The sequence below is a fragment of the Pagrus pagrus genome (assembly GCF_965226575.1).
Source record: "Pagrus pagrus genome assembly, chromosome: 20".
NCBI classification, from domain to species: Eukaryota; Metazoa; Chordata; class Actinopteri; order Spariformes; family Sparidae; genus Pagrus; species Pagrus pagrus.
This window is the reverse complement of record NC_140207.1, coordinates 12557245-12629333: the sequence shown is the minus strand read 5'-3', so window position 1 is coordinate 12629333 and position 72089 is coordinate 12557245. Positions and strand designations below refer to the sequence as shown.

Sequence of the window (72089 nt, the reverse complement as noted above, 5' to 3'; positions counted from 1 at the left end):
AAAAGCAAATATAAGATCTCTACATAGAATAAAACCACGTACAAGGATTTTATCATTCCAAACCTGTCTGCTATGTGGTAAGATTCATGACACTGACGATAAATCAACCAAAGAAACGTGAGGTAACTTCAACCGACAGTTCGATTCCAGCTGTGTCCATCCATTTAGAAAACAGACCTGCCAGAATGCAGCCGGGCTGTCAAAACTCACAACTCTGACTTAATCAGAGGCCTGTCACTGATCACACAAATCAGACTCGTGCAGAACCGCCACAACATGACAGACAACATAATAGGCAGAGAGACAGTGCGACAATGTGACACGTTCTGACACTTCAGCAGCACAAAGCTTCATTTCATGGGGCAGCATGACACGAGCAGACAGCAGCGGCTTCATAAACACATGATCGAGCTCGACGCTGAGCAGCAGCGTGACGCATACAGTCATCAAAGGGCAGGAGTCGACTGATGATCAGATCTGATGTTCAGCATTTTTCTGATTATCAGAATTGCGGAGCTTTTTTATTCCAATAAAATAAATTAAATATAAAAATGAGTTTCTCTGGCCTCTCTCTGTCTGTAGTCACCACTCACTCTCACTTATTTTAATTGCTTCATATACTGCTGTGTCGCTTAAAGGTGCAATACGTAAGAACTGGCCATCTGTCAAGTGGTACCATACAACCAAACTGTTTTATAATAGTATGATTCATATTTGGTACAGGGGACTAAATAATCTAAGGATCAATAAGTAAGAGGACTAAGACTAGGAAGAGGATTTCTTTGTAAATATATAAAATACAGTTACAAAGCAATCTAATCATATCACTTATTGGCATCCTCAATTACTACAGTAATCAGTGTCTGCTCTTAAAAAACGTTTGGTCGATCCGTGCTGTGGGCAGTGAGAAGTTACATCTGTCTTTGCAGTTGACCCTAACCATGGGCATCACTTTACCGCCCCACTGAGGGCCATAATGCCATCTGTCGGCCTGTGCAGCCACACAGCAGGCAGCCTGACCTGGGCGAGCTCACATAATACAACCACAAAGCATGTAAACAGCTTACTTTAATGAGCAGACAAGCCAAGAATTATTCCCTGACACGGAGATCTAAGTAAGTGGTTGTGACTACAGTATTGAGAAGTTTCACTTGATTAATTGTGAACAGATGGAAAGGTGGTTCGGCTGAGTCGCTTGTAAAATCTCCATTTCTTGCTAATTACAAAGGCGATGCTCTGTTGCAAAGCGCGCCGAGATGGAAATATAAGTGAAATGATCTTTAATCACGTTGTATCGACGTCAAGCAACACTTCAAAAGGAGCTGCAGAAGCGAGCGCTCGAATCTTGTGGTTGGGGGGGGGGGAAAAACGACGGCTTAAATAATCAGCCTCTTTGTTGCAGGCCAACTCCACGCTGATTACCATTCTGTAGCTGCCTTGCCTCGCAACTCTGCCACTCACGAGCATTAGCATCTGATTAGCAAGTCTAATATGTACAAACACGGAGCAGACTTCGACAGGGCCCTCGCACAGGCCTGACAGGGCTTACAGTACAGGACCTCAGCTGAGCTAAAGTAGTGCTAATTTGCATCAAAAACCCTGCGTCCTCTCACTGATGTGTGGCATCAAACGTGGGCCCATTAGGGAGTCTATCGTTTGAGTTTTTATAATGAAGAGTCTATTAAACAGGAAATAATCACTATATCTGCGAAGCACTAATTATGCAGCGCTGTATATGATCTGCAGCTATGGGGGGGGAAACACTGCAGATGCTTATCAGAAGTAAACAACATAAGAAAAAAACACATGGCATAATGGAACACAGGGGGGCGAAATCTGATTGGATGGATCGAGATAATAAATCGTGTTATAACCCGAAAGATTAGAGAGTGTCGCGCAGAAGAGATGGGGCAAAATTGAAAACATCTTTCATGCAAGTTTTCAAGATAAGTACACCACACAGAAAACTGGCTCGGCCACACAAAAGTCTGAAAAACTCGTTTGAGGCGCTCCTCCTCGCGTCGTTCCTAGAACTGCGGACGGCTCCGACTTGATTTGTGGGAATGAAACATGTCTCTTCCGCAAGAGACCGCCAAGGCTGCCTTGTTGATGTCGTTAAGAGACTAATCCTGGAACAGCTCCACGGACAGTGAATGGGAAGCTGACTGACTGGCTGGATTTATGGACACAATAACAGCACCCAGGGTGACTGTGAATATAAGCCCATTTCCAGGTTTGTACAGCACCTGACAGCGCTGCAGTACATAAACGCACAGCTCATTGGCAAAAGCCTGAATGGATTGTATTAAAATCAAGCATTGTGTGAGTCATCCAGATCCAGTATTGTAATTCAGTGTCAGTGGAGCACGTCCAGGATTTGTCTCTTGATTGCATCACAGACTAGCGCAGCATCTGTTCTCTGGATTAAAGCTTGCATGGTGCACGGGAGAATTGACAGTTCTGTCTATGAGGATAATAAGTAGAAACGAACTAGATATAAAGGACGCAGTCTCAAACCAAAAGAAGAAATGTAGCGGAAGACTCCATTTTTTAAGAAACACATTTCCACCATCGTCCACCGTGCGGTCTTTGTCCTCGTGCTCAGTGACGACCAATTGAATTCCAGAGGGACACATTTTGTTCCCTAGCACTGGATGTGCTTTCTAGCAGGAATCCAATATGTCTGGGCACCGGCCTCTACTGAATCACAAGCAGACATTGCAACTGCATTGTAAAGCTCAATAGGAGCTGTTGGTGATCCATGTCACGCTTCCTGTGACCCCAGATGGACAGAACCGAGCACAAAGTGCACAGCAACGAGCGACGTGGGAGTTATAATCGGGAAGATGATTTCAAAACAAATCCTACTGGACCTTTAGCTTTAACAAGCATTTACAGATTGTGCACCGTTGTTATCAAGCCGTCCATAAGATAAGATTACTTACATCTTTAAGGGCTCAACAGCATGTATTTACGAATATAACTTATGTTAAGGATTTATATATAAAGGATGATCAAGTGAGGGACAAAGCTTGTAGAATCTTCTTGTTTTTCCTATAAATACTTGTTAGATTTTGCATCTGTTGCATTCAACATACAATACTTCATTTTGTATAGATTTCCAGTAGTTAAAACAGGAGGATCTTCAATGTTTTGAGGGTTTTTTTTCTTTGCTTTGTGTCAATGCAGCAATTATAAGTTGAGTTATACAGTATAATACATGAATGTAAATAGCTGTCTTTTATGCTTCTGGTTCCTGAGCTATGCTGTTGCATAATGGCGAGAACATTTTTCACAGAATGTTTTAATGTCACAGTGAAATTCACCTTTTGGATATTAAATGTCATCACGTTAACATTTGATCCTTTATCCTCCTATTTCTGTCAATTTTAGTTGTTAGCACATAAACACATTGAGCAATTGTCAATAACTTGTTTTTGTGAGGTCACAGGGATCTACTCAGTACGTCCTTGAGTCCGAGCGGACGTTTGTGCATAATTTGAAAGAATTCTAAGATATCGTGCTCACAAGAATGGGATGCAATGAGCTTGCAGTGACCTTAATGTTTGACTTTTGACCACCAAAATCCATTTAGTTCATCCTTTAGTTCATTAGTTCAAGTGGACATTTGTGCCAAATTTGAAGAAATTACCTCAAGTTGATCTTGAGATATCGTTTTCACAATAATAGCAGAGACAGGCGGGTGGACGGATGCAGAGGCATAACAAAAACATTCTTTAAATCCATTGGGTACGATTTAGTGGCATCTCACAGTGTGTGGTTGCAGATTGCAACAAACTGAATAACCCTCTCCTCACCCTCCCCTACGTAAACTCAAAAAACATGCTCAACCAGCTCTCTAGAGTGTAAGTGCTTGGTTTGTCTGTTCTGCTCTCTCTGTAGATATAAAATGTTCATTCTAAGATGACAACAAAACGCAACAATTCTTAGTTTCAGGTGATTATACACAGAATTAAAAACTAATATGAGTATTATATTCCATTTCTGTCAGTAGATCTCCCTGAATCCAACACACTGGACCTTTAAGCTGTGCTTCTTTTTTTTATCATTGGCATATTTATAAGACACTCAGGGAAAAAAGATGAGGTAAAGTGATGAGCTCAGAAGACAAAGAGGATGAAAGAGTTGGACAACAGTAGTGATTTACTTACGGTGTTCTTTCCATTGGCAGTTCAAAGAAAGTTAGACTCATCTCCAAATTGGCAACCACTCACCCCCACAAAAATACAAAGACACACACACACACGCGCACACACACATCTACCATTGGAAGCGTGTGAGCAACCTCACTTCTTTGGCGGCTGTTCTTTCCTGCATCAGACATTTTCCTTTCTACTTGTTGGACATAGATTACACACATTTGTTTTTTGCCTTAATCAACAAGAGATTTTGTTCCCGGAGGCCCAGGTATAATCACCTGGATTGCCACTTTGATGGCTGAGGGGGGGGACTACACATTAAAACCCCATTAAAGTTTTCATTATTCCACAGAGCAGATGGGCGTGATGAATAGATTGGTCCAGTCACTGCATGTGGCCCTACCCGTCATTAATCAGCACCGGCTCACACGCTGCGGAAAACAAAGGCGTGGGACTGGAAATCATGGCTGTACTGCCCGACGCAGTGATGCTCAAATTCAAAAAGAAAAATATGCTGACAACCTGACCTTCACTGTCACACGAAAAAATTCAAATCAGGAGGCTAAATTCAGGTTCAGATATCAAACCTGCAGGCCACATGATAGACCTTCCAGTCACCTACTGAGCAGATTGGAAAACAGCCTCAATCTAACATGAGTGACAGCTCGCTCAATAACTGCAGGCTGCTGAAATATGTATTTTGCTCAGGAGCAGGCTAGTTGAAATTGCGTCCAGCATCCTCTGGAGTTCGGTGGGAAAGGAAAGGGAGAGGGTTAACAAGAGACCGGCTGGAGGGCTGACAGAGTGTGTGCTGAGCCAACCCACTTATGGACACTTTGTGAATGGACATTATGCAATGTCGTCCCCCCGCATCTCTCCACCAGATTGGGAAAGATACAATCAGCGGAAGGCTAGCCACTCCCCCTGTATATGTTGATCTCCGTGTCAATGAAACAGATGAGTCACAGCAGAGGAGTTTGGCAAAAACAGAAGCTGTTTGCTTCCTCAAACATGTGAACTAACAATGACATAACAAGAGCACAATGATGATTGACATTCCTGTGCTTTAATTCTTAAACCCTGATCCCTTCTTAAGTAGCTTTACTTATGACAAAAGCTAATGTTTTTCCAGAGATATTATATGAGAGGAGACTAACCATTTAAAGCAGGGGTGCCCAAACTTTTCCCCTTGGAGGGCCAAGACTGAAAGTTAATGGTCAGCCAGGAGCCAAAGTAAGCATCTATTGTACTGTATTGTCTTGTATTGTTAAGGGCAAAATGGTACAAACATCCCAAGTTCCCTTAGTTGCCACCGTGCTCAGATTATGAAAAAATAATCAATACTCATATCAATACAATACTGCACCCCTGCTTTAAACCCCATTTAAAGCAGGGGTGCCCAAATGTTTCCCCTTGGAGGGCAAAGACTGAAAGTTAATGGTCGGCCAGGATCCAAAAGTAAGCGTCTATTGTACTGTATTGTCTTGTATTGTAAAATGGTACAAACATCCCAAGTTCTCTTAGTTGCCGCCATGCTCAGATTACGAAAAAATAATCAATACTCATATCAATACAATACTAGCATTTTGCGCAGTGGAAGTATAAACGGTGGGAAAAGGGACGCTTTAAACCATATTTTGGGGCACCAAAGTGGTTTTATCTGGTGAGCCTACACATGCAGCTTTTATGTCACAGTGACCACTACATGTGAAGTTCTGGCTCTCTCCCCAGTTCACTTAGATAGTTCACTTTTTACTCCTGGTAACTCCAGGAGTTAGCCCAAAGTAACTGCCCGAGGCGTGCCTAAGAGGACTTTGCAAACAAAATTGACTAAATTAACATCTTACATCTTGTTTGTCTCATAAGAGTAAAAACTCTGCACAAAGCTAGGCTAGTTGTTTCTCTGTTTCCAGTTTTTGTAAGAAGCTAAGCCATCCAACTGCTGTCGCTAGCGTCATATTTACCCGGCTCACATGAGGCAGGTATCAATCTTCTCCTCAAACTCTGCACAAGAAGCCTTTTAAGCCACTTCCCAAAACTATTCCTTTTATTGAAGCCACATGATGTCTCTTTAAGGCTATTATTGGAAAAAAATCATCTGTTTATGCATCATTTTAGACACAATTTCCTCTAAATTTCCCCCTCGAAAAAAGTTGTGTTTCAAATAAACCTCCCTTGGGGCTTAATTAAATAAAGAGGGTGTGCAGTATAGTTGCCAAGCCAGAGCATGTACTTGTGTCAGAATAAAAATACTTCAGTGAATGTGAAGTGAGAGGACAAGAAAATGAAAGTGCAAAGGGGAGAAAAAGCATGTCCTTCATCACGTTACACAGCCACACAGACCAGGCAGAGTGGGCTGTGATGGGAATACAAATCCCTGCCGGAGAGGAAAAGAGCGCTAAAGAGATCCAAAAGAGCAAAATGATGCAGCAAATTACTTCGATAAAAAAAAACAGAAAGCTTTCTAGCTGCTTCCATGCTGCAGAAATGAGTTTGAGTCAAGTACAAAGCTAGCCTCGAACATCTGCTAATGTGTTTAAGACTATTGCAGGAGTGGGCAGAAAGAACACGGGGCCTGTTTGATGTATTACACTCAAAATAACCATTTTAGGTCCCTGTGGATCAATTGGTTCGGCTGCAGAACACCACGCTCTCCCTGATATTAAAAGTACTGAAGCGGCTATATTAAAAAGAGTTAAAACTTCTTCTGCTTTTGCTGCAATGTGGGATCTTTTGCTAACAATGGAAAAAAACAAGGTCCAATTTGAGCCCATTGGCACTGGTCACTAGTATAAACTCTGGAAGAATAAATAGGCCTTTCTCAGAGTCTATTGGACATACTACCTCTTTTGTCCTCGGATGATTCACTGATCTGCTTTGTTGTCATGTTTGGAGAGCTGGCAGACAAAGACACACACAAACACCCACAAGAATTTGTCCACTTTGTGTTTCATTTTTTAAGCGTAAGAAGATGACAATATCAGGGGATGTCACTACACACATGTACAGGTATTTTAATGTTTTCTACCAATGCGCCAACGGTGCAAGAATCCTCTCTTGTTAACAAATAAAGAAGAAGACACAAAGACCATTCGACGCCAGCAACGGAGACACAAACAACAGCAAGCCCACTGTAGTGAATCACCAGACTGTGAAGGTATGCTCATTAACGCAACAGTCTTTCTGAGTAGATTGTGAGATCTGTCCCAGAGGACGGCAGAATAGAAAGTAAGGCACTGTGATAACAGTTAAAGGGCAGCAGGTAACAGGTGCGCCAGCAGCTTGGCACCCTCAGGCAAGCTATCGAAAAACACCTGAGTCTTTGGATTTGCTGTGTGTGTGTGTGTGTTGGTGAGAAAATGAGAGAGCAGCAGAGGAAGACAGAATAAACAGACAGAGAGGGCGAGAGAGAGAGGGAAAAAAGGAGAGGCTTGTTTGGCCCTCTTTATGCGACAACCCTGTAGGGAGGATATGGCGCCCTATACCGTACTTCCTGCGCTTTTTAACCGGAATTCAACATTACAGGGTTAATTCTCCTGCACAGAGGCCTCAATGCACACACATACAGACCCAGTTCCTGGCAAGCGAGAGCTAGACTTCCCACAAAAAGGCCCGACCAGAGACAGAGTCAGTTTCTGATGCTGTGAGCTCAGAGAGGAACATCCGAAAAGAGAGAAAAGGCTCTTTGTGCTGACTGCTTCCCATAAGCCTCCTGTCTCCAACAGGTCCCAATGACACCTCCAGGAGTCATCCCGCGCTTCCCATCTCATTAGACCTTTGGCTGGTTTCCCCAAACTGTCCTTTTTCTCTCCACTGGGAATGTACACAGGAAACAGACACTATAAATACAGTGGGGAATGTTAATATGTCTATCTTGGGAGTGGCTGTTAAGGTTCATCTGCACAGCTCAATGCACGGCCTGTGGTTTTAATTAACAACGGAGAAAATACTGTAGGTACTTCAGGACAAAAGGTCATTTGTCATTGGAAGACTTGTTCGCTCTATTTTAAAAGTCAGGCGGTCTGTATGAGCTCCAGATGACTCCCAGAAATAAATAAACCAGTGCAGCTGAAGAAGCGTCGTTCAAGACAATTATACAGAGCTGCTGGAATATCATTTGAAAGTTGAATGCCTGTTTTGTGAAAAATGCAGGAAAACATTAGACCAGCCAAGCAATGAGACATCTCCCAGAACTCCCTATTGTCTGCGAAGGGTAAAGAAAAAAAGAAAAATTCATCTCTTTGATGTTCTTCTTGTCCTTCCAGTGACCCTGGCACCCAAGGCATTACATAAACAGCTGGAATGAAGCAATTTATCTAATGAATATGTCTGTGTCCAATGTCTACACCCGGCTCCCGGTGAGCTATTTGCACGGTTGACACTGGATCGAAATGAGCACCACCGCTTGTGGTCATGTCCGTTAAACTGAATGCCTGACCGGGTGTGAATCTGTCCAATTTCACCCATCGCGGCACTAAAAAATGGCAGGAACTGTCAGTATATTAGGAAGATCTTTTACTTGTGAAATTGGATATTAAGGCAGCGAGGACAGCCTCCAGTAGATGACAGTGGCTCTTTAGAAACCAAACTTGCCATGCTTCCCCAATCTCCATGTGCAGCCAAGCACACCATTACCCACTGATAGCAGGCAATTCCCATCAGAGCCACACACCAGGACTCTGCATTGATCTGCAAGATGACTAAGCAGAATCATCGGTCTCCCAATCTGTGGCGCACTCCCAAGCCTGACTGTCACACACCCAGACTGACTCTTTGATTATCGCTTCGGGCTCCAAATTGTCCAAAGGAGCCCCTCCCTGCCATCCAACTCAGCGGGACTAGCAAGAAAAAAAGGAAACCTGCAGCGTCAGCCTCACTCACAGAACCGGACACGGTCAATGGAGAATTGAACCTTGGCAGTTTCTCCCCCGCTCTCACTCTTCCTAAGCACGACTTTTGAGTGCGTTCCCACCCGTACAAATACCCCCTCCTGTCAGGGTTCTGCTCATCATGCCGTTCTTTCTGCCTGTGAATGGACAGAGCAGGAGGCACCGTGCCAACAGAGCAGTATAGACCTCAGAATGGAAACCACTAATTACTGTACATTAACTCCCTTTATTGTGTTTGAGCAGCTTTGTTACATTCTATAGAGTAATTAATTTCTGTTTTGCTTGTAACATATGTCTGCCACTTTGTGAAGAAAAGAGTAAAATGTTGTTAAAACAGGGTAAAATGTTGTTGTTTGGTAATATTTATTCTTTTACAATTAAAGCGGACACTTCAAGGGGATTCATGTGGTGTCGGATGTGTTTGGAAGATGGTAAGAAACATTATTAATTCAGGTATTCGTATCTTATGAGCTATGAGTTGCTGTCCACTAGAGTGACCTAGATTAGTTAAAGAAGACATTTTTTAGATTCAAACGCACAATACATAATTTATCCATCAAAACAAAAAGTGTCTGCAGAGCCAGACCTTCTGGAGGAATAAACACCCAGAGTCACATCAGACTCCGCTCTGATTCAGAGCACAATGGGGGGAAAGTGAATTAATTAAACTTTTTGATTTTGCATTTGTTGTAAATACTTTATGAGCTGATTATATCTGCTGCCCCAAAGCGGACAAAAAAATAATTAATGCAGGTTTAATTTCAACTCACTGGCCTCCAGTTTTAGGGCATTTTTTAATGGGAAAGGTTTGCTCATTGCCAATCCCCCAAACAAGGTCCAGTCGTTTGTATTAAAGAGTCAGTTTCAGAGACTGAAAAAGGAAAGCAGAGAGACAGACGGACATGAAAAGGATGTCTGCAGACAAGGCGTGCTTAGAGACAGAGAGACACTTGTCTAACTCTCAGAGCTTCTGCAGCAAATCCCATTCAAGTGCTTAATTAAATAATTAGGAGTGAAGTGGAATTTCCCATCATGTCTGGCTGGGCAGCTCTGGATGTTTATGGATTCTGAGGCTAGAAATGCAGGGCGGACGGAGACATGATTGCCATGGAAAGTGTGAGTTTAAACCACAGACAGAGAGCATGCAAGCTCGTCTGAGGACACGATGTCAGATTTGGGAATAAATAGAAAATGCACTTTAATAAGCAATAACTTTCATTTGGCTTCATAAGCATCATCCCAGAATTTAATTAACTTGCAAACATATTGACATTTTTCCTTTGTCACGCAGAATTACTGCAATGCTGGAGCAGGTTTGGAAGTGCTAAACTGACACCACAGGCATACTGATCTGAGCGAGCATGTGTGCATGCCTGTGAGTGTGTTCCCTGCGGCAGAGCACGCCAGCGAAAAACACAGCCCCCCTTGTGATGATGACCCCTTCACACTCCATGAACGTCCTGACAAAGTGTCTACCGTAGTCCCGCCACTCTTCTACTTGTCGCACGTAAGCGTCATGTGACCAGGCAGCTGGCAGGGGCCAAATCAAAGGCCGCCTTCTCCTCCGGGCAGCAGGGCAGCTCCACCCCTGCCTCCTGAGCTGAATCCACTTAATGGATTCAATGCAGGAGGAGTTCTTGCAGCCTTATCCCCTATGCAATGATGCTTTACACTGCCAAGTGGGCAACTCTCCTTTCCCTGGCCTGGTGGAGACAGTGGGGGAAGTGTTTGTGTGCTTGTGTGTGCATGTGTGTGTGTGTGTGTGTGTGTGTTGAAGCAGGAAACATGCAGCACAATGTAAAGATGGGGAGGGCCAGGAAGGAAGGAAATCCTGCTTGAGAAATGGCCTCTCTGAGACAAAAGCAAAAGGACCCTCTACAGTGTAAGGACCTGCCAGAGGGACTTTTACACTGACAGAAAGAAGGTGCAAAAGACTGTAACAACACAGTCTTTAATAAGCTAAAGGGTAGACTAGACAATGGCTGAAGCAAAGTTTGTTTTTCTTTCACTGATACTCATCTTCTAGTTGCAACAGCAGTGAGGAGAAAACGATCACACACACATATAGAGCTGGGCATCGGTTGAAATTTTTAATATCTCGATATCAAAAATGGAGCATTTTTTTCTACAAAAACATTTTACTTATTTAAAGTTTATGTTTATTTATTATTTATAGTTCAACGGTGGGAAAATACTCTCTTTTTCTTACAGAGATTTAGATCAATTAATACAACTCTCATCTCTTGACAACTGACAACATTTGTCTCGCAGCATCTTTAAAGCTCAGTGATTTACGTGTTATACTGTATCTCATTTGTTTGGCCTTGAAAGAAAAATGTTTGAAGAAAAACTGAAAGTTGAGATTTTGTAGGGGTTATGCGCTGAAATATTTCTTGGTTGGGCTGCTGGTTATCTGATAACCTCACAGTGACAATGACACTTGAGGACGTCAGTGTCCGGCCAAGAAATAGTGAAAAACCCCCACGAGATTTTGCTACCATTGGATACAGCCAGGATCAATGTTTTTTTTTCAATCTTTCTGCTAAGCTAAGCTAACCAGCTGCTGGTTGTAGTGTCATATTTACCATACAGACATGAGTGTGGCATCTATCCTGTCCCTCCAGGAAGTTGCGATGTAGGGATCCCAGAAATTAATACAAAATCAACCAATCCCCGAGAATTCTGCACGGCCGTGCAATTTGGTTTGAAAGTTTTCCACAAATTGGACCAATCATCCTCATTTCCTGAGAGTTTCACCAGTCATAGCAGTCCCCCATGCACAACGCTGAGCCATGCATGTTTGTGAAAAAGGCCAGAAAAAAGCTTAAGAATAAAAAGTCTCAAATACAACATGGTGAGCAAGCTTTATTCCGCATTTCTAGTTGGATGTTTAAAGAAATCAGAGATGAGATGGAGATCATGTGTGTGCAATTATACCAAAAAACTCTGAAATGCTATTTTTGGAATGTTCACTTGCTCCCGCGATTTCGAAAACCGGCAAGAAGCACTGCAACGTGCATCGTAAATTTTTGGAGATGTTGCTGTGAAATCAGGCATTTAAGACCACAAAGAACCTTAAAATACAGGCAGCGAAATCCTGGAGGGACTGACACCCTAGAAACAACCCTTTCAATCAAATTACATTAACTTACACTATCATGCCTCACACTGAACATTACAATATTCAATATTTATTCTACAACTTGGCATAATATAGGCATGTTACTGAATAATACCCAGTGGTAATCACATTTGCATCTGGGAAATTGCTAAATCTTTGTTTTTTGTAAGATGAATGGATAAAATATTGAAAGGCATGCAAAACAAAGCAGCTCCCATAGCAGTATTGCTCAATGGGAAGATGAAGGATTATCCCACTCAGTGTTTTATTGATACGGGACTCAAGGTTGATGCAAAATACTCTGCAGGAGAGGGCTCTGCTGTCGTTGAGCTAATCCTCGCTATCATTCATCTTCAGGCTGGATAAAAATACAGTTTGAGCTTTGAGATGGGGTACTAAACAGGTTTACCCGCAAAATATACAGTACGATCAAACGGAGACAGAATGCATTTACACTTATAATCAGGCAGGCCTCTTGTGTCGTGGCAGCAGTGGTGTGAAATTGAAATGCAAGTGAGCCACATCATCACTTCAGGGGCCTCGCACTGGAGGGAAACTGCCTGTGCTCTCAGGGAGGAGCGACTGACCCAATCCAATTAGTAGGAAGAGTCAAGGAGAAAAACATGTCAGCTCTCTTAAAAAATCACACATATATAAAGAGCAGGCAGAGTCTTGTGTATGTTCATGGCATAAAACTCAATCAAAGCAGAAATACACAGAGCCTCTATAAGATTCGGGTCAGTGATCTACAGTAGTCTAGTGGGGATCTTAATGAACATCTACATACAGCTGTAGAAAGAGTGGGAAAACACCCTTTTTGTCACCACAGCGTCCATAATTGATGCGCCACATGTAGTCACTTCCCATCTGGGAAAAAAAACATAAAGGAACCAGAGAGATTTAATGTATATGAAAGCGCGGAGGGCATAAAATGCATGTGGGGAGCGAGCAACAGCACGATGGAGCCATCATCAGCTCTGAATAAAGGAAGTAATTTAAGGTCCCATATTGTAGAAAGTGAGATTTCCTTCCTTTTTTAATACAAAGCAGGTCTGGGTGCTACATGAATACTGTGAAAGTATCAAACATGCTCAGTCCAAGGAGAAATGCACACAGCACTTATTCAGAAATGGTTTGCCTTTAAACGAGGCGCCAGAACTTCTGTAAGGTTGTGATGTCACAACTCAACGCCCCCAGGTCAGCCATACTCGCAAAAAAAGCCTGTAAAGCTGAGACGGAAACATGGTAGGCGGCGCCTGCTCAGGCCTGTGAGAGCTGACCAATCACAAGAGACTTGGCTTTTTCAGGTGCGTGGCCTTAAAGAGACGGGCACTAAAACAGAGCGCTCAGACAGATAATACAAAAATATAAAATAGAGTTTTTTTAAACGTTTTCTGGTAGACACTCAAAGTAAAGTATGTAGCTGAAAATAAGCATTATATGGGACCTTGAAGGAATAAAAAAGAGAGTAATCAGGGAAGTAATACTCTGCTCTCCGTGGAATCTCTTATCTCCCAGTTACCAGTCTATCTCCCAGTGCAGAGACAAGCTAATGTAAGCAACAGTAAATGGCCACAGGCGGGTCCGGTCTATGCACTCGCCCTCAGCCTCAAGTCCACCCAATCCCAACTCTCCAGCACCATGTGAGCACACATGTTGAACATGGACTGTCTTATCTGATCTGTCACTTATATAAGCTATTTAAATTGCTGCATAGAAGCTGTACAAGGGGCTGATGTATATCACGTGGGGTCAGTCTCATTATACTAACATAAACAACTTTTGCCCTCTTTAAACCATCATCTCCTCCCACTCCCCCTCCAACTGATCCAGACAACAGCTCTGAACATGTCTGGCTTCTGAGCACTGAAACATTGACGAATTACAGTATTCATACTTCACTTAATCTCACTTAATTTTTAATTTATTAACAACAAAATCTTATGTTTGCTTTGTTTTCTAACATGCCTCCATTCATAGCCGCTGAAAGCTTGTGTTTTCTCTGTTTTTACTCAGTTTTGTTGGTGTGTTTGCATCAAATCAGGACGCACAGAACATCAGTATCTTCTGTTCCTGTTTCCATTAAAAAGCAGCTAAAAGTTGGCATGAAGTCGACAGATTAACAGACAGGAAAGGGATAGGAACAAGAGGTTGTGACCTCCGGGGTCATCGGCTGTCTGTCCGGGGCATATAAACCCTCTCGTTCTGCCACCACCCCCGACCTGACCTCCTGACCGCCCAATGGTCATAAGTTGCGAGCAAAAAGGAACATTTCTTGCTCAAGATGTAAACAAGTCCAAACTCTGTGAGAGAATTACGCACACACACTGGGATGACATGAACACCTGGGTTTCTAAGAGCCGCTCAATGATCCTTCTCAGCGTCTGCTTTCTCCATTAAGCTTGTTTCCTCAACTTCCTGCATCCATTTTCACTGAAAATTTACTGGCTTTAAGTGACCACCGACATGTTTGTTGACTAATTTCAACCTTTTACATGAAAAGAAAAAGAATAAATAACGAGGATAATCACATTCAGCTGCATTCAAAAGATGCGGGAAAAAAACAGATGCAATATTTCTTGTATTTCTTCAGAGATTCCACAGCCTTACAATGTCTCAAACCACATTTATTTCATTTAAATTTATGCAAGGGATTAAAAATGTTTTAAACATCACACTCTGTGGTTGCTTCGTAGTTCAACAGGCTTTTTTGGGGGGGAGAGGAAGGCAACAGCTGAGGGACCACTTAATGCACTGCAAAGCTCTTTGGAATATATTAAGTTAACTTGTGGCTCAGATCTCCATCCAGAATCAGGACATGAAAGGTTTCCTCCGTAGTCCTTTTCTCTCGCATTCTCTCTTCTAAGTGCTTATCACGCAGACGTTCAATGTCTCTCTATCGACGGCAAACAATGACAGAGACTAGGCAAAGAACTTCATTTGACACTGTAACTAAAAAACTGCAAGCACCTCATTAAAGCTGCTGTTTACATAAAGTCATGATTTGTTCTCCCTCATTGAGACATTTCTGAGAATGACTGTCGTTTTATTGGCTCGCGGCCGCCCAAGATAAACACCAGTGTCCACCGCCGCCCACTATCTCCAGCTATAATTGTTCATTATGTAAGACAGGCCCAAGATATTTCAGACAGCCTTCCTCTCGCTGCCAGACTACTGTGTAACTTTAGTACATTCGCTGTAAAAGGTGGCGCTTCCATCCCGAGAAAGTCAAATTTAGACTTTCCAATACCGACACCTGCGAGATGCAATCTGCATATTTTTCCCACGAGGGGTTAAGTAGAGCCACACAATGGGCTCAGACCATCCTGGGACAAATTTGCGCTAATCATCCTAGTTATTTTCCACTACCTTAAGAGTAAAGTATGTGCGAGGTGCATTGTGTTTGGGTCCCACGGATCAGCCGCAACAATCTCTGCTCCGCTGTTCAACTTCGGCTACTGACCGGAGCCTCATTGTTCCCCAGCATTTCCTAACCTCGGAGGAATTCCTCCTCCAGGAAATATGGTTTACAAGAGAAGGCACCAGGCCCAGCCACCACAGCCCCCCTCCTTTCCCCCGACTACCCTTCACCCTCCTGGCAACATCCACTCTGGATCCGCTCTGCAGTTTTCCCTTTCACCCCTCTGGCTATATCCCGACTACGCCTCTCCCTGCTGGTGCTCGGAGTCCCCTGGATTATCCCGCCAGGGAGTCTCACAGAGGGGGAGAGGTGAGCTGTTCTCTATTCTGACCTCCAGACACACCGAAACTTGTGTGGTTCGTAAGTGGTTCTAGTGTGGCAGCAGAGGAAGCGGGGGAGTGTTTGTGTGTGATCAGATGAAAGTCTTCAATCTGACCCCTCTCCCTAGTAGGGCCGTCTTTGATCATCCTGAGTATCCTCCGCGATGCTCCGCGGGACCTCCCAGACGATAAGACGGTAGATTATACTGACTCTTTGTCTTTTTCCTCTCACTTTTGAGCCACATCATCAGCTAAACCAACAACAGCTATCTTTCACTGTCAGATCTCAATCTGATGCATCCATCTCGACATCCCCTGGCCAGAACAGAGTTGCCTTGTAAGGGATCAGTCGCTTCTGAAATGAATCCCAGCTCCGGCACAACAGGGGAGATGAAGGAGGGGCTGCGACTGCATTCCCCAAACCCCCACCACCACCAGGACAGAGGACACATTCCCTCATGTAATCGCCTCCTCCAGATCTCCAGTGATGCCACTTCTAAGAAAGGCCAGATAGAGCAAGCAAGCGCGCGCCATCCCCTCCCTGGTCCCTCTGTCCTGCATTGGAAACATCTGGGCAGTGGGAGGAAGGGTCGGGTCGTACACATTCATACATGTGGTCTGGGAACTCTTAACGACACGCAACACAGTGGCCCTTCGACCCGACTTCCCTGCAAAATTCCCAGAAGTTGAAACTGATGAGAAATTGGGGTAAAAGCCCTCCGAACCCACAGTCTCGATCACGTCATATCAGTGTGTTGACTGCAAGGTATTTCACCTTCCTTTCAAAACAGGCTTGATTAGCGACTGCACAAAGAGGACACGTTCCCAAAGTTTCTCTTCCCTCCTGTCTCAGAGGTTGGGTGTCACTTAAGCTAATGCCATCAAGCTGACAGCAACAGTGTGCCGAGGCAGAAGTTTTCGTTTGAGTACACACCTGTCCCGTCCTTGGCGGGACTCCCCCCTCTGGATTTGATCAAAAGTTGGCACGGGAGGCAGTAAAATGCACTCCTGTGTGTTCTATGCTGTGTAAGAAGTGGGGTAATCATATGGATGGAATAAGTTACAAGCCTGAGCGTGACACACGCTGAGTGAGATGAAATACAGATGTCATCACAGAGGTGTCCCTGATGAATTTATCTTCTTTCTGTCCTTCAGACTAACATTGTCAACAACCTGGACTGAGACACCGTAACTCTGATTTACACACAACAGTAAACATTGGCTGAATATTAAAATATTATGTGAGAAAATAGTTTTTGGGAAGAAGTTTTAACTGCATTCTCCTGCAAAACGACATAGTGCCCCTTTAAAGAGAAAAACTTGTCTGAAAACTTTTGATTTCGTTGCGATTCGTGCTCCAGTGTGGGAAATGACTCACAACACTTTCTGATCAGTTGTTACCAGACAAGCCACTGTGAGCCACTGAAAAGAGGATTAACATCACTCTGACTGTGCAAGAACTAAAGCTGTGCCATGCCCCTTTGTGCCTGCTTTCCCAATTTCACACTTGCAATCTGAAAAGTTAATATCTCCACCGGAGAGGCAGCACTCTGAAATGTTGATTCTCATGTTAGACATCACGTCGTTGGAAGGGTCAGTGCATGCAGGGGGGAGACTGCTCCACAGGTTATTAACATGCAACAGTGGACGAGTTGTTGCTCTGCAGCCTGACGCACCGTGCATACTAAACAGGCTGCTTGATTTTGTTTGTTTGTTTGTTTGCTTGTTTGTTTGTTTGCTTGTCTGCTCTGGGGGGGTTCATTTACTCGAGTTAAACGTGCATTTTACTTCTGAAAAACTCACCGAGAGAAACTCCAGCGTCCCGACATAATCCCGTTCAGTCTTTAAAAGTTCATTCAGGACGCACACTCGCAGCCGGAGCTGTTTCTCCAGGTCCTTCCCGCTTTCGCCTCTGTGCTCACTTCTGCTCTCCTCAGTCATTGTGCGTGAAATAACTGCAAATCTTAATTTTCCTTTTCCCACAAAGTTTCACATCACAAATCGGTGTTTTTCAGACGTGTGAAGTTCGCAGCATGGTCAGCAGAACTGGAGGTTGCGACCCGGTCACTGCGCTGGAAAGTCCACGAAAAGTAGTAAAACAAAGCCGGGGCGCTGGATGAGAGCGCACGAACAGCGAGGAAAGTTTTTTTAAAAAGTGAGTGAAGGCAAAGATGGAAATGACACAACGGCGTGAGACGGCTTCCCTCGGAGCGTCACTGAGGAGAGGACATCAACTACACTCCAGTTTGAAAGTTGAGTCCATGTGACTCCTACAATCTTCATCCCAATCCAGCCTCCCTCCCCACAGCCTTTAACGCGGAGGAGGACCAGAGTCAAGTCAGACGCAGTCCACACAGCGACTTCCGGCTGCTGTTTTCAATATAAAACCGCAGCGACAGGCTTTATGTCGTAAACTTATTAAGCCACACTGTTCCCATGAGCACACAGATGATGTGTAATCGATTAGAAATGCTCGTGAAAGCTCTTAAAAACGACATGCAGGAAAATGAATGTCAATGTCATACTTCTGTGCTTTTAATTTGAAGGTACATATCCGGTACTTCTGGGGTTCTCCTAGTTATCTCTGTCTGGCTTGATAGGACAGGAAAATGTTGTCAATAAAGAACAGTCATGAGCGTAGAAACATAAAACTACACTGTTTACCCAGTAAAAATTAGATAAAGATCAGATAAAAACAAAGACAGCAGAGCAGCCTGCAGTTTTACTCCATTTCACTCATTTTCACTTATTTTCCCCCCACTGAAATTTATGGGGTGGAATAACTGGGAAATTTAATTGTTCCTCACTTGTTTGAGAACCCCTTGAAACCTTATCAAGAACCCCCTCCTTGTGCCAACACCAAACTGAAACCAGAGTGCGAGTGATGCAAAAGTCAACCATGCAAGGGAATTATGTTGCATTACTTTAATTGCTTTCTTTCTCCTCGTAATAAAGCACAGTAGTCGGTTAATGAAGCAATAACATTCAGCCGTAAAACCCTGGTTTACACCATTAAACTGCAAATGAGTTTATCACTGATATCTTTGTGTATATATAACGTACTGTAATTGCATACTTCCCAGCATGTATATATAGTACAAATGTGTGATTGTATTTGCATCATGTGTAAATGTTTGCCTGTGAATTTGATGACATGTCCGTAATGTGTTAAAAGCACATCCATAACACGTTATAATGCATTTATGATACTTTAAAAACCTCTTCATCAATGTTTATAATCATGCCTGACAACTTATAACAAGGTTTATGAAGTAATACAAGTGGTGGACATCATGTATTATAAGCTTAGCATTCGTAATGAATATATTTACTGTCATTGTGCATGTACAACAAGATTCAGTGAGCCGTACAAAGCTAGAAAAGGAGTAGATAAAAAATACAAATATGAAATAAAACTACTATAGTATAAACTTGAAATACAGAAAATATTCAAATATGATAAGAGGTATGAATAAGCATAGTTGTAAAATAGGCTGAAAAGTAAGTAACATTGTTCATATTGTGCCTCCATAGCACACAGTCACACATTCTCAGTGTTAGACTGAGCTGAGCAGTTGTTTGTTGAGACATTAGCAGTGGTTCCAGCTTATAATGTGCACATAGTGCTTTAAAAGTATAAAAAATATGATTTGCACTCACTCACTTTGGCTGTTTTAAAGCAATTTCCATGCCTGCATGAAAACAGTGTTTGAAAGAAGAATCTGAGTCACAGTGTAACTACCTCATCTTTATCCAGTTATAAAGACACATCGAGAACAGCTCTAAAGTTTCAGGACAAATTACAGTTATGATTCATAGAGCCTGATGGATTACTTTCAGGAATGTCTTATAAACATCAATAATATGCATGCATGACTTTGCAAGCTTTAAGTAAAGTGAGGTTATTAGTATGTATGACGTGATAGCAAATCATGAGGATTTATGAGCAGTTTTTGCTGAAGGCACATAAAGTTTATGACAAAAACAATAACAGTGATTATAAAGCCATTTTCCAAAACACACAACTTCCCGTCTCATGCATGATTATAAACATTTATAAAGAGCCTTATGAGAGCATTATGATGTTTTATGAACAGGGCCGCTGATAGTTGTGCTTGTGTCCAGGGCAAAATAATCCCCAGTCTGTTTTTTTAGGCCCTTTCATGACAACTGACCTGGTGCCTCCCCACCTGTCTTATGAACGTGCTTATACAGTTATGCATTATCAGCATGACCATCTTAGAAAGTGTAACCATACATTCAGTGAATTCATGCATAAAAACACAAAAACAACAACTGACAGGCACAATTAGTAACAAGACATTCCTATGCTAATTAAGTGCAATTGATACTGTCTGGCTGTCAAACGGACAAATAGAAAAATACAAACTTAACAGTAAATGAGCTAAAAAAAAAATCTTGTGGTATTTTTCTTGTTACAAATGTGTCCTGTCTGCAGCCAAATGCCTCAGCATGGTGATTTTTTCTGGTTTAGATTTAAGATCTTTAGATTCAGCAAGCAGATGCTCTTGAACCACAACTCATCTTAATAAGCAACCAATCTTAATCAGTCAGTCCTCGTAGATTACCTCCACTTCCCACACTGCAGTCAATGTTTTCTTGGAATTTGGGTACAGCTTCTCAAAGAGGTATAAACGGTGATCAGTCAGATTGTGTTTAATTAGGACAATATTTCCACTCTTGCAGCCACTCGAGAAGCTGGTTAAGTGTTTATATATTGAATTAGACACAGTCAGAGCCTGGGTAAATAGCAACGCAATCAACACTAAAACCAGCTTTAATTCCACCAGCTTGAAAGTCTTTTTAGGGGATTTTAGGGGAGCCCACAACAACAAGCAGGGGTTCTGTTAACTCCATTCTGCAGCAAATTCAGACCCTTTGCTCTGTTAAAATGTATCTCAGCATTTTCTTGGCTATTAGAGCACATTCACCAAAAGAGAAAATGAATTTAACTGATGACTGCCGCCCCAGTTTATCAGCACCAGTAGGGAGTCTTTATTTTATGGAGCCGTTTTATGTCTCAATTACAGGTTAGTGTCAGTTTTGCAGGGTGAGATGAGGACATGGCTCCTCAACCTGAGTAAATCTTGACATGTAGTATACTCTGGTGGTTGAATGCAGCACTGCATGCCTTTGCTGTTTTTCTTGACGATGAAGTCATGTGCTGTACTGTTTCTGTGCTGCCGCCAGAGAGCACTGTTGTTTTTGACTAGAACCCTGTGAATCTGAAGGGGTTTTCCATCAAACAGAACCTCATAATGGGTCTTCAAAGTCTGAATGGGCCTGGATCCCAGTCCAACACTGAATGTGCTAAATTTAGGTTCTGAAAGAAGTAGAGAAACCTTGACGACATCTGCGGTAGACCAACTTAATTATGGTTTTATATTAGCCATTCCAGTGCAGGTAAATTTCCAGACCCTCACATTTTATTACCCATGACTTTGGTCTGTGGAATTAACTTCTATTATTTGTGGTTTGGTGCTGCCGGTGCCTTGCTGAGGGCTGCCAGGAAGTGTTCTGTTCTTCCCAGTTGGAAAAGGAGGGTCGATATGAGCTGCTTTTTTCTGATTATTTGCACGTACAGTAACATCAGACATAAGTGTTGATAGCCATAGATTAACCTTCCCACCCTGTGAATCTGTTTATGGAAGCCAAAACAAACATGCCTACATGATATATCTGCATTGTGTTGTCAGTCAAACATGTTCTTTTGTTCACATGTACTTCTGTCCATTCAGATGGAGGAAAACAGCGTGTAGGGGCCGGGGGAGGCTCAGAGGAGGAAGAAGTATTCTGCTCAGGTGAAAGAAGTAATACCACAGGATAGAAATTCACTGTTCCAAGTCAAAGTCTGTGATTTAAGACACAAATTATTAGCATCAAAATACACTTAAAGGTCTAGTGTGTAGGATTGAGGGGGATCCACAGGCAGAAATATATAATATTTGTAAATATATAATGATGTATATTTTTCACAAGCATCCATTGTGCTTTAAATGTGTTTTCCTAAGTGCATAATCACCTGAAAATATGAATTAAAATGTGCCCTTTATGTCTACACAGGAGCAGGTCATCTACCACAGAGTCGACCATGTTGCATGGTTATGTTTCTACAGAAGCCCAGGATGGACAAAAACCAAACAATGGCCTTTTTAGCAGCCAATATATTTTCTCCTATATGTTTGGTAAGGCGAGATGTATTCAGGTGGTTGCAATCTTAAACCTCACCACTAGATGCCACTAATCCTGCACACACACACACCTTGAAAGTACCGATAATAAAAGTACTCATCATGCAGGATGACATATTTCAGAATAATATGTACTTTCAGATTCAGCCTCTGAATTGCAGTGGAGAAGCAGTATAAAGTAGCATAAAATGCAACAACTTACGTAAAGTACACTTACTTCAAAACTGTTCTTAAGTGGAGTACTTGACTAAATGTACTTACTTACTTTACACCACTTGGGAGGCTGAGGTGGGTTTTAAAATCAGGTTTATCGCTGCAGTGATGTGAGTTTTATTGCAGTCTATATTAGGCCTAGGCTGTAGGTACACATACGTCTTGATACTTTTTATCAAATAAAACCTTTTCCTGGCAGATCTTTGATGGCTGCACTACATTTAACCGAGAAGGAAAACAAGATATTTGCCAAAAAAAGCCATTCCGTGTAATTTAATAACACAACTACAGCCTTGAGTTAGTACATCTATGTTACAAAAAGGGCATTCATGCTCAACTTTAAGATGTAGTAAGTAACAATCTCTTCATTGTGGTTAATTTGCACTGGTTTCCCAATGCAGTGGTGCGCAGCAGGCGGTCAAGATAAGTGCCTTAATAAAGTCCTGGTCCTGCTAACAGACTTATATCTATGTATGTATTATTCCTACATTTTAGTAGCACATCAGTTTCTTCCCTCTTTCTGCCAAGTTCCTGTCTCTGTTTTGTAGCTGATGTTCCCCTTTTACCAGGGATATCACTCACATCCCTGCAGCCATTAATCAAATAAACACTGTATATGCGATATCTTGCATTATATTGAAATGCTGTGGTAAAAACACAATGCAGCTCTAAAACAAGAAATAATCTATTTTGCTTGAGGCATAGACTGCACTTTGTTTATTCAGTGTTATGAGAAAGAGATTATAAATGAATGGCCGCAAGAGAAAAGTTTAGTTTAGCAATGTATATTCATCAGATTCAAAACAAACATGGAGCACATTAATCTTACTTTTTCCTTTTACAGTTCATAATGTCCAAATGTTCAGACTTCAGCCATTTACCATCTCTATACTAAGTAGATTTGATTTTATTAAGAAATAGGAAGAGTAAGTACTTAATTTAAGGGTTTTTTTTCACTGAAAGGACTAAATCACTTTGGAAGACAAACTCTGCAATTGAACTAAACTCTAAACAAATAGAGGGCAGCATATCACTAGAGTAACCGCTAACTGCTGCTAGCTATAGCTGCCGTTATACTCAGTTAGCCGTGCAACTAGCAGTCTGGACCGGGAGCTCGGAGCACTGTAAGTTGTAGATGTTTATACCGCTTGCACAGGAGCTTTGGACCAGGACAGGCTGGGGCTAGCCGGTTAGCATGCTAACTTCAGTATCTCAGCAACACAATGCATAAATGTCATAATGACAAAACTACTATTTCTTCTGTTTTTTGTGATAACTTTAGTTCATTTTGTTTTCAACTAAAATCTTACATATGACACCTTTAAATTCACTTTATCAACAGGTTAAATAAAACACTCTTTGATATTTTTTCATAGACTTTTATAGACATATTACGCCTTCAACATTGAGCAAATTCAATTTCCAGGTCTCCCCAGTGTGCACTAAGTATAAGTAACACACTGCCTTCTTTGCATCTTGGTTTTGTCTTGTGATTTAACCTTTCTGGGTGGGTATTTGAGCAAAAATTAATTAAATTTTCCAGCGCGCTATAAATGTTCACCCCCTTTTTCTCTTCTATATTTATGAGGGGACACTGGACCGACTGCATATAAATCTGTGTTGAACTTTTGGAAACTTTTGTTGTAGATAAATCTAAAGGGTTGTAAGATTGGACAGGAAACCAAGACATATGGGTGTAATATTATGCCTTCTCCCACAGTTTCTATTTCTGGTTTATTCTCATTTCCAGATGATTCAAATCTTTCTGCTCACTTACAGAAGGTCATTGCCGTCTCCTTTTTATTATTGAGATGCCCAATCCTATTTAAATGGAAGGATGTAGTGCCTCCATCGCAACATTAAGGGATCAAAGATGTGAGGTGGAACATTAAGCGTACAATATGTAACTCTCAATCAGCACAAATCAATCTTATCTTCACTCCTGTTTATCAACCTGACTGCAGCAGCGATCCATAGAGGTGACCTCCCTTGTAGTAGCATGTAGTGTATCCTGACCTCCAACTGGAATATTCTGTATCTTTTTGCATATACGTGTACCTTGAGTTTATGTTAATGTCTCGTCTGATTAATGGAAAACTTTTTGAAAAAGATTGAAATGCAGAAAATCAGTTGCTACTACTTTAATCCTTCAGATGTTCCTTTTTTTGTGTATTACTTGTGAACATTATTGCCTTTTCAGTCTAAACCTAAAAAAAAAACAGGTAATAATCACTCATTTAAAGCCAGAAAGTTTGGGTACATGATACTAGTCGGCTAAATCCTCCACAGCCTCTTCTTTTGTCATGCTGACTTGATGGTCAGAGCAACAATTAACCAAAACAGCACTCTTCAGAGATCCTCTTCAACTTTATTGACTCTTCTCTTGTTCTTTAACCACTGCGCTCTGCTGCCAAGTGCCCCTGTTATTCATTTTGCCTCTCACTGATTTCTATCACTGTAAGCAAGTCTTTGTGCTTAGTAATCTAACCGATGGAAGTCTCTGGGCTGCAGATGTCAGAGCAAAGCTTAGTGTAACCCGTGTTTCATCCATGATCTCACGATGATGGATGATTGCAAACGTAAGTCTCTGTCAACGAGATGAAATCCCCCGAGATTCTCCATTCATTGAGAGAGTGACACATTTTTCTGGCTGCGAAATGGCCCACTTTGTGCTGCCTCCCAGACCGTGCACCATTTAACCCCCTCGACTCCTTTTCTTTACTTCTTCCCCCAGTGTCAAAAGGTCAAAGATGTGCACTCACAGCCCGGCTCAGGGTCAGCTGAGATCTCTAAGATCCTGCACAAGCCCTCAAGACATCACAAAGACTGCAGTTTGAGAACACCCCCTCCTCATCACCACTGCGACCAGTCCCAGCCCCGCTCTCAGACTGCATGCTTATCAAAGAGCTCATTCACCCCTCGGCACAGTTTGAGACTCAGAGAGGAATATAGTGATTTACTGGACCTCGGTGCCACTCTAAGATTGCACGGCGTTTTGAGAAAGATGCCTGCTTCTTCACCCTCCCACAGACCACAGCCCAGAGCAGTGCCACACGCCCAGGTCTGCGTTCCTGTGTGTTAAAAACAACACAGACACCACCACACCGACTCCCGGCATCGCCCTCAACCTACGTCTCTGTGCCCAGCGCGTCATGCTTAGCTGACCAGCCAACGTAACAGCCTTTACATGCAAGCGTTCTCACTCTCCCCACAAATCCCTGAACATGATATACATGGAAGGCAAAGCAAGCATTTTATGAATATGCTTCTGTGTGCAGCTGTCGCAGAGCTCAAAAAACACTTCGGTTTTCTGGGTTTATGTTATTTTTGAAAAATAGGTCTGTCAGAAAACCCCTTTTCAAACCCTGGTACGGCGAATTTAGATTCTGACGACATTTTCCAATAGTGAGGGGGATTTTTTGGCATTTGAACCAGAGATGTGTTCACTTTGGATGTGCTGATCAAGCGCTTAGAGGTGCAATGAATATATAATTAATGTCACTTTAACCATTAACATTGGCTTTATTTCCTCTTTGTACAGGTCACCACAGCCCACTCTGCTCTATGTGTAAAAATAATATTGCTCATAATTGCAAAATCAACTATTTTTTATAATTTTTTTCTGACCTTATAAAAACCTTATATGCAGAAAAGGGAGAATTGGCTCTTCTCAAGGGCTTGCACATTTAACGAAGGTGACAAAATACAGAAATGATCTTAAAGGATAAGTCCACCCAAAAATGAAACATCTACTCACCCCCATGCTGATTGAAAGACGGGTGAATTTTCATAGTTCACAAAACATTTCTGGAGCTTCACAGCAAAACAGTGTTGCAGCATTCTCCTAAAGAACTGAAGTAGATGGGGACTATGCTATGCTATGAAATGTTTTGTGGACAACAAAACTTTCCCTGACTTTCCATTGGCATGAGGGTGAGTAGATAATGACTGAATTTTTATTTTTGAGTGAACTTATCCTCTTATCTCTATTACACCAAATAAGGAAATAAATCTTATTAGTTAAATTGGCTGTGCATTGAAAAGTCAAGTAAAGACAGAAATGTACAGTCACCGTTCTACATAATATGTTATATATGTTATGCCTGTGAAACTGTTCACACAAATCAATTGTGTTTAAACTTGTTTTAACACTGAGGCTGGCAGAAATAAAACACCATTTTTTATAATGGACTTCCGAAACATCAGTTAATGTGCAACTTTCATGAAAGTATCAGTGTGATAAAACAATATCAAGCCTAGTTTTTGAACATTGAACCTTATAAAAAGCGTCACCAGGGCTCGAGGCAGAACAGCAGAGTAATAAGAAATGTGTTCACATGGTAGGGATGAGCACTATGTGGTGGACAACTCCACACCTTTATATTGAGTTGTTGTGATTGATGTGGCGTAAAGTAAATATTAGTCCCAAATTTGTATCATCGATAAATCTCTCAAAGCTCTCTGATGTATAAAAGATGAGCCCACTGCTACTTTAATCCCAGGCTCAAGTCATCGAGCAATTTATTCCTCTGCTTATTTGAGCACCTGCATTCTGCAAATATCATCATCTCAACTGTGTAATTAAGAGCCTAATTCCACGTATCGCCTCTGCATTGAGGTGCCTGTTGTCACAAACAGTATTCCCGTCCTGTCTACTGTAATGTCTGTTTGGAGGGGACGGGGTTCGGAGGGAGGGCCCGGGGTCTGTCGTACAGTAATTGGGTGTAAAACAGGTGGCGCACTGTTGACACTGGAGAGAAGCATGTGAAAAATGTGCTGCTGCCATGCAATCACAAAAGGAAAAGGCTGGCAGTTGACTTAGACATTTAATCACCGTGTTGGGTGATAAGTAGAGGATCAAACGGAGGCACGAAAAGCCTAGAATAACAGGCAGAGCCACCTAAAGCTCCACAGAGGGATCCCTGGTGGAGCCGGGCCAAGGCACTGACAGGGCTGGTAGCTGCTTATCACACTGGCTTTTGGGTGTAGAGGTATAAGCGAACAGGAAGCGGAGGATTCAGGGGCTCAATGGGCTCTTAAAGACTGGATCAACTATATTCATTTATTGTTTTTTGGATTTAATATGTCTTTCCTTTCCATGTGGGAGTGGTCAAGTCTGCCTGTGACTGATATATTGTGTACATGCAGCTTCGTCCATTTTGACTCAGTGTGCTTATGCAGCTTTAGGTTTTATTACAAAAGCAAAGTCTCTTACGTAGCATTGCATTTTATAGGATTTGGTGAACTTACAAATTACCTCTGTACTCTCTTCTGTATAGCTCCAGTGGCGCACTCAGGATGTTTGAGGGGCAGGGGCGGAAAAAATAAAAAGGGCACCAGCTGTATGTGTTGTGGCACCAGTGTACAGAAACGGCACTGGAAGGGTACTGTGGAGGGAACGCTCGCATGTTTTATTTACCACAGGGGCATCCAAGAGGGCACCCAACATGTTGCATTCTAACATATTGTGATTTGAGATGAAAAAAAATGTTTTAATGTGATTTTAAGCAGTGTAATGAGGGATCACTCGACATCAAAGTAGATAAATACAGCAGGGAAAAATTGCATAATGACAGATTAATAAAAAAGTTTGGGTGTTACGACGTGTATGCATGTTTCGCATGCTAACCAGCTAGCCCCAGACCATCCTGGTCCAAAGCTCCTGTGCTAACAGTGAAGACACCAACACTTCTGAGCTCCCAGTGAGCCCTCATGAATTCAACAGGTGGCCAATTCTTACACATTGCACCTTTAAAGCATATGTATGACCTGTATTTGTAAACATCAGAGCAAAACAGTCTCGCATTTTGAATCACGGTGGGGTGAGAACAAAAACAGCACACTGCACATCTGGAAGTCCTACAGTTCAAGAAAATAGGACTGTGTAACCAACACTGTAACTATATAAAGTTACACAATGCACCTTTAATAGTCAACACATCACCAATGTGAAAATGGCAGCAGCTTATTCTGAATGTGCATCATTTGTATGGAGGTGAACCAGGAGATAGCAGAGCACCTTTGAGCCTATGGAGGCTCTCAAATCTCTTATCACGACAAGATAAAAGCAGTGTGTCTTCTTCAAAGGACCTGAGCTGAGCTCAGCAGAAGAATGAGCCTGTTGTTCCTCTGGAGTGATAAAGATGATACTTGATACACTTCATGACTTTATGCATCGCTTTGGATGTGGAGGAACACATAATGTAACATTTTAAAAATCACTTTTTGGTGAATGCATGCTCTGAGCTCTCTCTCTCTCGCGCGCGCACGCACACACACACACACACACACACACACACACACACACACACACACACACACACACACACACACACACACACAGCGCGCACCAGTGATCAGGGATCCAGTTACCAACTTCGCCGACACCGGCCCACGTGACTCAGGTCCTCCTCACTTTAAAACGAGCTGCTACCCTGCAATTTCCCTCCAGAGCTTCAAAGAGGTGGTAAATGCTTCCCCTGTGCCAGATGACCGACTTTCGCACCTTTTGCACCTTCTGTGTCAGAGGGAGCGGAGAGCGCGGCGCGACTGGAGCGGCGACTTCTTTGCCAATCTGCTGATGGTGCGCCGGCCCGAGTCCTTTGAGCTGAATCACATTTCTGTGCTGATAAATCGGCGTGCATCCTGCAGAGGAGGCCGATCGGTATCCCCCCCCCCCGTCTGTCTCTGATCTGCACGGACGAGGATGGACCACGGGAGCGCATTTCGCGCCTCCGTTTTACTGGCTTGTGTGATAATCTGCAGCAACGTGCTATGTCCCGTCGGTGCCTATCTGTACAACAACCGCTACGCAGGGTGAGTAAAGACCCCCCCCCCCATTCATGTTCATCCGTGGGGCTCAAAAAGCGCACGAGAGAGGAGAAGTTTCCTGCAGGCTCCACATCAAGAGACGGGCTTTATCTTGTGTTGAGAGACGGAACAAAGAAAGTCTTTATGCTCACCATCTTCTTCATCCAGTTTGAGACATAATATAATGTTTTTTAGTCAGTGTCTGATGGCAGTTTGGATAAGACTGCGTCTGTTGTGGTGTGCAGCAGAGAAAGAGAGAGAGAGAGACACTCGGATGGCTCATGATAGGCTCAGATGGGGATGCTTGCAGCAACAGTAGCCTGTCAAACTGCTCAAAGTATTCATTTCAAAAATTATAGCTGTAGGATGGCAGTGACTACTGAGTCTGTTCCTGTAGCCATGTGCTTCTGTAATCACAAGAGAGAGCAAATTTGTCATAACAGTCATTTTTGTCCTGGAATGGCAGTTTATGAGGCTGAATGTGGGGCGCTTTCCTCCTTGAGCTTGGGATGTATGGACAAATAGATGGTCTACAATGGGACCATCTGGGGCTGAGCGTGTATAGTAATTTGGGTAAACATACAGCAGCTATGGAAGGCATGATTTGGGCATGTAAGGGTTTATGGTCTGTTTTTCAAAAGAGCCTTCAATGTAGGGAGACCACCTCTGCTGGAAACCCCCCCTCCTCGTGTGTCTCAAATAACATACATGTTGGATGTGCTCCAAAACTTGTGGAGCTCACACCACTTCTGATTTGGCACCGAAATCCCACTATGTAGCGTGACGGGGGGGCGGGTTTGTCTCAGAAATCAGGGATGGGGTATTATTTTTCTTCTCTAACTGAATAAACAAGCTGTTCTCAGAGGAAAATAAGGTCCCCAGAACACTGTTTGAAGCTAGAAAGGTGGCAGGGTCCGCCACATATAAACAAAGTAAAACATGAAATTATGTTGTCCTTTAAGGTCAGTTTGTTTGTCAGTTTATTCAGTCATGAAAACAAAGAGAGTTTGTTTATTTAGTTATTTTAGGCATAAAACATCAGTCAGTGAAGATCTTCCTCTTACAATTTCTTCCCCAAAATGACATAATGCACCTTTAACAGGGCACCTTGGCATTACTGAATATTGGAAAACGGAGTATTTGATGGGTGTACTGTGTTTTAGTATCAAGACAGAGTCAACGTCTGCGAGCGCTGGATCTTAAAAGCAAATTGCTTCCATCCCAGAGAGAGCACTGCTGTGGGAATCAACAGACTGACAACTTAAGGACAGCCTTAGCTCACAAAGCCCCGCAGCCCTCTGCCCGGCCAAGGCTGCAACAAAAACAGTCCGTCATCTATGAAAGATGAAGAAAAGGATCATTTTGGACTAAAGTGGAGCTCTGGGGTGCCACTTATTTCTCCGAGACTGGTGAAAACAGAAAACACAAGCCTGACTAAATCACATATTTCTCTGATGTTTCAGACAGAGAGAATAAACTATAATAATAGAATATGCTTTAAGGTTGTTTTTGAAGTTTGAAACAAGTCTGTCTGCCTTAGTTTCAATCAGTTTCCCCAATATTACTGACCGCCTGTTCGCTTTGAAGACCGTCTCCTGTGAACCGGGCCTGTTTTCTGGCAGCGTGTTGCGGTCACTGAAATGGGGTGGCCGTTCATGTGGGACACCCCGGGACCCTTTTGTTCCTCAGACCTCAGAGTAGCCTGCTGCCATCTTTGTTTAGGGGGGCCCAGCTTCCTGTGTGGCACATTGTAAAAAAGCTCTTTGAAAAACGTTAGAGAGGAAGAAAGAGGGTTTATAAAAAGAAGACATGAAAGTGGACACGTATGTAACCTGGCAGGTAACTCAGCAGTCACAGAGAGTCTATAATTAAGAATGATGTAATGAATTATTGGTGTGTTAGCTCTAACCTCAAGAACTGTGATCTGCAGAGTAAGAGCAATAATATGTGAGATTCATGATGAGGATAAAGGGTGTCTTTGTTTTGTAGCAAGGCGATACGAAAGATGTGGTTTGCAGATTGAGTGAGACAGGCTCGAGCTTCTTTATCTGCTGCCTGTTTTTGTTTCCGCTAGTGCCAAGACCAATACGTGATGAATAATATTACTGTTTAATGAGTGTAAAAATGAATTATAACTCAATTTAACCAAAATATTTTAAAACAATCAAATTCACTTTTTTCTGCTGTTGACTAAAATGAAATTCTTCTCGATTCTTGATGAACAAAATTGAATTAAGGAGTCAAAATCAGCAAAAAGCAGCGGTCGTTTTAATCCGACCACAGCTGTTTAAAGGGTAAGTTCAGCCAAGAATGAAAATTCTGTCATTCTCCAGTCACTTCCATGCCGACAGAAAGTAAAGGGAAGTTTTGTAGTCCACAAAACATTATCTTAAACAACTGAAGTAGATGGGGACACAAAAAAAACCCCATAAAATGGCTCCATACAGTTTGTTTTGTGTAATCCAAGTCTACGGAAGCCCCAGAGAGCCCAAATATATTTGCAAAAACGTCACTCACGCCCTCTTTTAAACCCAAAATCTTTACTGTAGCTGCTAAGCTAAAAGCATTAGCAGCCCTGTCTGAAGTGTGTGCATCTGTTCATGGGTGTAAATAACATCATTTTTAATCAGTCTCTAGGTTTTTCAGGGAGTTGGATTACACCAAGCGGGCTGTATGGAGCGTTTTTATGTCCCCCGTCTACGTTGTTTACGAGAATGCTGCACTGCAGTGAAGCTCCAGAAATGTTTTGTGGACTACGAAACTTCACCTCACTTTCCAATCGGCATGAGAGTGCGTAGATAATGACTGAATTTCAATTTTTGGGTGAACTTGTCCCTTTAATACTTTACAGCTGCATTTAAAGCTTCATCTTGTCATGAATTTCCGCCAAATAAACAGTAATGGATGACCATCTATTTACAGTTTAAACCAGCCAAACACCTTGTTCAGTGTTTCAGCCTTCCCATTACAGTATTACATTCATGAGTGATTTATTGTCTGTGTATTAACACGTCTATCTCCAGCACATATCAGTGTGCTGTTGATGTACTAACAGGATCAGAATGTGAAACTGCTTCTGCTACTGTACATGCCAAAAGAGAGTTCCAGGTGCTGCCAATGAAATATAATCCTATAATGATGCCTCACACAGATTGTCTGACTGGGGTTTGACCCTGTCATCTATAGGATAGAGGAACCACCCATTTCAACATCAAACATCTGCTATTATTGTGTATAAGTGTCACCTTCAATCAGCACAAAAGGGGCTTGCATTACCTGTGACTTCATGCTCCCAAATGTTTTGAAGATTATGAAATGGATCCCTGCACTGTTGCAGTGATTTTTATTGGTGTAATAAACCCCTTTAGGGCACTTTGATCCTTGTTGTAAGCTGACACTGAGAGGAGCCCTGTTTGTTTTTGCAGTGATCAAGTCTTCAGGATAACTCCGAGCAATGACGAGGAGGTCCAAGTGCTCAAGAATATCCTGGGACATATGAAGGTTGGCTCGTATTTTCTCTTTTTATTCCCCTGCTTGTTTTTTGTTGGTGTTGAAGTGTTTTTACTTCTCCACTTGATATATTGAAATGAAATATCTGTTATTATTCCGCTCACACCAGCCTATAATTCCCCAGCGGTCTTTCTGTGACACTTGAACAGACAGAGTGAAGCGTGACGCCGGTGGTAAAGAGGGGGTGATGTGACAGTAGGCTGGGGACAGCGATAGGCGGAACAGAGCAGCCGAGTGCGGTCATCTGTCACAGTCGGGACATATTCCCTGTCTGAAAGACCGAGATAGAGTTGATAGGATGCTCTGTATTCGTTTCAGTGAGAAACCCCGGAGAGAAGAATGTGAGGGAAATACAAAACATTTCTCCATAATGATGCTGAGTGTTTAGAAATTATATGAACATGTGTTTCAAAGATATCTAAATTAGCGGGGAAGCCCTGGAGGACGCGAATGCCTTGCCTCTTTTCCCAAACACATTTGGGAGTGATTACCGATCAGCCTCAGGAGCGTGGCTGACCTTCCTCTGCACATTGCTTTGGTTTGCAAATACATAGCGAAGATGGTTTGTAAAGCATAAAAAGCATGATGCAATTATAGACTTGCTCTGCAAACAGTCAAAGACCTACTCTGAATAATTGATTGAGCAGTTGATTCATTTAAAAATCGGCTTTGCCAGGTTTATTATTCCTCTGCAGCGTTGACAGTGTTTATGAAAGACCAAAGCGTATTTGTGAATATTAGTTTTTTTGCCAGTGAACATTTTCCATTCATAACCAGTCCTGGTCTAGTGTATCTGACTTTCGATGAAAATTGATCTTGATAAGAAAATATGTGACAAACAGAAATGATTCAGTGATTTTATTGGTAAATCCCTCAATGTCAATAATACGCCATAATGGAATAATGAATATATCCTGACACATTGCATCAGTTACTCAGTTATAGCGTAGTCGGTTTTGTTAAATGTATCAAAAAGACGGTTAAAGTATAGATATTGTATTGAAATATTACTTTGGTAAAAGTAAAAGTCACAAGAATAATACTTGAGTAAAAGTCTTTAAGTATCTAATTATAAATGAATTAAAAGAAATTCTCTGTCAATAAATGTATTAGTAAAAGTAAATTATACTTATATTTACAAGTATGTACTGTACCATACTGTACATACTGGTTAACGATTATTGGGTCCGATTATTTTAATATATAATTTGATTTAAAAATCGCTGAAAAGATAAAGAATTCAGGATTTCTTCAGAATTGCAAATACGACATTTCGAGGAAGGGTTGGAGACAAAAAACTTAGCTCTCATGTTTAAAAATGAAAAGGAAATGCTTTTTGTCTGCTAAAGTAATCTCAACACAAAGCCTGCTTACAAGCATTTGCAGAGATTTCATTTTGCAATCTCACAGACTATTAGTTTTTTATTAGCATCTCACACTACACCAAGGGAGTTTCCTGTTTCTAATTAGATGGAAAATAGAGACAAAGCTTGTTTTAGTTAGATTTAAGTTAGTTTTATGGAGTTTATGTGGATATGTTTATCTTCAGAGCAAAGGGCTACGTCATTGTACAGTTGAATGAATAAAAAAAATATGAAAAATCCAATGAAAATATTTTCAAGACTTTCTTTTGGAGGGTTGTGGAGATTTCAGTGTCAGAATTTCTACAGCCATGTGGCAGTGTGGCCTTTTTTTACTCAAGTTTGGTCTGCTTGGGTTGTGTTTGTGCAGCCAGATACCTCATCTGCATACATGAAATCTGTTTAGGTTCAGGTCAGCCTGTCATTTAGTCGTCCAGAACCAATACAGCGGAGAAAGAACAGAAGAGGGCAAAAGAGGGTTCAGTAAATGTTTGTGATTTGTGGTGAGGGAGAACAGGACAGAGCCAGGCCGCTGGTCAGGACCTAGCCGAAGCTTTATGTATGTAAGGGCAGCGGACACAGTGCTCCAAGGCCAGCCGAGGCAGTGGCACTGTACTGTTTGGACAGCTGTGGACTTAGCTGTGTTTTCAGTGGCTTAGCCACAGTGCCATGCCTCCAGTGCCAGAGTCAAACCTTTCAGCCCCAGGCGAGGCGTGAGGTCAAATAATAAACAACCACTGTGAACTACAGAATGCAGAATCAAGAATCGGATCCATCAACAACAAAATTACAAATTTCTCCAAGCCATAATGCAAGATTTTTACATTTTGTTTGGCTTTGCTCGATGGCTGACAACAGCTAAGTTATACTGACGAAATATTTCACGTTTGCTGTTCCAAACACCTGGTGGTGTGTGTGTCACTTCCAGTAAAAATCCTCTGGTAGATGAACTGCTCTGCATTTCCAGAAGCAGCAACAACAGTTTAGGATAAACTGTAGTAGGGGTTGACTGATACGGCCTTATCAGGGCTGATATGATACCGATGCTGATTATTAGCAATCAAGGAGACTGATATTTGGGACTGATATTCATTTGCAGTAAAAATTCCTGTTTTTTGTGTCAAAATTTCAAGCAACCAGTGATGAAATAAACTTAAATATGCTGGAATGGAAGGTACTACTGGTAAGAGAAACCAAAGAAGACAGAGAAAAAACACAGAGGTCCAACAGGAGACACAGCTGGACGACATGACAAACATGTCCAAGGAGGTTGAAGCTTCATTTCCTTTCCAGCTCCCTCCTCCCCAGGAGAGCACAAGGTGTACAGTATGCTGAAGGACATCGAGTCCAAGCTCACACTATGTGGATCTAAGGGGAGAGTCTACTCGGTCATCCACGAGGAGACGCTGGCTTTAATATTCAGTCAGCTCCAAGAAGATAAAAAGTGGAGCCATGAGAGAGAGATGATGGAGAAGGAGATTCACTCCCTGAAAGCACAGCTGGTTGATGCTCATGCCAATGTCGACTCCTCAGTGGAGATTGAAGACATGAAATCACAGCTCACTGTGCTCTGTGAGACACTTTGGAAAAATGACGATGACCTCAAGCAGCAAACGTCCATCAGCAAAGACCATCAAGTCAAACTGGACAAAATGAAGGCAGACAAAGAGGATCTGAGTTCACAACTCAGAGCTCTCTCTGAGACGCTGTGGACCACTGAAGCTGACCTTGAGCAGCAGACCTCCAAGAGCAAGGCCGAACAGCTTGAGCAAGATCTTGTGTTTGAGAAGGCTCAAACTCAGAAGCTGCAAGAGAAACTGCGTATGATGGAGGAAGCTCTTCCTAAACAAAAAGAAGAGGCTAAGATGGCTCTGGAAATATCCCAGGCCTTTACCTTCGTAAGGTTTGAAGCGACATAAATGGTAAATATGACGAGCCATGAAAGCCACTGTGATCGATCAGGGTCTGACCTGCAGAAACGATTTGCCTTTTGGCTAATACAAGTTTAAAGTCAACTATACTTCACCTGTTTGACTGACAGGTGAACTCTGAGCAGCCTAGAAAAGAAACACAACAGCTCCTGAATGCACCCAGTAAAGCAAACACTTCACCAAAGTAATGCATCGTCCAGATAAGATATTTCTGCATGTTTGGATTTTCATAAAAAGTTAATAATTACTTTTGTGCATCATTACTACTTCAGCTCCTTGAGAACATTTTTATGACCATACCTGACATGAAACATAAGATATTGCCTTGTTAACTTGATAATTTCCTAAAAACTGAGGCGATAGTTTTAGATTTCTCGCTTCGCCTGACAAACACGGCAAAACCCAAAAGTTTTCAGCTGAAAAGAAAGTCCTCACAATAAAGAAGCAGCTAATCACTCTCTCTGTCAATCAACTGATCGTTTAATCAGATAATTATTCCAGAGGATAAACTGAAATGAATAGAAATCTCCACAGGTCCATGTTGTTGGAGGGGAGCAGTGACACAGTATTTTTCACTCTGTCTCTGTCTTGCATCACAGAGGTTTCGTTTGAGATATTCCAGACATCAAATCTGTGAAACAGATGTACTGGTATCTTCGTTAAATCACCACTGCTGCTGTCATTGCGTCCCATGATTTATTTCACTATGGAGGAGTTTCACCATTGTCTATTATGACATCATTTTATGACGTCTTTCTCGCTGTTGGGGGTTAGACAGGCTGTTCTTTGTCTTGATGAAATACTTCACAACAATTAAACTGAGTTATACATGTTACATTTTTGGATAGGCTGGATTTCCTCTTTAATCAATTCATCCTCACGTCTTACTTAATGCATGACAGATGATCCTACACTGTAAATTTTAAAAACACTTCATCGATTACCTTAAAATTACCAAGTGAAGTAAACTAATGATTACGTTTTTTGGTTGGTTTGGTTGATTTGATTCAGTTTTGACTGAAAACAAACAATAAAAGATCCAAAGACATGAGATATTTTATAAAATCTGCCTTTAACTCTGCTTCGACAGCATTGGATACTTTGACATTTTGAGAGAATACGCTGTAAAATCTGACTGCTTTCTTACCGATAACCTCAAAATTACTAAGTAAAGTACACTAACAATTTCAAGTTGTTCAAACTTTTTAGCTCATACAACTTAAATGTAATAGTCTACTGTACTTTACTTGGTAATTCTGAGGTAATCTGTTTCCTGACTTCTTTAAAGTAAAGTCAACTACAGCGTGCACCTGTTTTTCTCTCTTTCTGAAAGTCCGATAAGTATATAAAAAGTATAAAGTATAAGTATAGCTTACCAGCTATCTTGAGGACCGGAAACTTCCTGGGGTCTCAACTGAACTTTAGGAAGTCACTGCACTCAGCCAAGAAATTAATATAATCCAGCATATAAATCACCCACAGCTAGTTCTTTTTGTAAAGAGTCAACAAACAAGTGTTAAGTAGCAAGCTTCAGAGGTGTTAGTATTGGAATGGAGACAGGCTAGCTGTTTCCACCTGTTTCCAGTTATGCTAAGCTAAGCTAAATCTGTAGCTAATGGCTGCAGATACATATTTACTGTGTATTGGAGTGATATCGATGTTCTCATCTAACTCTCAAGACAGTGACCTATTTAGGCCATAGAAACTACTCACTAACAACTGTGTTTATCTTGTTTTATTTTACTTGACTGTTTATAAGTCAAGTTGCAGCTTCACCTCATCTGCCTCGAGGAAAGCCAGCTCTTTTTTATTGAACTATAACTTTTCCTTTCTTGTCCTGCCCACGCTAGTCTTACATCAACCAAAACAACCCAAATTCAATTTATAGACGGCGTGTATAAACAGACACACACACAAAAAAAAAGAGAAAAAAAAACACATAAAAAAAAATCAGGAGACAGAAGATTTATAAAGCAGACAAAGAATGCATCTTTCAGGCTCATAAATTCAGCTATAAAATGTTAAAATGAGAGGACTGTTTGTGCCGAGTTGCGTTATCTGATCAGGGATATTTATTTAAGTGCATTTCAGGCGTATGTGTTTTGGATTTGTTTGACTAACAGAGGAGCAGTGCAGAAACATTTGTGGTACTTAACCATTTGGAAACGCCATAAAAGCGCAGAGCAGTTTATACTGGAGGGCACCGAGCATTCCTGCACAGGATTTTTCGACCCCTCTGGCTCTAAACAAAGTTAAATTAATCTGGTATGCACTCTGTAAACCATTAAACCAATTGACACATTAACAAGCATGTGTGCCAGCCTGCGCGTCTGTGCCCCCATGCTATAGAGCAAATGAAAGCCAGCTGAAGACGTTCACTCGCGTCTGCAAAGCACAGAAACACTACTGTGCGCATCATCCGTAGATCAGTGCTCTCCTATTTGCTCAGAATTTCTCCTTCTTTTAGTTTCTCTCCGTCTCTCTGTTATTTTATCAGTTACCACATGGTGTCTGTGTTTATATAGCTGGCTAGCACGGCCAATGGGCGTCTGTCTCAGCTAAAGCTAACACAACCAGCTATCAGGGCTTGATAACAGCCGCTGAAGGACAGGATTCCTGTTGCTAATATGAGGTCAAACAGTAGAGAGGGAAGCAGAGGGAGAGTCGTTCGCTGCAGGTTGTTAATGGGACACGGCAGAGTGTGTTTTGCCCCATTAACTCTGTACAGTCATCAGAATTCCCCTGATTCAGTCCATCGCTTGAAGGTAGAGACGGGAGGAATGTTAAACTGTCCTGGTCCGACCAAAACAATTTGGTCATGATCACCGAATGTCTGGGGCTATTTTAAACACTTAGATCAGATAAGGAAACAGTCCTTTTTCTGAAACATGTGCTTTAAAACCCTTAAGTTTAGTTAGTTCAGTATAGTTCAGTTGACAGTATGAAAAGGCAGACATAAGAAGATAACCCACATCTACAATGCAAATGTATGTGATGAGAAAGTTTCGTCCCAAACTTATTTCCACTGTGGTTTTTGCTGTGAAAATAAAGCCAATGCAGACCTTGTTAAGTGGATCTGGTATCAGAAAAACATAAGAGATCCACATTCATTACCATCATTAGTAGGGTTTCAACAGTCGGAGGTTGTCATAACTCTCTCAGAGAATATCACTTTTATTATATCACGTTATACAGTATTACTCAGTAACTATTATTATTTAGTACTGTATTATCTATTACAATGGCCGTTAAAGGAATGGAAACAGGGGAAGCAGAGGTAGAATTCAATATTTTTAATAACACAAACACAGAATAATTCAATACTGTACATAAGCAAATGCACATGGTATGATAAATATCAATTTTCATACTGATGCAACCCTCGCCATTATAAAATTCATTGTTACTGGAATCAGTTGGATTCATTCAGTCACAACATACCACCAACTTAGTTTGTGGTGCCACAGTAATCACTTGCCCCACAAGAAAAATATTAAAACTAGAATGGCACTCAGTTGAGCACATACCTCCTCTAAGGCCCAACAGTCCCCTTTAATTCCCCTTTAAAACTCCATGAATACAGGTCATACACCTTATCTAATGTGTTTGTTCTTTTCCTGTAGGTGGACTTCTGGCAGCCCAACACCGCTTCTCTAATCTGTAAAAATGCCACTGTGGACGTCCACGTGAAACGCAATGACACGCGAGGTTTACATGCTCGCTTAAAGCATCAACGTATCGATTATGGGTAAGGCTGCAGTGACCACCAGGCGTAACGTCAGACACACCACAGTTCGCATGCATGCTGTCTCACACATCTTGTAATCTTGTTAGGAGAGCGTCAACACCCCGAGACACATCTGTTATTCGAAGGCCGTTGCAATAACACAGCTTTCCCCAGCTGAGAATATATGATTTGCACATGCCGAGTCTGCCTTAGTTTGCATGCAAAGGACCTTCCTCAGAGCTGGGACGCACACAAACACACACCCAGTACATCAGAGCCCCTTTCCCAATCTGCTCCCAAAAGCAGCCCTTTCATCTCTCGGCCCCCATCCCTCCTCAAAATTAACGTTGAAATGATGGAGGTTTATCAAAGCAGCCGCAGCGAGAAAGAATTCCATTGTCGTCTCCGTCCTGAGGGAGGAACTGCAGATCTGAGGATGAGGGTTTTTTCTACTCTGTGTTGATTGACTGAGAGAATAATTTGTCATCTGTACGTGGTTTGGTGTCAAAGATCTCATTTTATTTTCAGGGACATAATCCATGTTTTTTAGTGTTATTGAGGAAGTCGTGTTTAGAGATGTATATATAAGGACCGCGTGAGGAAGTGTACTTCTGGCTTCCCACGTAGCTGCTATAAAATCAGATCACATCGTCTGTTGTAGGTTGGAGTGGGAAGTGAAGAAGTGAGGAGGCATCGGTTCTGATCAGACCCAAGAGCAGTCTATAAATAGATAGTCAATGATAATCATGGTCACAATTCAGCAGAGGTATAATTAGTATCAACAGGGTGAGTGCTGATGTAGAAAACGGGTTCGGATGCTGGAAAACAAGCAGATGAGTGAGCGCAGTTACATAATTGGTGTCAGGAATGAGTCAACAATAAATCCAGAACCCCTGATCCACCACTTCATACATGCCCTCAACACCCGTCAGCTATATTATGTACTTCACATACTGTAACGTGATTTAATGGGAATATCTGCAAATGGTATGTTCTCAGAGGCACAAACCTGTCACCCTCTAAGAAACCACAAGAAATGTAACATCAATAGAAATTTAGTTACAGCTGCATCGCAGGCCCAATCTGCAGTCATTTGACATGCTGTTTACAGGTTTTATGATACAGTAGCTAGGGGTACCGCACTCCAATCAACCGTATTTGTGAAGGGTTTGTAAATTATAACTACAGTGACGGCTTTGTTGATGACCAGTAATTAGTAATTGGTTATTCATAGGAAGAGTTACAACATTTAGGTTGCCATGTTGGCAAAACACACATGTAACGTGACCAAAGTTTTTGTTAATCGTATTGGTCATTTCTCAAAAATAGTTGCATTTGTGTTTACAGATTTTCAAATGTTAACATTTGCTGCTTTTTTGGCATATCATGTATATCTTTGTCAACTGAATGTCTTTGGTTTGTGGACATTTCCTCAGAAAGCTTTTTCTTTTTCTTTTTCTTTTGGAAAACCACCGCCTGCCTTCACCTCAATCATATTTGTCTTAGTTTTAATAGTATTTATAGTCCTTGGGAAACATGTAAAATCATTAAAAATTGCTTGATTATTGTTAAATAACATTAAAAAGAACGTCAGGCATGATGGTTTATTATTACATTCGCCTTTTTCTTATTGGTTCACTCAGTCAGGGATAAGTAAGTAAGTAAGTTGGTAACACGTTATAATAACCATTAATAAATTGTAAACTTATAGTCAATTAAATGTTAGCTGATAGGTATTTAACTGTTAAAAAACAATGAAATGCTTTAAAAAAACATTTATTCAGCAATCGTTTATTGTAAAGTTGCAACTGATGTTGTAATACTTTGTAAATGACTAATAAATACTGAGTAGTTCATCTATAAATGTTATTTTGATGGGCATTATAAAGATACAACTGATGTTTATAAACCTTGACATTGCTTAGTAAATGGTTTATAAAGCATTTCATTGTTTTTTTTAACAGTGAAATAACCATTTACTAAAGTTTAATTAACTAGAAATGTACCATTTGTTAATTATGGTTAGCCTGAGCTACAAAGCAGTATCACATAATTTATTGACCAATAAAAACACAGTATTTACAGCTTAAAAAGCTTTTTAAAAAAAGTATCTGTTTTTGAAAAATGGGTACCAATATATGTACAAAAGCAGAAATAATGAAAAGTATCCTAATATTAAAATAAAGTATTCCTGAGGGTAAACAAGCTTGTCAATGACTGTACTCATCTGTTTCAATCTTACTATTAAGGTTGTTACAATTGTTGGCTATTATGTCTATTATGTGTCTGTCTAACTTCCTCTCCTCTATCCACAGGGTGTTTATCTCCAATCTACAGAAGGAAATTGAAAAGCAGACGGGATATCGCTCCTCTCGCAAGCGGAGGTCAGAGTCTCAGTATGACTACGAGGTTTACCACTCTCTGGAAGAGGTAGATGTGAAACCCACCATCTACCCGCCCGCCTGTCTCTCACTCTCCTCACTGCGTCCTAATCTGATGCACACACAGAGTAAACAAACACGCTCTCTGAGGCGCTCTCAAACTCCCAATTACCCCATTCCACAGGTCTCTCTCCCACCGCCTTGTGCTCTCTCTCACACACAGAGACGACACTTCACAGCTTTAGAGTGTTTATTTTCCCAACTCGGATCAGGCTCCTGCTTCATGAGTCTGCCAGGCCCGATGAAGCAGCGTGAATTCAACACACACAAATCTTTAGTACTGTGAGCTTTGATCCCCTCCTTCGCTAAAAAACACATACTTAATATGCATGCATATGTGTGCCTGTACAGTACATGCATACATATATCTTTTCACTCAAGCTTTGGAATTACTTTTGATGGCCTTAAAAATGCAATTCGCATTAAATCAACCTTCATTTTTTCCCTGTTTACTCTAGAAAAAGTTTGCAAACACAGCCTCGAATAACACTCTCTTCTACATTATTTTCTGTTCTTAAGATCCAGAGCTGGATGTTTGAGATGAACAGAACTCAATCCCACCTGGTCGACATGTTCTCCATCGGGAAGTCGTACGAGGGAAGGCCGCTCTATGTGCTTCAGGTAGGAGAGAAAGCACGAGACACGCACGTGAAAAAGTGACACGCAGGCTGCGGCACGCTCAAAATATTCTGCTCGTCTCCTGTCAGATAGGGAAGAGAAGTCGACATCAGAAGAAAGCCGTGTGGATCGACTGTGGTGTCCATGCCAGGGAGTGGATCGGACCTGCCTTCTGCCAGTGGTTTGTCAAAGAGGTAGTGTTGTTTTTAAAGTATTATAATTTTAACTTAATGTTTCCATAAACTGTAGCAAGCAGTCTGTAATGATTGGTCTTTGGTGTCTTCAACAAAATGAACATCTGTTCACTTGTCATGTGCAGTTACGCAAATACTTAAGATTACCCTTCATCATTCAGATGTTGAGCACAACCCAGACGTTTACACAAGTTCAATCATGCCCTTAAAGTCGTAGTTGGAAGACGATACCAGACCAGAGCCCAACATTAACTGCAACAACCTTTAATGGCATATTTTTTTACTACTGAGATGCCAGATGAGTGGGATTTGCAACACAATGAGCGCCAGAACGTAAAGATAATTAAAGGAAAGTCTAGAATATCAAGAGTCATGGCCTGTTTTGAGGAATTCTTGCATGATAAACCTCAACTGACAGGTACTATGAAAATGCTCAGCTTGTCTCAGGTTTACTGGAGCGTAATATTTATTAAACAATGATTAGTTTCGCCCTCAAGTCATTCTGTTTGCACACTTCTTGAAATGACCTCTAATGTGATGGTTTAGTTAAAACCTTCATCAGTGAGAGACAAACTAAAATGTTAATTAACTGTAGGACATTACTCAGTAAGGGAATTCTTTAGAGCTGCAACGATCAATTGATTAATTGCCTGATATTAAACTAATCGCCAACTATTTTGATAAACAATTTATCGATTTGAGTGATTTTTTTAAGGGGAAAAAATGACAAAACTCTTTGATTCGAGCTTAATGTGAAAATGTGAATATTTTCTGGTTTCTTTACTCCTCTATGACAGTGAACTGAATATCTTTGGGTTGTGGGCAAATCAAGATATTTGAGGATGTCATCTTGGGCTTTGGGAAACTCAGATTGACATTTTTCACTATTTTCTGATATTTTATAGACCAAACAACTAATAAGTTAATCAAGAAAATAATCAACAGATTTATCGACAATGAAAATAACCAGCTTGCAGCTTTCTTGCAGGATTCTTCAAAGATTGAAAAAGAAGGGTCAGGAAGTGAGCGAATAAGAGAAATATCAGCAAGAAACAGAATGACATCAAAATTAAGAATCTCAAGGGAAGACGTTTGACTATTGTAATGTAGTAACTCAGGTTGGCCACTGGAGGTCAGGGTGTCATCTTTGTATAAGGCTTAAAGGATATTAACCTTGACTCTAAGCAGTATTAACCCAGTGCCCAGATCTCCTCACTCCAATCCTCATCTATAGTCAGAGTATTAACCTACTGTAGTTGTGTAAACTGTGACAGTAATCACGCAAAAGGTAACAAAAGAATGAATATCTGTGTCATCAAACAATACACTGTTTTATAATAGACTGTTTCATGTTGTGATTTAAGGCCATCAACTCATACCAGTATGACTCTGTGATGAGACGACTGCTCAACCAGCTCAACTTCTACATCATGCCTGTCTTCAACGTGGATGGATATCATTTCAGCTGGACCACGGTACTGTAGGTCTTTCTACACAAACAACACAGTAAAAATCCTGCCTTCAGACATTTTTGTCTACAATATTCTGGTGCTTTATTTTCTTTATTTTATACAGGTGCAAGTACATGAATGCAGATTAATAATAGTGCACAGATTTATAATATTTTCAAGGCACTATTCTGAATAATTTGTGTCCAAGTGGATCAGAATTTATACAGTAACTGAAAAACTACACAGCAGAGACATAGCAGGGTGGTTTTTGTCATTAGGCAGCCCTTATCTCTATAGAAGTATACTTACAGGTAATAATGCCTGTGAAAAATGCCCCGCAACTACTGTCTACATACCTACTTTTAGTAATAGACCAAGCAGAGCAGAGCTGAGTGAGTGACAGATGGATTATTTTGGAGATGTCAGGGAGCTCCATTTGTTCGATGAGCCTGGCGGTCAGTGGACATACATAAACAATGACAGTGTCTCTGTTTCCCTCTGTAGGATCGGTTCTGGAGGAAAACGCGGTCCAAAAATCACAAGTTCCACTGCCGGGGAGTGGATGCGAACAGAAACTGGAAAGTGAAATGGTGTGGTGAGTTTGATAACACCGAGCTAACAGCTGAAATCAAGAGACACGCACACTGCGACTTGGCGAGACGCTCGTCATAGTCTGCTGCTGATGTAGTCTTTTCTGTCTATGAATCAGTGTAAGCTGGGGATGAAGTATTTGTGCGGTGACAACAATCTGTGTTTGATGTCGGTTAGTCTCTGGTGGGAGGTGGGAGGAAGGGGTTTCTGCTGAATCATCACCACTGCAGGAGGGCTCAGAGAATATAGCAGAGACATTTGTGGTACAGACAGACCTACAGAGATGTGACATGAGTTAAGAGACAGAGAACTTGAGCTTTGAAGTTTGGAAGTTTTGCCCTCTCTAAAGAATTGTAATATTTGCTCGCGGCCTTTTTATTGATATTTGAAGTCATACAACATGCAATAAATCACATACGATGCGATACGATATGATGCGATACAATATTTAGTATAGGGTCAGTCATACAAAACTGCAATATCAATGTCTGATTTTTCAATATAAGTCAATAAAGGGCATATCCCTTGAAAGAATAGCAAATTGTCTCTATTGTCAAATGGTGTATAAGGTCTTTAATCCATAGCTTAAAAGTCGGAGGAAACTTTTCCTTCCATTTAAGCATTGCAAGAGATTAAAAAACTATTTTATGCTTTTGCCGAGCCACTAAGATGTATATCTTCTGGAGCAATGCTGCAGTAGCACAGCAGAAGAAGGTTCTGTGGTTACCTCCAAAACATGTTCATGCACTTAATCTACAAAGATTTTATTTCAAGGAACCTGCTTTTAGTGAAAACAGTGTATTTGGTGATGAAACAGGAAAAAAGTACAGTAATATATAACATATGATATAACTTTCAGCCTGGCTTGAACTCATGCTTTAGGCTGTAATGTTTGGGACTGCACTGCAAAAGAACTGAAGTTACGGGGGAATTGATTAAGCTTCACTAATTCTACACAATTCCTGAAATAACTGAAAATATATTAGAAACAACAGCACATGCGGCCTTATCCTAAGGGTCCAGGTTTATATTAAACTTTAATACACACGAGGATCTTTTATTATTTGCTCTTTTTTGCTGCAAGTGAATCCTTTCAGAACAGGTCAAACAGGTCATTTACAACATTCAAAGGTACATACAATACAACGGATGGCAACAGTTCAAAGCACAAACATGCTTATTTGTGTGTGTGTTAGAGAGAGGGACACACCGTCAGAGCCACAAACATCACATGAAAAGTGACCAGAATGCTTTATTTCCACTCTTGGCACTGGGTTCAGTGTTTCTGCAAAGCATTTAGGTTTTGGCTTCTCTTATCCTTGGCATCATAATGTGACTGTGGTGATTTCAATCTGTGTCTGCATTAGTTTCCCCTGCACAATATCACTCTCAATGTCCTTATGCCTGACTCCTGACTATCTCTTATTCATGTTTTTCTTTTTTCCTTCTCCAGATGAGGGTGCCTCCTCTCATCCCTGTGACGACACATACTGTGGTCCCTTTCCCGAGTCTGAACCTGAAGTCAAGGCCGTCGCCAAGTTCTTGCGCAAGCACAAGAAACGTGTCAAAGCATACATATCCATCCACGCCTACGCCCAAATGCTGCTGTACCCCTATTCCTACAAGTATGCCACTATCCCCAACTTCAACTGCGTGGTAAGACATCCAATAATCAAGTCTTTATATAAGATAATATTCTTAGCCATCACCTTCCAGTGGCCTATTTACGTTGGAGTTACCCAACAGGAACGTCTTTATATTAAATCCTACTGTGAAGACACATATAGAACCACTGATGACACAGCCTTGTGCTTCCCTGTCTAGGAGCTAGCAGCTCATAATGCGGTGACAGCCCTGTACTCTGCCTATGGAGTGAGGTACAGATATGGACCTGCCTCCACAACTCTGTGTGAGTACTCTTCTACTTTCACTTCTTTGTTCTCTTCAAGCTTTAGAAAAACGAAACAGAATTGATGATTTGTGATGTTGCACCTGTTGTTTTGTGCACTCCTGTCAACCTCATTTGTGGTTTTTACGAGTAAAATGGATCCTTTTTCATGTTATGAAATAGGGAGAAGTGCCAGTTTCCAATCAATTTAGTCTTGCAGTCAGTGTACTGTGTGTGTGCCTTGAGAGGAAGTCCATGCAGAGATGTAAGAGTAACACCAGTAAGAATGAAATGCTTCTTTGATCCACTCAAATTTAATCCACTTGGTCTCAGAAGTGAAGAAGATAAAGAATCAAAACAATTTCAAATGTAGTAAAAGTACTCATTTTTGCTGGGCCCCTAATTGTTACAGTTTTATATTATCAGATGCTATAAGCTGTACTTTAATGTTGTACTTGCTTTAGGTGGAGCTAATTGTAACGACTGCATATACTGTTTGGCAGTTTAAGCTACAACAAGCTACAACGACTTTTTTTGCTGTGAAGCTCCAGAAATATTTTGTGGATTACGCAACTATACCTAACTTTCCATCGGCATGTGGGCGGGAATTTAATGACTGAAGTTAAATTTTTGGGTGAACTTTTTCTTCATGCAAATGTACCTGGTTGATTTCCACCACTGACTGTCAGATTTTGAGCCGTGTTTCAACATGCAATCAACCTCTGGCACTGGCACTGAATTACATTTTGAAATGATGAAATAACAAAATACTGTTCCAAGCTTTTCTTACTCTGTTTTTTTACCTTTTTACAGACGTCAGCTCCGGCAGCTCTATCGACTGGGCCTACAGAAATGGGATTCCGTATGCGTTCGCATTTGAGTTGAGGGATACGGGATACTTCGGATTCCTCCTACCCGAATCCCTGATCAACCCGACCTGCACTGAGACTATGAGGGCAGTGAAAGCCATCGCATCGGGCCTGCTGAAGAAGTGCGAGACAGACAGGGACAGATTTCCATATATATGACCGCACTGCAGCTCCACCCTCTCAGTAACTTATCTCAACACCTCATATTCCTCTTCGGGATTCAATATTCCTCCCAGATATTATCAGGCGATGAGCTGACAAGGACCAGCAAGGCATGAATTTTAATTTGCTTTTCTTGTTTTTGACATTGCTCACCTTATTTTCCTTATTATGTGATAAGATATGAGCTGATATTGGTGGGGGTTGTTGTGCTAATAACCAGAGAACCTATAAGTGACCAGCCTTTTTGTATACAATAAGATCCTGCATATGGTGTCAGAGATTATCTTGCAGGGTCAGTGGGTCTTTATGTGTGCCATGCAGTATCCTGAGCTTGATCTCTAGCATATGATCCTCTTCACTTTCAAAGAAATGAATAATGCAGACTCTTCCATAGAATAAGCTTTTTCATGGTCATGTGAGCACTTGTCATGATACAGCAGCACTTTTAAAGAAAAAAGAGAAACAGCAAAGTTTTTAATGTCTTCCAAAAATATGTTTTCACAAGAACAGTTTTTAATTAATATAACCCTATCTCTATTTTTATTCTGATTCCTTTTTATGAAATTAGTTCTACCAAGTGCCAGATTAGATATTCAACTTTAATGTTAATGTATGAATGCCTTTATTACTGCAACATTGTTGGTGTACATGATCACCTGACAATCTTTGGTTTGGTTTAAATTGAGATGTTTTTTTTGTTAGATGTTAGATTTTAAGACTGAGGTTTGGGAAGAATGACCTGTCACTACAGTAGCTCATTGTGTCATTACTCAGGTATGGATCAATGACAGAGTCACAAATGTTTACTATTGACAACCTCTGTGCTTAATATGAGACTCTTAGAAATGTCTGACTTGAATAAATGTTGTTATATAACAGAAATTGTTCATGTTGTCACATTAATCTCATCTTTGTCAGTCAATCAAAGTTCAGTTTTTCAATTTTGCCCATATTTTGTACATGTTTTGATTGGTATGTTTGAGAATAAACATTATTTAAGTCACGTGGCTTTCAATATGATCAACTCACTGACCTGTTTAAATATAAAATGACACCTTTTTTTTTTAAACATCCTCCTCGTTTTCTTTTCCACTCTGATTCTGCAGCTCGGCTCTTATTTATGGATTCAGAAACGGTGAAGCTGACACGTAAGACATCCCAAAGTTAAAGTGAACTCTGCCTCCCACAACTGCCAAATCCGTGCTGTCAAATTGCCAGATTTCCTGGATGTATTTTCTGTTGGACTTTGCTAAATGTTGCCCAAGGCTGCAAAAGGCAGCTCAGCAATACTAAACATGTGGGTACGCACAGTCATAGGTGAGGTGAAGCTCTAAGCAAAGTGATGGATTAAATAAACAGACATAAAGATATTTGCAAAATAATGTTACAAATGGGAGGGCAAATATTCATTTTCACAGTATCTGAATATTTTATGTTTCACAAGAAATTGCAGGACATAGTTCACGCATTTGTAATCATATTATTGTGGACAGTAGGAACTTTTTAAGGAAAAACCTGGGTTACTAATGTTTTAAGATTGTGTTTTTTCTGATTATATTTAATAGAAATAAAATATTACTTATTCAGCCATGGGTAGGAGGAGCACTGGTGAAAAACACAGCAAACTTGGATGCCCCTGTGGTAGATAAAAACGTGATAGACGACTGTCAAGTGGAAAAAAGACATTTAATAAATATGAACTAGGAAAAGAATCGGATGTGTTTAAATCAATAATATTTCCAAATGCTGGAAGAAGACATGTCTTTATTTTATATCATGATAATATAAGAACTACAAATAGGCTTATCTTTTCTTCTCTGCCACGTATTCAACAATATGCGGGCTTAAGCAAATGCTCTTACATCTCACACATAAGTAGCCCACTGTATAATGTGCACATATTCCACGTTTTACTGTAAATGTGACATGATTTATTCAGCAAAGAAAGAAAAAAATAAGGAGAAATCGTGCACATTTTGAAGCTCGGTTTAATTCATAACATGCATATATTAATGGCAGTTATTTTACATGGAAGTTTAATAAGATCATGTGGGCTTATGCATGTGAGGGGAGAGCTGAGCTGTAAGACTACACTCATGACACCCCTCCTCTCCTCTCCTCTCCTCCCTCTCTCTCTCCCTCTCTCTCTCCCTGCTGCCTCACTGCGGCCGCTCTCAAAACGTACGTGACGTCGTTTCCTCTCTCCAACATGGCGCAGGAGGCAGGTCGTTAATGGAAATCTGAGGGATTTACCCCACCTTCCGTGTTTATTTATGTTTGTCTGTTAGGGGCTCTGCGGCTGACATTTGTAAAGGGAATACATCTCCATTCCGCGGCGGCTGCAGCCCTCTCCCCTCCCCTCCACTGGGACCAGGCACACCTCGCCCCAAATTCCGGTGCGACATGTTTGAGGGCAAAAAGACGAAAAACATGTTCCTCACACGAGCTTTGGAAAAGATCCTGGCCGACAAGGAGGTGAAAAAGGCTCACCACTCACAACTGCGCAAAGCCTGCGAGGTGGCACTAGGTGAGTTGTGTTGTTTTTAGCATCACGCTTTTTGGCTGTCTTGGACTCATTGATTTAGACACGTCATGCACCCTTTCACTTATTAACCCGGTTGTTCCTCAACAATGTCGCAGCGTATTTTCCATTCATCAAACACCGGCTGCCGTGGTTGCCCACTTAGTGCCTCGCGTTTTATTTCAGCAAAACAAAAAAACCCTGCGTATTTACTTGACGTGGCACCGGGCTCCGTGGGAACGATTCCGTATTAAACACGGAAATGGTGCAGGAGGGGTGGGTGTTTGCAACGCTGAGCCGATGCTGCGAAACTAGTAGCGATTGTGAGAACAGGCCGGACAACCGGGCTGAAAACAAAGTTGTTAGCGGCTCTGTCTTCCCTCAATATCGTGCTAACCCACAGCCACACATCACACACTCGTCAAGTGTCGGCTACATTTACAGACACCGCTTAATTTCACACGTTTAACCCCATAAAGGTGAGGTGTTTGTGTCTCTTCCTGGTACACAGCAGACGTAGCTGTGCAGGGAGTGTTGGAAGACCTGTTTGTTCGTTTGTTATATCTTTTATTCATTAGCCAGGTTGATCATTAAACGCTCCTGGCTCTCTTCTTTATTATTCTGTTGTAAAACAACATGTAAAGTCGGGAGAGTGACGGCAGACGGTGACAGCTGTCAGTAGCACCTCTATGCTAGAACAAAATCAAGATGTCGGAAATCGGAGGCAACGACTTCCGGTTAAAACTAGAAAATAAAGTTACAAGGAGAGGGCACGTGATAGTGAACAAAGCGACAAATACTGGAAACACCAAAGTAGAAGAAGTTAGTATATTGTTAAGGTGTGATAATATGAATTTACAGACTATCTCAACAATAACTACACCCCCGTCAGCCGTTATCACATAGACGGCGCTTTTATATTGAAGTCAAGATCAATAAACATCCGCTTTTAGCTGAACTGTATGTGCTAGCTTAATTAAACTATTCGTTAGCAGGTGTATTTTTCGTAAAACACGTCCTTGGGAGTGACTACTTTTTAAAAAATACATAAACCATTTTAAAGCAGGTTGGACAAAACACACATTCACACAGGATCATGGCTGTTAAAAGCTTTCCCCTTTGTTTTTGTTCTCCGCGTCAGACTTGTTTTAATCTCTTCTGTGTCTTGGAACAAGCTGGGTTTTGTCCTGCAAGGGGAGTAACATGACACTGCCAGAGACACAATGGGTCCATGTTGTGCAGCAGCCAAACATCCTACCTGCTCCACAGTTGCTTCTTTTATCAGCTCATTCAGCTGTTTGGGGGGGTTTTGCAATGGCCTTGAAGGCTAAATACACCAACTGTACTGTATTTGTCAAGGCTTGCTCTGGTGTTTTATAAAAGCCAACCACCCACACAAGTGATATGTTTTCCCCCCCCCCTCCTTATTGTCTGTGGATCAACAGAAAATAAATGCTGTGAGTGGTTAGCCTTCATTGAGTGAGTGAGCTTTTTTCTAATATAGATCTACAAGGGAATCTGAGCATGAAGTCATGAATTGGTGATGTCATCAGGTGAAACTCTGTCCTTTCGTAAATGAATCTGCTACACACCCTGTGGGTTTTATTGCAACTGAAAGTGAGTCAGAACAAAACCCAGTAACCAATAAAACCACCATGGCTACTGACTGTCATATAGCATCTGAATAGTTATTCCATTATTTACTGCTTATCGAGCAGCTCCATATATTTCTTCTGTAGATGACATCATCACTATTGTCTGTCTCTATGCTGCTGATTAAGATTCACCAGTTAAAGGTCCAGAGTGTAGGATTTAATGGCATCTAGTTGGGTGGTTGGAGATGGCAACCAACAAAATATCTCTCGACTCAAAAGAAATATAAAAAAATGCGAAAGGACCTCTCTAGAGCCAGAGTCAGGTTTGTCCGTTCTGGGTTACTGTAGAAACATGACAATCCCCGTGGAAGAGGACCCCCTCCTTCTGTTGTGGGGGTACAGCTGTATACAGGTTTTCAAGGCATACCCTGGTATGATAATCAGCTGTTATCATACCTCGTAAGTTTGCTTGTCTACAGCATTGAATTATATCTTAGAATTTTTTATTTAAAAAAATGTATATTTCAAGTTTATAGGAAATGACATGTTTGTCCGGACATAATATTTTGTGAAAGTATCAAAAATCAACAAAAATAACCCTTCTGTTTTAATTCCTGTCAGGGTCATTGTAATTGACAATAATAATTATAATTGTGTGATACCACGAAACCATGATATTTTCTGAGATGTTACTGTACCGTGAATATATCATATCATTGCAGCCCTACTCTGTAAATGTAAAAGGTCCTTTCTAAGGTAACAAAAACTTTGATTGTACACTAATGAAAACATATTTTGAATATTATTTTCCATTTTTACCTGCTGGACCTTTGAGACCAAATTCTATTTTAGTGTGTACTTCCCCTTTAAAAAGCACAATCAGTCACACAGTCAGTTGTTGGAGGTCCTCTCAGGTCAGAAAAGGAAAGACCACTACTCATGTAAAACTACTGTGCAGCATTACAGTGCATCAATGAAATAGTAGAAAAAATCTCGTCACTGTGTTGATTTTAACTTCACATTGGGACTCAGCTGTACATCAAAAATCTTTGAAATGAGATTCTCGGGAATGAGCGTAGCAGCTCTACAGTTGTAGTGCATATCAAAAACGACTGGGTGACCTAGTATACTGAGTGACTTACATAATCCCCCCTAGCTCTTGGGGCTCTGAGACATCTCAGAGAGAGTGCCAGAGTCTCTTTGCTGTCACTGAAAGTTGACACTGTTTAAAACTAGGTATTGTTTGAGTAGTACGTTGCATAATACAAGTTGGTATTTTTATTTAGCTTTTCATACAGATTTACACTCGTGTGTATGTGTGTATATAAATATATATATATATTGTAGAAGCCCATTTTGTTTTTTGGTTGCAGATATGAGGTAAAAGGTTCTGCCTAGGCTACCTTTGACAGACAGCCCACCTTCCTTGCAACTGAACTGACCTTTCTCTTGGATTATCAAAATGTCACTCAGCAGTTTCCCCCCCAAAAAGAACATCATCTCAATTTCTCACACACTCTAAACTGCAGCGGTGCAGGTCCTGTTATCTTTGGATCACACCGTCTGCTTCTTTGAGGGGAGCTGTCAGAAGGAGGGTAAGACTGACAGTTAACTCACAGTATCAAAGGCCCGCAGGCTGTATATGCCTACCACCTCTTAGAAGCCAACACAAAGGCTTTGGTTCATTGTTGTCACGCGTTGCTAACTTGATATGATGCTGGCTTTGTGGATGGTCCCATTGTTTGTAAAACCAACCTGTCCTCTCCAGCTTGAGAAGTTTATGTGGCTGTGCTGTCATACTGTGAATGTAAAAAGCTAAATTAAGCGTCTCTGTACAGGCTGGCATGCTAAGAGGAGTGAGGACTCGTTTCCAGGCTAGTAGTCGCTTAAGGAGATGAGTCCTGCTGAGCACATTGCTCATTATCTCTGCCCATAAGGTGTATGATCTGAGGGTCACTTGCAGAGGTCACAGCAGCCTGGAAACCTGTTGCTGCTGCATTGTTGATGCCTCCCTTCAATTTCCATAACCCGCAGATGCATATTTTATCAACACTCTTGAAGCAGCCACTGGAAAGGGAACTCCACTATGTCCGAAGCTTTGTCATCTAAAATCACAATAGCAGTTAAATAGCATGGCTAAGAGACACAGAACGACAGGGACATCCAGTTGGATAAAGCTTAGTTGCCACCTAATTAAATCCATTTATTCAGTGGTTTTTAGGTCCTGGATTGCTCCATCAACTTTTGAGAAAAACATCAGGCTCTCATAGCTTCTAAATGCTCGACTTTCTTCATTAGAAACTTGTTTACTTCACCTGTTTCACGCTGAGCAGTCAAATCACAGTGCTTGTTTGGGCTGTATGTGAGAGCAGTGTGTGAATTTATGCCAAAAAGTTATGTTTGTGAGCAAGCATTACTGTTGATGTCAATTGGCTTGTCGGCTTGCTTGCTTGCTTGCTCGGAGATATTGATGGTTTGAGTGCCTGTGGTGTGTTCCTGATGGTCTGCGGGGTTTGACATTCATTAAATCTGAATGTTTTGCAACATGGGGTGGTTATGAGAGAAGAAATTATAATAAACCAGGAGCTAGCAGCTATATTGACATGGTTCGCTGAGTTTTGGCACACTATAATGGTAATGTTTGCTTTCTTTAATTGATTCGATTAGTCCTCCTGCTCTAAATTCATCAAGATTATCCTTCTTTAAAATGTGAGGTCTGTTGCAGATATTAAATTCTCTTAAATGTTGTTGTGTGTTTTGTTATCATAGCTTTTCTAGCTTTTGGATGATTCTTGCGCTCCCAAACATTTGGTTAATCCGTTTAAAAATTGTTAGCGATTCTAAGATATGCTGTCAGATTGTTCCATTACTTTAATTCCCTCGGTTGATATGTGTTTTCATTTGCAGAGACCCGGGAATCAGTTGTTTTTGAGTTCAAGATGCAGAATTTAAGTCATTTCCTTACTTGATCGTCTGCAACATAAAGTTCTTTTGCTTTCAGCATTGAGAAATTTTTCCTTCACTGTAAAATTTGATTTAGACCAAACACAAACCACATTATCTGACAGGTTCAAGTAATGCCATGGCATTTGAGTGGCAAAACATCCAAGGTCAAAATAACCTTGAACAGAATTGCTGTAAACACACAAACATCGACAAGAGTTTGCAAGCTGCTCTTTTGCACCAAACTCAAAGCCACTGCCTGCCCGGGTTGTCTTTTCTTAAGGGTAGGCAAATCTAGCGGGGAAGCCAATGGGACAAATGTATCTCAGATCATTAAGGATGGCAAACACGTGCTGCTTCCCCATGATAAGCTGCATCATAGTCACCACATGCTTGCCCATGATAAGCACCAGGCTATAAATGATGCCGTTTGTTAATCAAGGTTTGCACCATGACTCCCTGAAGACCCACACAGCCTTCCCAAAAAAGTGTAGCGCACTTACTGAATAATAAAAGCTTCACTGATTTGTGTACCTGACAATCTTTTTACCAGCATCCTTCCTGACACAAATTTATCAACCTAGAAGTTGAAGTCAGGCAGTTTCATTCTGATTTCCATGCAGCGGTGGCACACCAGTGAACCTGCTGATGAAACTTAGGCATTGCTGGGGGATGAGAACGTGTAAAGGAGGGAAGAGGTGGCAGCCATCAGCTACATTTTCACGTCACCCTTATTTGTAAGGCTGCTGTAAATGTTCTTTGCACTAGATGAGTTATCCTGAGGCTGTGTTTAACCTCAGTTTAACCTCTTAAAAGTATGAAAGACATCTTCCACAGCGGAGCTACAAACAAATAGAGACCAGACTAGATGGACTAGTTTCTGTCAGAGAAGCCCGAAATGCTTTGTGGTAGTGTCTGCCCTTCTTGTCTGTTGTGGGGCTGCAGCAAATGTTTATTTACATTATTTATGAATCCATTGATCATTAACGTTTGTTAAGTAGTGATTAAAATCCTATTGAGAGTTCTCAGCCAAAGATGATGTCCAAAATAATGCCTGTTTTGTCCAAGCAACAGTAAAAAGTCCAAAGAAGCTTCAAAGCTTCTACTGTTGCCATCGTAATCGACGTCCAAATCAGCATTTATCTGATTAATTCACAAGTAAAAGCCTGTCAACACTGAAGGCTCCTGTGCCACAAAGACTGGAGCTGCTCTTGCAAGTGTGGGGAGCTGTGTGTCGAAGGAATGGCACCACTGAAGTCATAGGCTATGGGATCTAACTCAGTGTCGGCAAGAGTGACTACTCCCAGTTATCGTGCTTCAGAGGAACACAGCACACCTCCCCAAAAATGTTTTTTGTTTTTCCCTGGAGCCCCGATTCTTGCTGGGATAGAAGGGTAGGGGGAAGTGTTAGGGCTACTTGGCTCTCCAAATGGAGGTTTTTCAGGGGGCACACTTCGAACTGACCTGACACGCCAGATGGTTTGTTTCACTAAAAGGTTTGTTGAAATCCATCTGGGAAAGAGCCGCTAGAAACTGTTTGGAAATGGGCAGGTGCTTTCAAAAAATACTACGATGAACCATCTGTAACCATCAAGTTCAACCAATCAGATCAACAGTAGTTGACAGTTTAGTTCTACTAGCTCAGCCCGTTGCTAAATCAAACTCTTACTGAAGATGGTCAGGTATGTTTTCAGCAGTGCATCCACGCTAACCTCTTCGGGGGCCGCCATTGTTTACAAGCTAGCAGTTGCTTCTTGCCATCATCACATCTCAACCACACCTGTAACTGCCGCCTCTATTTCCTCAAAGGATGCTGATTGGTCCGATCATTTTTTGACCGGTCCCAAGTGTATAGCTTGAAGTCTGGCAAAATGGATTTGCGTAATTACATAACTGTGATATTGCAAATCCAGCTGCCTCACAAGGTAAACTTCAAACCGAGGGTTTGAGAACTCTCTGTCATTTAAATGTATTGTTGTCCTTTTCTTTATAACAAGCATAAAATGATTGCTATTAGTGTCCTGATGTCTCAGTAGCTAGCTATGTTTCTGATGTATCTCAATGTTGCATTCCCGCCCTTTGACGGCATATGACAACTGAAATTTAACGAAAGTCCAGCAGCGAAGTTGCTGCCTTTGGTATTGTTCCTCTAATATCTGTGCAGACTGGCAGGCTAGGAGCACGGGTTGCTAATGTTAGCTTATAAAACATTGCTTGTGATCAGGTAATGAAGCAAGGATCCTTTTTTTATGTGATGACTGATTAAGCTTGAAGTTGTGAAAAAATAGCAAGCGATTGTCTGTGTTCTTTTACCTCAACAGATAAATGGCAATATGATAATACCAGGATTGCCATAGTAACTCAAAATAGCTGAAGATGTAAACGTCTGTTTACATAAACACCATTTACGAAAACTCATGATGTATGAGGGTCTTGAAGGATTGTCCCTTTTCATGGGGGGAGATTTCAACCACTACACCTTAAAACTCTGTTCTGACGGGCAAGAGGGATTAAGCCTAATTAAATATCAAGATTGATTTCAACACCTTTTAGCACTAGTCTGTTGTTTCATGAAGATGGTTAGAGTAGGGCAGGAGAGCTGCTATATGTGATTAAAAAGGTACACTTCATGTGTTGATATAGATTATTCCACAATGAAGTCTACTGCTATGTTGCCCTGAAGTAAAGCGAGAAATGAGAAAGGGTGAAGCCCCGTGCCTGGTTTCTGTCTCGTTTCTCCCCTCCAGACTAAGTGCAGACACTTAAGCTGCTTGTAACCCCAAAGGTTGACTGGTATTCAGATAATGAGCAGTGGAGTAGTCAACATGGCAGGGCCAGTGCTCACTCTGAAAGCATAAATAATCCTTTTATCTATACAGAAGAGACGGTTTAGAATTTAGAAGGAGGAGTCTGATTTTTTTAAAATGTATTTTCTTACCCTGATACGTCCATACATAATACATCATTTCTCTCCAATGGTGCCTCCTTCAGTCCTGGGATAGGTGATAAATTAATTATACTGCAGACAGATGAGGCAAATGAAAAGAAACCCTCCCCTCTCTCCCTCTCTCTATCCCTCTCTGTTTCTGTTTCATCTCATGGTGCTTGTATTTACTTGTATTATCTATCTTGTATTCATCTAACATTTGCATTCATCTAAGGAAAGTTGGAACCAAGCTGTAATACATCACCATTAGCCAGGGGGATCAAGGGAGGAAGAGGCAGTTCAAAAAGAGGAAGGCCTGCAAAGAAGGAGGCAATGTTTTTTAAGAAATTAAGAACTTTAAATTGAACTGAAATCAAAATGCATTTTTCTACAATATCAGTGTCTATATCCTTGGTGTAATGGCTTTGTGGAAAGGCACTTAAGGTTGTAAGTAATGTAACTTCAACAGAGTAAAGCGGTGAACCAACCAGGGGGACTGACATTGTCCCGTCTGTGGTTTGGGAATTTCCAACAGTACTTTGTGACTTCATGCGACACTTTATTTTGATAAATATCCACAAATTTCCTGAGGAGGTCACTGGGGAGGTTGCTGGGGAAACATGTATAGGTGTTATTTCCGGTGCACAGTCCAGCGTTATAATAACTGACGCAGCAGCTGCACTTCCAAGGCTTCACTTTCTGACCTAGATCTTCATGAATTAATGAAACGCTGTAATGTTCACTTTACAAGTTGAATGCAAATTTTACAATATGATGGGTTCTCTGAAATGTAAAGGGCCATGGTGGGTTTAAATCCTTTAAAGGTACACAACTAGCTATCTGGGCTTATGGAAAAAAGATGAAAAAACATGTTGTATGTATCAATGTTCGTAGGCTTCAGAGGGCTGTAAGCAATGCTAGCTATTAAAGTTGAGGTTATCTGGTATCTGCATATCGCAATATATATCACAGAAAACCAAAATATGAAAATGTCATTTTTTCCAATGTTGTGCAATCCAACTACAAAATCCTTCAGCTTCAGTAGTCTAACATAGAGCTCTGAGGACATGTTTTTACTCAATCATAGCTTGTCGCTAAGTCGATATTATTGCCGATATTGGCCTATCACAGATATATTTCTATCGCCGTATATCTGCTGTCTGATTAAAAAAGAAAACATAATTTTTTACAGGACATAATACAGATCTTTACCTTGGGGTAATTTGTAATATTAAATCACCAGTGAAGTTGATTGTTTATAGTATAGATGTCATTTTGGACAATAAAATATCCTGCCTCCATTACCCACTTTTTAGGGACCATTGCAAAGAAAATGTGTTTATGTATATATTTTGTGTGTGTGTGTGTGTATATATATGAATATTGGTTGATATGTCAATATTAGAATTTTTTTCTCCGTAATATTAGTATCGGCATCAGCCAGAGAAAAATCCAGTATCCGTCATGCTCTACCGCAAAGCATGCTGGGACCTAAAAGAGTGCAGGTTGGATGAGAAAGGGACACTTTGGCTGACTAAAGTGTGGAGGACACAGTTCATAGTACACACATTTATCTTCCACTAGCTCACTATCTCCAGCTTATGCAGCACGGTCCTGCACAATAACAATAACCCCATTGCAGAAGACAGAAAGTGCAATTCACAGTGTTGAAGCAGAAAAGTGCCAAATCATGTGTCGGCAGCGAAGTTATTAAAGATGAATTCATCTCAATAACAAAGCCAACAGCTGAGTAATCAAGGCCTTGTGGAGGCCGAGTGCTTAGTGACTTTTTGGCGAGAAAATGAGAGCCTTGAATCAGCCATGGGAGTGAGACTATTGATTAGACACAGGCTTATGCAAGTGCGAATGAGGGGGTTGGTTGGACACACACGCGCACATGCTCATTCCTGTGTGTGTGCGCTACGTTCACACACAAGCATGAGCATGCACACGATTAGGTAGCCCAGACAACCTCTGACAGTGTTTCCTTCTTACCCTCCAAATGTAATTACTGCTGTGCAACCTTTCCTTTCAGCCCAGACAATAGAAATGTCAGGGGTCTGATTTTTCTCAGGCTCTCTGTGGTGGTCGCAGCTGCCCCTTGTTTGGTGTTTGTTTGGTTGGAGCTGAAGGTAGACACCTACACATAGATTCATCCTCAGATTAGCCTATCTCAGTGAAGCAAAGCGGCAGTATAGTCTTTAGTGTTATGCCTATGGACATTAGCTTATTACAACTGTCTGCAAAAATACTGCTGCTTGATTAATGAATACACCAGAGACGTAATAATGTTCATGGCTTTCATAATGGGGTCAGTGTTGGGCTCTGAATGGAGATAAAACTTTATTTTTTGCATCTTGCACCATCATAAAGCCACAGTTTATGTCCATCTGAGTCCAGAGGTTTCTTTTCTTGTCTCCTCAGTGCATTTCTGTCCCACCACACACACATATCTTCTTTTGTTTACCTGGTTGCACCTCCCACATGGTCTATATCTGTAAACACACAGTTACCTGACCACCGTGTTTTACTGAGGTGAAAAACATTCTGACACTGGATTGAATTTTAAGCTGATCACTGCGTGCGGAGTGGTAAGAGCCAAGCATGGGACCCTTGCCAAATGCAGATGGGCTCTAAGCTCTTTGAAATGGAAATGCTACTGCAGGAGGCTGGATGCCCTTTCTCAGTGTCCAGCTTCTCACTTAGGTGATGGAAACTGAGTCAGGGAATGCCCTCTAACCCCTACTGTTTGTGTATAAGTGTAGAGATTGTTGGAAGCCCATTAGGAAGGAGTTATTATCATATTGCAGACTGTTGACCCACCCAACGGGCAGGAAATAATTAGGATGCATTGAATTCCTTTCCATTTTTCATTCTCTGTACTCCTCCCTTTCTTTCTTTCTTTCTTTCTTTCTTTCTTTCTTTCTTTCTTTCTTTCTTTCTTTCTTCTGTTCGCACTGTGGTACTAGATTTTAATGCACAGAGAGAACCAAAACATGCCTCACTAAAGTGTTAAAATAAGACCTCGCATACTGTCTCCCTCTAGAAGCCTTGTAATATGAGCACCTACACGTACACACTCGTACAGCACGTGGACACAAACCACAGAGCTGCTGAGAGACAGGTTTATATAGCAGATTTGTTTTGGAAGCCAGCCTCGTCCTTGTCCCTTTCCTCCCCTCACTCTGTCTCTGAACCTGCTGTCCCCTCCCAGCGTGCTGTTTTCTTGCTGCTGTCTTGTGACGTACTGCAGAGCGTCTCCGGAGAGCCGTCTGTTTATCGCCGTCCCTCCCTGCCAGTGGAGCAGCCGTGTGCAGGCTCTGCTGTGGCTTAATTGATGAAATGTTAGAGCCCTCATGAGATTTTTGGGTGTTTGTGCATGCGCATTAAATGTGTTTGTGTGCACTGTATCTGTTTTTTTTATTGTGATTCTGTGTGTGAACATCTTGCTGGCAGAATGTCTACTTATTGAATTAGTGTTGATTCATGAGTTTTAGTCAGCAATAATATTTACCCAGGTGTGCGCAGCCTCCCAGGCTTTTCATCGCGTGGCTCTCCCTGCTTTACACGCTGTTGAAGTCTACTCTGAATAATTATACCGCTCAGATGAGCTGAGGAGAGTCCAGTATGTGGATAGGGGTACTTGTTGTTGAACAGCTCTTTGTTGGGCTTTTGGAAAGAGATATCTTGTTTTCCAACCTTTTGATTTATAAGATATGAGGGTTGATCACTTTTTACCAACCTATTTTGTACACTTAAAAAAAGAGGAAGCTATTCCTGACACACAGCTTTGCAAGAGAAGTGCAGGGCTGCATGAACAATTAAATAGCAGCCGGATATTTTAAATGAAGTGTCCACATTGACAGCATGCGCCAGCGGGCAGAGCCCCCTTGGGTCGAGGTAATGGTCGCTTTGCCTCTATTTACACAACATTCTGCAAATGTACTGCACCTCAGATGAGCTGCTGCCGGTTTACCACATTTGGACTTGTGTATTTGGTCATACCCTTGACAAAAATTTAAATCCTGTCCAAACTTTCTTTCACAATAGCTTCACACTTAACAGCAAAACTGAAAACACTGTTGGAAAGCTGTGATGCAGGTCACATTTACATGGTAATCTGCCAAGTTTAACAATCATCCAGTGTAACAAAATTTTACTGGTTTACAAAAATAATTAGGTCTTACTTTAGACTGCACGGACAATGTGCAGCTGTATTATGGACCTGTGTTATATATTAAAAATAACAGATTAAAATGAACAAGTTATGAAAGCATTTGTCTTTGACTTTGAGACTTTGTCCTCAACAAAATTAAAATCCTCTTTACTAAGTGTGAACACTCAAAGTTATGTTTACATTGTGTGTTACTCACCAGAATACATTATGTGTCTCCTTGAGGTAACAAATGTGTTGAATGCATTTACTTCCTCATAAAACATTTGCAAAGCTGTTTCTTAAAAAGGTATTGTAAATCATGCAATGTTTACATCCCTGTTGACCTGCTAGCAGTCCTCTCCTTCCCTGCCTTTGCTGGCGTATTGTTGATCAGTTGAATAGTGTTTGGCTGTCCAAACACACATGTCCTAATGTACACTGCAATGTAAACTCCATAGCACTACTAAGGGTTGAAACCTCCACAGGGAACATTTAATTGGAGAGCAGATGTGTTTCGGTTATGTCAGAGTATATTTTTCCTGTTACTGTGGTTCGCTCCACCAAAAAAGTAAATCGATTAAATGATTAACTGTCGACTCTTAGATTAATTGCCATCTTTTTTGGTAATTATTAAATTTGAGTATTTTGAGTGTTTTTGTTGAATATTTTCTGGTTCTTTACTCCTATGACAGTAAACTGAATATCTTTGTGCATCTTCTTGGGCTTTGGGAAACACTAATCAACATTTTTCACCATCCTCTGATATTTTACAGACCAAACAACTACTCGATTAAACAAGGAAATAATTGACAGATTAATCAAAATGAATCCATAATTTTCCAAATCAGGAAAAATTCTCAGTCTTTTGTGCTACATGTAACTGATGGAGTTACATTTGCTTTGTGCAATTTTGCACAAGCGCGACTTACATGAGCTCAGACACACCAGGGGTGGAGATGGGACCTGTGATTCCTGTGTTAATGTTTCCGGCGAGCTGTCCTCCCTGTGGCGGACACTCCCAGCAGGGTGCTGTGCTGCTCCTGCTGGCTGAGGAATGCTTTGTCACGCCACTCAAGGCAGGGTGGCGCCCAGGAAGAAGGAGACTGGAGTTAGCCTGCGAGCCGCTCTCGTCGGCAGTGAGAGACGGGGAGCAGGTTGTTTTGTGATGCAGCTGCGAGAAGCAGTGGGACTTTGATGTGATACATAATGGAAGTAGACTATCATTCTGCTTGTATGTGTTAATGGATGTTGTATTTTTTTAAAATGCATCATCTGTATACACAGTATAGTTTTAGCCTCTCCATCGTGTTTATTTATTCAGTGAGGGCTTAATAAATATGCATACAGATGTTTTAGCAACGCTGTTTACTTTTATCCAGATACATAAACTAACATTTGGAGCAATAGGGTGTAAACGGCATTGCTCCGGGGATTTTGGTAGTAAGCGCAGCACGAGGGTAGCACATTTCTCCTTCACTCAGCTCAGATTTTCCGCCAGATATTCGAGGGATTTGAACTGGTAGCCCTGCAACAATCCTACTTCTAACCTTTGGCTCAAGCTTCCCAAATACTTCCCTTGCTGATTCATCAGCCGTATCTACCACAGCTGCACATTTGCATCCTAAGAGGCTGACTACACCATTGTGCACTTGATATCTAAGCCATGATCAGCTTTTGCTGTAGCTCAGTGTAAGTGTGATTGAAGGGATCACTGATAAGCCCCTTTTTAAACATGCATTATATAATGTGCTGCAGAAACCCATCTCTGCTCACTGTCAAGTTCAGCTACTGAGTGTGATGTTGCCGTCTTTCAGTCTAGATGTGTGTGTGTGTGTTTGTTTATCCGGGCTTCTCCGTCACACACAGTCACCTGAAGCTGTGAGGTTATTGTGCCTTTCTCTCTCATATAATAACATCTGTCCCTCTCACTTATTCTTCACAGTCTCCATACAGGACAGTACAGTACTAATCACGTGTACCATGGGTGCTGTAACATTGTAGCGGTTTTTGGGAGTGATGTAGGTGGCATTTGTTTGTTTTTTATTAGGTGAATTCTGAGTCGCTGAAGCTTTTCTCTCAATGGCGTCATCGTCTCATGTATTTTTCACAGGCAGCCTTGTCGCGCAGGTGTCGTATATCAGACTTTGTTCTACTGAGGCTATTATGTTGGCTTTATTAAGTCTGCCACAAAGGCTGGCATATAGCAATGTTTGTGCAGCGTTGTCTTCACAAGACATGAACAGCCATTTTATCAATTTGCTGTACATATCTTATCTTATCTTTTGGATTTATTGTTGTATATAGATAACCTTGACCAGACTTTGATATTGCCCGTTGTGTTTACTTAAGAATGTCACCAACATGATGCCAAAATAACTAGCTTGTTTTTCCCTGCTGTTATAAGACTTGGTGTGCATAAGCAAAGTGTTTTGGTCAGGTGGTTTTGTTGTATTTGTTTTTTTGAGAGGAAATGGACAACTTTTCTACTTTTCTACTTTTCCCCGTCTTTCAGCGTCAGTGAAACAAAAATGTATAAAAGCAACATTATGTAAAAATCGGCATATTGTGAGATGCCGTCCCTCACAGTTTCTGAGTGCAACACCACTGTCGTAAATACAATACAATAATGTTGTTTATCGCCATTATCCTGCGTCAAAATATAAAAGTTATTGTGACAGGCCTAGACTTGGAGATACCCAATAATAAATGTGGTTCCAAGGAGGATATTTGTCATTACAATGGTTGGCAGAATTGACTCAGCAACTTTCATGTGTGCTGTGGTAACAAGACAGTAGAAGGGGGTTGCAGGGCTGAATGTTTTCTGAAATTGAGGAAGTGATTTATTTCCCTACCAGCAGGACAAAGGCTGTTAGCACTGTAGGCTCTTCAATATCATCTGACAGTGGGGAAGCACCTGACTGGAGTGTGTGCCTGTCTATGTCCGGCTGCATTCATGCATGTCCCTCAGCCCACTCCTGCCTTTTACCAGGCTTGGAGACTGCTGTCACTTCTCAGCAGAGTGGAGAAATGATTAGCCAGCTTTTGACTGACCTTCTCCCCAGCTTGGATGCAGCTTTAGGGGGCCCTTGAATAGATAACAACCTCAGGGTGTATGGGACACTGTACAACCTGAAACCAAAGTGAAAGGCTCACCCTTGCATAGTACCTGCACTGACTTTGGTCAGAGCTGGATTGGTTAACAACAGTACCCAGTGCGATATAACATGACTGAAAAAGGAAATTTCTACGTGTATGTGACCCACTTGGGTCCTGATGATGAACGAAGAGTTAAATGTAGGCTTAAAATGGTGACGTCTCCAAGGGGAAATTTGATGTGCCGACATTAATGCTCATTTACTGTCATCTACTGTAAGGATCTGGGTCAAAGTCAGGGTAAAAAGTATCTCGCAGAGGAGGGAAAATGGTTAAGGTGATTCAGGCTTAGCATGCTGCTCTCATACATTATGGAGCTCTCAAAGGCTTTGTGTTGAGGTCCGATCAGGGCTGCACTCACAGGAGAGCAGGATGGCTCCCTCTAATGTATCTGGTCAGTGAAATAGGTGTCTGATGCATGCTACTTCCCTACTGGTGTTTGATAAAAGCAGTGCTACAGCCTCAGAGTTTTTTTTTAACACGAGCATGCTGAGGGCCGGTAATCCTCTTCTCATTTGCTGAAGCATCAGCACAGCGATAATACTGATGATACAGCAAAGTCAAGCCTATAATTCAGTGTTAAGTATTATGATATAAAAATTAAGCAATTTATTCTCACAACCAAAGCATTTAAAGCACATATCAATTTGTTTCAAGAGTTTCTTTCAGTCAGTTTGGATGAAGTGGAGTGGCTATTTTCACAGCGCCGTTTTTAAAATGTATTAAGAGAACAAAGGATGTGTGGAGACATCAGTTTTGGGCTTCATGCAAGTCTGTTTCTCAATATTCACATTTTCATAAGTTGATTCACAAAAGCCTCTCACTGGGCCGATTGTCTTCTTCATGTAGACTCGTCAAATTGAAAAGCGGTGAGACTATCGGTTTCATCTGCCTCGTTTTCGTCTTGTTTGACACCGGCGCCGACACTGTTTAACCACTCAACTGAACCACTGGCGCTCTTGTTGTTTCTCCTTTGATTATAGCAGGGCCCTGGGACAAAGCAGGGCACACAACATAGCGTCGCCAAGGTCAGCTGTATTTAGTATGGCTGCCGTAGAGCGGAGTTAGAGGGAGGGTGGGGTCTGGTTAATGAGTGACAAAAGGCTGCCATTTTTAACCAACACTTTTTATAGGGCTGTACAGTATTGTGTTTTTTTTCGGTCGATCGGTGAATCTCTACTCAAAATTGTACTTAAGTACGGAACTTGAGTAAATCGTATTTAGTTACATTGCATCACTGGTTATCCTAAATTTTGACACTCGGTTACTAATAATTGGTTTTGGTATCTGCCCTAATAAAACCCATATGAGTTGATCTCCACTTCCAATAGTATAATACTAATAATGTTGTGTAGCCTGACCTTTATCAGCAACTGTGCAGAAACACTGTGTTTGAACAGAATACATAGATATGCAAATATCTATTGCTTGTGCTCATGAATTTTTAAGCCATTGTTTTATTTTGGGACATCTGATCTGACTATGTTTAGTGATCTTTTCAGGTGTCTCTTATATATACTGGGTTCATTCATTGCAGGATTATTCCATGGCTAATTTGTTTTTGTTTTTTTAAAAAGAGATGCTGATAAATTAAAATAGTTCAGGTCTGAATGTGTGCGTGTGTAGAGTCCCACTCGGCTGTCTGGGCCTGCCTCCCGGCATATGTCTGTGCTGTATAACTGTATGTGTTTGTTTTGAAACCGGTAGCTGGCAGATGAGTCGTTATCGCACAGCTTTAATTTGCGTCTTGCATCGTCTGCCCAGTCTCAGGAGTATCCAGCTCTTATATATCTGTTCTCTCTCATCACCAACACCGCCACCCACCGTTGCCATGGTTTTCGCTGTTCAAATCCTGGGGTGACAGTTCCTCATCAACACTCTCCTGACACACCGAGCTAATTATCCGATGGTTACTTACACAGTCAATACGACAATCCCCGACCCTCCCATCATTCTGTCTGCCTGTGTGCCCGCCTGTCTGTCTTCTTGTTTGACTTATGTGTGTATTTGCATAAATCTGATAATAACCCTGTGCTACAGAAATCATATGACGTGAAGCTTATATTAAAAGTGCAATAGCCTGGGTCAGTGCATGTTGTAATTTCACACATCCTGGAGAAGAGACCTCTGGAGTCCTGCTGTAACTTTAATATTATGGACTACAGAGCAGCAGATGTACATAGACACCAAGCAGAGCTGGAGAAAGACTGACAGACATTCATCTTTTTCTTTTCTCTGTAGCGTGCAGTGCAGTGTGATATTGCTCTGGTTTTCTCTCGGGTCCGACTCTGTGATCTTGGGCTTTGTGTAGCACTAAAGTGAAAGGGTAGCCGGGAGAGATAAAAGATCGGATTGTACTGATTATTCACTTTGGTGAAATAAACTCTGGAGCTGACTGGTTGTCAAAAATCTCAAATTTTGAAGGGAATACACATGGCAAGAGGATTAGTCTGCCGAATATTCATGAGCATCATAATACAATATTTATGATAGCAGTGACAATCAATGGATTACTCAATCAACAGAAAATGTATGAATAAACTGTTTTGATAATCGATCAATCGTTGTTGTCATTCATTAAGCAAAAAATGCAAAACCTTTGCTGGTTTCAGCTTCTCAAGTATGACATGTTGCAGCTTTTCTCTGTTTTATGTCTTTGTAAATCAATTACCATTTGAGTTTTGGACTGTTGGTCAGCAAGCAATTTGAAGATTATATATAATGTTCAAAAAGCACATTATTTTTCTCATACTGACCATTGCTACAGCACCTCTGTTCACTCTTAGTCTGAACGCTCTGTTTTAGTGCCTGCTGGTGTTTTTGCAACCAGGGCCATGCTGGGAGCATGGTTGAGGACACTGACTGTATCTTAGTGACATCACAACCTTACGAAAGTCCTGACTGGTCGTTTAAAGGCACAGTTTCCGCATGTGCCCTGTGGCATTTCTCCGTGAATTGAGCAATATGATACTTTCACAAGACTTGAACAGCACCTAGACTTGCTATGTAGTAAAAAAAGACAGGAAGTCTCAGTTTCTACAATATTGGACCTTTTAATAACAAAGAAGTGACACATTAATCGATAATAGAGATAATTTTTTGCAGTCGTAGCGACTTTGAACAATGTATTTGGTACAGGCCATATTCTATAATACTGTACATGTACCATCAGGATGTAGAGCAGCAGTATAGATAGTTGATAGGTATTTACTATTTAAGTCAGAACCTCTAGCTTGGAAACCAAAACAATTATGGTGCAAGCGCCTAAGAGGAATAAAACAACCACAATATAAAAAGAGGTTCTCCAAAAATGTTCCCAACAATAGATACAAGAAGGACAATAGTAGACGTTTTTATCATTACAACAAATTCATCAGCAGTGCCTGGTATCTCTCAGCACATTTTTCTCCATCTGTTTGTTTCTGTCTCGCGTCTCTCTGTTTTTGTTTGTTCCTGTTAAATCTCTCGCTACATTCACACTGACTGCATCAGTCTGTCAGCCTGAGCCCAAAGTAAGATTCATTTCAGACTGAATGCTGTCCCTCCATCTTTTTGTGGCAGCCGAAGTGCATTTCAGGTCAAGCATCCATTTATCCGTCAAATTGAGTGTGAATACAAGACATATTGGATGTTTATGCTAGAAATATCATCATATTTCCAGACATTTTCACATTCTTGTCGGGACACTTAATTAACTGAAATATTACTAAATTTTAAGTAAAAATACAAAAAGTTCCGTGATTTCAGGTTGAAAAATGTGAATATTTGCACGTTGTCTCAGTCGTCTCTGATGGTAAATTTAATACTGTTGGTCAAAGAAATTTGACAAAACAATACATTTGAAAATGTCAATTTCAACTCTGCCAAACAATTAATCAATAATGAAGAGAATAATCTTCAAAAATGAACAAGTTAGTAAAATAATTGCTGGTTTGTTGCAGATATTATTAATTAATCAATCAACCATTAATATGAAAAATAACCAATTTTTGCTGTTTGCAGCCTCTAATTAAAATGTTGGTCTACATTCACACAAATGTTAATATAGTTGGATTATTGTTGGGCAAAACAAGCAATTTGAGGAGTTCACATTGGGCTCTGGTACACTTTACTGACTAAACAATTGATGAAAGGAAAAATAATCAACAAATTGCATCCCTATTCTGTGTGTAAAAGGCATTGAAGTCATTCTGTCCCCTATTATGTTTCATCTATTATTTCATATCTGATTTGTTGCCCAGTGCAGCACAGCCATCATTACAGATGCACATTAGCCACAGAAAGACAGACAAGACTCGGGTAATGGATCCACAAACCCGGTTCAGTGGTCTCAGAGTAATGATATGAAAAGTTGACAAGATGATCTGTGCTTGGATCTCATGCCAGATTAGGATCCACAGGGACTCATACAAGTCCTGTAGGCCAACTGAGACAGCATGTATGTAATGGGATGTATAAATTAGCATCAGACGGCCCCAAATCAAAAGCAACACTTGGCTTTGCGCCGTCTCTTCGTGACTTTTTCCCCTCATGTCCCTCATGGATGGTACAGTAAAACGCGGTTGAAACCATCCTTAATTTAATTCTACGGAGTGTTAAGTGCTAAATATTCTCGCCAAGTGGATTTCTTTGAAAGGACTCTTAGCCTTCCAGCAGTGAAATAATTGGGCTGTCATTGCATTACTGGGGTTTTTCCCAACCATCGCAGGCTGGTGCAATTCTGTGAGGACTCTGCCGATTGCCACTGTGTTTTAAAAAGCTTCCTCATTGAAGGCCCCCTTTAATGTCTAGTACCAATTGGCCTCTCATTCGCTCGCTCTCGCTCTATTTCTGTCTCTTTCTCTCTCATCCCTCCCTCCCTCTCTGTCTGTCTGTCTGTCTGTTTTTTTCCTGCTCTTCTGTGCCAGTGCTCAGCAAGTTCATACAACTGCTTTCATGCCTGGAGATCTGTGAAATAAACACAAATGTTGGCCTGGCTCACGGACATGGCGCAGAGTGAATAATGACTGCAACGCCGGAGCCGCAGCCGAGGCAATACATTAACCAGGCCCCTTTCTGCTTGGCGGCGGGACGTCAACAAACCCGTCACCATGACGACACAATGAGATTCAGGCGAAAACCACACTGCACACATTTATCTGCTTGAATACGTTTAATCCGAGTGTTTTTCTTGTGTCTAGAAAACGAAACGTGAGGTATGTGCAGTGAACTGCATGTGTCAGCACAGCACAGTAGGGAGGGACTTCAGCTTCCTAAAAAGCTAAAAAACATAATCTGATCCAAGGTGCAAACACTTGTGCATTCTAGAGTTTTTAGAGAAGATTTCGAAAAGTCTACCCTTCATAAATAAGTTGCATCCTCTGTGCTGCCAGGCCTGATATGCGCTCTCCTCCCCGTGGTATAATTATCTATAAAATATGGCAGAATTTACATTCCCCAAGGCTCAAACTTGACTAATTTAACATATCTTCCTTTCCTTTTTTTTTTCTCTTTCAGAGGAAATCAAAGAGGAATCAGAAAAATTAAGGTAAGTAATTGATTAATTACATAACACAATGAGGCATCTAGGGGCATTTAATGGGTTTTGTTTCTCTTTCTGCGTGTTCAGGCACTGTAAAATTCATGGCTCAACTGCAAGCCTCTCTGTTGCTTTCTCCTGTGTTCAGACTAGTAAAGGGGATTAGAGCAGTGTGTGTGTGTGCAGTGTGTGTGTGTGTTCAGTGTGTTTTTGTTTGTGCCTCTCTGCCTGGCCTGTTCTCAGCAGCCCCTTGCCTTCTCATTAATGGCTTTCTTCACGAACCCCTGCCTAATGCTGAACTTGTTTTTGAGAGTCTGTGTGTGTGTGCGTGCATGTGTGCGTGTGTGCGTGCTCACGTCTGGGCTGCCAAGTAACATGGGCTTTGGAATGAAACGTAGCATGAGTGCCACCTCTCCTCTTCCCCATCCTCTCTTCCTCCTGCCGTTTTCATTTTTTACTTCCCTCTTACATTTTTATCCCTCACCGTTTTCCCCTCTGTCACCCTCCTCCATATTCACCGCCCATTATTTCTCTGCAGCTTTTCCATTCTCGCAAAATTAGCATTACCAGTACCCAACTTCATTCAAATTTTGCCCCTAAGGTTGGGTCTTCTAGATCAAAGATAGATAGATGGATGTAGACGATATGTGCAGCCACACCCAGCTCATACAAACGCTGCTGCATTTGGATTCTTCTCAGGTACTTTACAACTCTCACCCATTTTTCTTGTTATATAGATGCAATAGTCTCGCAGTTCAAACCAGGAATACAGATCTATTTTTTTTTAGCCTGCAGTCCTATTTAAATTGCTTCCCTTTGTGCATTCATTCTGTAGCATAGTCGCATACGAGGGCAGATTTCACAAAGACATCTTTAAAATCACAACAGTACCGGTGGGCAGTGTCTCACTGTATAAGTAGTTTTGTATTACTGTAGATATAAATATCTTAATGTTATACATTTCCTGTATATTTAACTGAGGAACTGTTTATACATTAGATAAAAGGACCAGGTGGTTATTGTAACCGGCCAATATTGCAAACTTAAATACTAGGGGTACTAGGGACCACTTGCCACTTTAAAACAGAGCATATTTGTAATAATACATAAGATAAACATAGTTATTTACATAAATTGTCTTTGCTCAGGCTTAGTCATCTTCAACAAAACTCAAGAAGTAGTATAGCTTAGAATATAAACACAACATACATCTTTACATCCGTTATGTTTCGCTGTCCAGTTGGCTCAGCTGTGAGCTGGTTACCAAAATCATTGCAGGCGATCGTAATGTTGAGAATTGGGTTTTGCAAGCAGACTAACCATCAAACCGACTCGAAAAAACAGGTAAACGGCTCGCCTGGCTCTGTCAACACGTAACAAAATCCTCT

The 72089-nt window shown here is 41.3% G+C and overlaps 2 protein-coding genes across 2 annotated transcripts in view; one reads left to right on the top strand and one right to left on the bottom strand.

Annotated features, from left to right (window-relative positions):
* Positions 1–18209, bottom strand: part of prex2 (phosphatidylinositol-3,4,5-trisphosphate-dependent Rac exchange factor 2) — a 98414-nt gene extending 80205 nt beyond the window's left edge. The window contains exon 1 of the mRNA XM_084340151.1: positions 17715–18209. Coding sequence (XP_084196277.1) covers positions 17715–17852 — 138 coding nt within the window. The 5' untranslated portion in view covers positions 17853–18209. The remainder of the gene's footprint in view (positions 1–17714) is intronic.
* Positions 18210–28834: 10625 nt separating this feature from the next.
* Positions 28835–48830, top strand: cpa6 (carboxypeptidase A6). Its single transcript, XM_084340156.1, has 11 exons — positions 28835–29152; positions 32572–32647; positions 39572–39696; positions 41991–42105; positions 42636–42737; positions 42824–42928; positions 44293–44403; positions 44884–44974; positions 46424–46626; positions 46795–46879; positions 47672–48830. The coding sequence occupies exons 1-11, from the start codon at positions 29043–29045 to the stop codon at positions 47884–47886; spliced, it is 1338 nt and encodes a 445-aa protein (XP_084196282.1). The 5' UTR covers positions 28835–29042; the 3' UTR covers positions 47887–48830.
* Positions 48831–72089: the final 23259 nt, after the last annotated feature.

Coding starts and splice junctions, on each gene's coding strand:
- cpa6 (XM_084340156.1), top strand. CDS start 29,043: ATGGACCACGGGAGCGCATTTCGCGCCTCCGTTTTACTGGCTTGTGTG. Junction 39,697..41,990: donor CATCAACGTATCGATTATGG/GTAAGGCTGCAG, acceptor CTCTATCCACAG/GGTGTTTATCTCCAATCTAC. Junction 46,627..46,794: donor TCCCCAACTTCAACTGCGTG/GTAAGACATCCA, acceptor TTCCCTGTCTAG/GAGCTAGCAGCTCATAATGC.